Source organism: Poecile atricapillus, chromosome W, assembly GCF_030490865.1.
Source record: "Poecile atricapillus isolate bPoeAtr1 chromosome W, bPoeAtr1.hap1, whole genome shotgun sequence".
Taxonomy (NCBI): Eukaryota; Metazoa; Chordata; class Aves; order Passeriformes; family Paridae; genus Poecile; species Poecile atricapillus.
Genome location: NC_081288.1, coordinates 36,813,931 through 36,886,019, shown reverse-complemented (window position 1 = coordinate 36,886,019; position 72,089 = coordinate 36,813,931). Strand labels below are relative to the sequence as shown.

Genomic DNA, 72,089 nt, shown 5'->3' with positions numbered 1-72,089 from the left:
CTTGCTTTTACAGCTTAAAAATTACTGACACATCAAATAAAGGGCTTTGGTCCACAAGATTTGTCAAGTGTTACAATCAGATCTTTGAACTCCATCATTTCAAGAAATGAAAGACTAGAATGGAAGCAAAAAAGGTTAACAAAAGAAAGAGAGGTTGAAAACGCAAGGTGAAAATCTGATTGCCTTCAAAAGATCAAAATTGTACTTCAAGAGTCAATTAAATAAAATGAACTTAATACAAGTTGCTTTATTTATGACTAGTCATCACACTTAAATACATGCCTCCTTTTTAAATATTAGAGTATCTGGATAATTTTACTAATACTGTGACTACTACATAAACTACGTAGTAGTTTAAACTATGGTTTTATGGCAGAAATTTAACTTTGTTTTAGTGAAACAAACTTGAAAAATATCTGATGTTTTCTCATTAGAATAGCTCTAGTGAGTTTTAAAAAAAATGGAATTATTTGTTATTACTTTATTTTCTGTGAAATATAGTTGCTATGGTATGTTAACATACAATGTGATAAACAAAATGTTAACTCCACAGGGCATTGCTACCCAGTATGACTTTTACTTTTTTGAGATTTACCTGTTATGAGTAATGGCCTCATCCTACATCGAAATTTGCCTTACAGACTCTTCCCTTGATTCATGTAACAGCAAGGAGGAACTCTGGCAGAAGATGCAGCAGTGGAGATTGGATCCAGGGACCTGGGGTGTTTCTGTGTTTTGTTTTTTGATTTGTTTTTGGTTGGTTGGTTTTGGGTTTTTTTAGGGCTCAGGCTGCACACCAGTAAATTGCAAAGCTAAAATTGTTATAGAGATCAGCTTCAAATGTGTCTGCTTCATTAATTTTTTCCACATTGAAAAAAGACAGAGGCCAAGAAAGCAAGCTTTGCTGGCTTGAAGAGTAACCAGAAAGAAAGCTGTTCAGTCTGGAAGAGATGCTTTGTTTTAAGGCTCTCTGGAGGAAATACTGTTGTGAAGCTGTGTGACAAAGGGCTATTAATAAGAAAAGTGGCGGAAAAATGTTCACGTTCATTCTTTTTTATTTTGGAAGACAGCAAAACCCCAAAACAAGAAGCATAATCAAGGTATGGACTTGGAATATATACTCTATTCTCTCCAGAGAGCTACCTGAAATGTCCCGTAAGATTATTATTTTCTGTTCCCTGGGGGCTAGACTTCATTTGACAGTTACTTTTGCTCTCAGACAGGCTAAGTTCCTCATAGATGGTGAGTTTAAGAAAGTAGCATCTTCAGACTTGAACATCAGTTTTCCTGACTTCCAGCAGAAAGGTTGCAGGCTCTGACAAATCCAAATGAAGAAATCTTACTCCAATTTTCAGGTACTGAAATAATACAACCAGTGTAGAGGAAAAGCATCTAGATATTACTAGCGTCAAGTACTATAAGAAAAAATAACAACAGCCTCCAAAATATTTACTTCAGAGGTATGGCTCCAACTGTACCATGGTTTCTTAATACCTGTTTTAAATCTGTATTTTATGCCCTTGTGTAAAGAATGTGATTACTTCCCTGGAACTGATCACTCTTAAAACAAACTGTTTTACAGATCCAGGGTGAAAACCAGACAGTGAAAGTATGCAGCAATGCTGAGTATGTAAAATCTTGACATTTTAATGACGTACACATATATGAGTGTGGGAATGGACACATAAAATCAGTATTTTTATTAGTCTCACACTGCAGGTCAAACCTGAAGAGGTGTTGAAGACTGGAACAGATAACGTTACAGATAATACTAAAATATTCATATCCTTTTTATGAAGGTACAGAATGAAGAATAAAAGAATCATTACTACCTACTACTTATCAATCATTCTACTATTTAAAATGCTTTGATAGACCAATCAGAATGTAAATATATTGTATCAGATCCTGTTGCACCATAGTTGCAAGAAGATGTCCATAATGTGCAGACTAAATTGTGTTTCCATGAAGCACTGTGTAAACAGTGGTGAATAAATGATATAAAACAGCAGAGTCACTTGTCTGCCCCACTAGCTCCTGATGCCCACAAGTGCACTGGTTCTGCTGGATACTGTTCAAAGAGAAAAGGATTCTCTGCACCACATAGGAGAGAGTGGTGCCAAGCCAGCATCATTGCTATTACATTCACACCTTAATATTAGCAGATGTTTAGCAGGGAGCTATTTACAGAAAGGAGCTGAGTTGTCAACTACCTGTCCCCTGTTCTAACTGACATGACCCTCAAAGCTTCACATGACAGACACTGACTGGCTGGGTGTACCCTTCTCACCCTGGTTCGCTCCAGCTCTGCATAAATTGCTGCTTTACTTCCTCAGGTGTGGCTCTAGCCTACAGATTCCAACCACAATTATTACCCGGCATAATTATCCTGAGCAGGTATCAAAAAAATCTCCATCTGCAGAATTCAAATTCAGTGGTCTATCAGGACAGTGTTTCCAAAAGCCATCTGGAACAAAACCTAACATTTAACAAACACTTATCATTACATAAAACATTCCCTGTTGTACATACACTGTTGTTGTTAGAATACTGCTAGAGCTCCAGCAAAGTAATCCCTTCAGTTATGCTTTTCCCCAGGAATTTTTTCACTGTATGTGAATTGTACTGAGGTGTTTGTCAATCATATTATGTAAACAAGCTCTTGGTGATTATTTCACTTAGAAAACATCCATTTACCCATAAAACTCATGAGAAAAATCAAATTTGTAAGTTGCCACAACTTGTATATACTACACATTTAGTCTCAGGAGAATAACTGAGGATAAAAGGATAAAATCTGCATAAATGCACAAGGGTACTTTCTCTTGTAGATTTTTGGATTGGCTTAGTTCATCATAAATCTGCAAGACAGAAGTATCCAAAGTCATAAAGAAGCTGTCTAGATATTTTACCACCTTATATAGTAATAACATTTTATTATTTGCTAGGATGAAGAGATGCCTGCATTGAAGTGTAGGCTAGGGTCAGTAGTTTTTCCAAGTATTATTCCTCTGTATGTAATTTCCACATAACAAGGATAATTGAAATATAATCTAGATATGGTCAGTGGAACTGAGCTACAAAATTTTAGAATTCTGTGAGATAACTCATCATCTGTCAGGGTGAACGATAAGACCAAATATTACTGACCTGAATGAAGTTATTTTCAAAATAATTATATGAGGGTTTTGGAATACTCTTGGTACAGCGGATAACATTGGGTTTAAAATCTTCAGTGGAAAGGCTTCTCTTTTTCCCTTTAGAAGCTATACATACAAGACATAGAGATTTTAGAAAACAGGATAAAATACTTGTGAAAATATTCTTGTACTACAGGATTGTTAAGCATTACAAATGTAACAACTATTGCTATTTTTATGTGGAGAATCACTGCCTCTTTTATGATGCTCATTTTTTGAATAATACTAAATGAGCCGAATTTATGCACATAAATCAGTACTTCTACATTTTCATTTTTATTACACATATACATCACAGAGTTGCACAGATTAATATAAAAAATCTGTTATTAAAATTTTTATTTTCAAGAGAGCAGAAACAAAGGACAGCAAAATGAATATCAATAAATCATAGAAAATCAATAGAGAAAATTAAAGGATAACAAGGGAACTCTATAGCTGACAGCAAGGAAAATAAAACTAATTTAAACTCTATTTAGGACAAAAGGATTCCTATCAATTCTTTTTCAATAAAAAACTGATTAAAAAATCATAAATTGCCTACATTTTCAATCAATATTTCTACTTGCTACCTGGGGGAAAAGGACACTGAGATACACATTGTGTATTTACCGTTTTAAAGAAATACTATTTAACAGGTTACAAGATGGGTAAGAACTTACTGAATAACTGCACTCAGAGGGTCACAGGTTTCTACTTGGAGCCAGTGGCAAGTGGAATAACACAAAGGTCTGTCCTGTCTTGTCTCACATCTTTATTAGTGAGCTGGGCACAAAACCAGGGATAACAATGGCCATGCTCAAAGGCAGAGGCAGGACTTAGATTCAGACCTAGGCAGGCCAGAGGAACAGGAAAATAGGGGCAAGGACAAATAGGAGTCCTGGATCTGTGGTAGAAGAACCTGGCACCACATCATATGATCCCCTCCTGAACTGGATGAAAACACTGCTTCCGTGATCAAGTCGTTTTGTAATTTACAGTGCATTGTGAAAAGCAACAGAATCAGTAATACTGGAATTCATTCAGTTCTCCAGGGAAAGAAACTCCTGCTCACCTTCCTTGGACCACGGCATAGGCTGAAACCTTCCTTCTGTAACCCCACCTGAAGGCTGCCCTCACTCTGCCCAGTGGACTAGTCATCCAAGACTCAGGTCTCATGTGACGCTAGAGTAACCTGGGCTCCGACTGCCTCTAAAGGGCTGTGAGACAGTCTGTAAAGTGACAGAAGAAACAAAAGTCTCAGGGAGGGAGGGGGGGGGTTGTATTATTGATACAGTATCAATAGTAGCTCAAAGATTCAAGAGAGAAAATACCAGCATGCAAATGTGAGAAGGCCTGATGGGAAGACAGCAGAGAGGTTAGTTGGGACGGTCTGTTTGGTTTGGAAGGAGTTGTGAAGCACTGGGTCAAACTGGCAGTGTTGTCAGTGTTGACGCTGCTGGTGACACACTGAAGCAGTGAGGATACGTGGTGGTGCCCAACCCTTCCTCCTCTTAATGATTCCACACTGTCTGCCAAGGTTTTTCACACCAGAGGTGGGGGGGCACACTGTTGTTTAGACTAACAGCTTATTCTAGCTATCTCTTTTATGTTAAATAATAAACTTTTGCTTTTTTTTTTATTTTAAAGGTGCATCTATCCTGACTTCAGGATATCTTTATGCCTGGCTGAAGATGCCCAAGTGAACCAGCCGAACAGGGAGTATAACAACATTGGAGCAGCACAGCAGTTACATGGCTTGACCTTGGGGCACTGACTTGTCTCACAGATGGGTCAATATTTGCCAAGACTCCACTCAGTAATTGCAATTCCTGTGGGAACTCTCTACAAGCATTTCCTAGGAACAAGGAGCACAGAATAGGCATCTATAGACAAAATTACAAAGCCTGACCTTGTGGTACTTGTGCCTCCACTAACTAGAACTGACTATGTGGATATCTGTCAAAACTCTAACTAGGTCTCATTTAACTTTGTTTTTTTTCCTACACAGTTCTGCAGAAAAGACTTCATACAAAGTTGCTTTGAGATACATCAACAGAAGAACAGTCCATGACAGATGTCACCGCCATTACAGAGAGCTGACAGATAGAGGTCCTGGATTGAAACTGTGTCCAAGGCCTGGAAAAATAGATTAGGATGAGATTATCAAATCCCAGCACCTCACAGAGTTCCATTAATAATCCCTATGTAAGTATGTAATGGATGTCAATAATCTGCTTTTGGCCCTTTACTTTCAGTTCTGTCTGCAAGGTCCCTGACCCTCCTGAAGCAACTCCTCCAGCAGAATCACTGCAGGAGGATGCAGGCACATCCCCTGTGGCATTTTGGATTGGTCCCCTAAAGCAAGGGCTCACATGGCTGAAAGTATTTCAGCTGTCTGTGGTACTGGGGCCACCACAATGCTCAGCCACAGCTGTCAGCACCTGCAGGAGAAAGCTGAGCCCAGGGAAGCTGTGGAATTGTGATTGCTTGCTGTTGTAAGTAGGGTTGTTCACTGATACTATTACCAGGCAGCAAGTGAGAAATGAGGAATTGTGGCCAAGACTCTCACTTAGCATTGGATGAGAGTATAATGTGTAGAAAACAAGGTGTTGTGCAATGCACAATTGCTTGTAGAACAGTTAGCTCTGCTCAGCTTTCGTGCCCCTATTAAGAGAAAAGTGTTGATAAACTGGCAATTAGCTTTCAGAAGAGTCAAAAAATTACTGAAGCAGATTCTATACTGCAAGACTTCAGGGTTCCTTCTAAGCAGCTCAGGAAGGATAAATACATATGCAACTGTTACAATATTGTTTATGTAACTGCCAGGGTACAGCCAAAATTTTAAGAGAACTTCATAAAATTAAAAGTAAGGGATACAACTGAGCAATTCAGAAAAGGTTTCCATTGATTCTCTAATGCAGACATAATTCTAAATTATAATCAGGCGGTTTTAAGGAAGATGTGCACAACTTCAAATAGCTAGCAAGCCTTCATTAAACAGGGCTGCTGGGCTTTGTTCCTAATGTCCCTTCCTTTTTTTACATTTATTAATCTACAATTGCTGTCTTCTGATGAAATTTAGCTCCATGCCTCCACCCAGTGGGCTTTTCTTAACCAAGAACAAAAAGAGACCCTAAAAAGTGCATGCACGCACACAGGACCAGCAGAAGCATTGGTGGTGTGAATTTTTTTCTTTCCATCTTTTTTGTAGAGTGGCTCAGCTGAAATGTAGACAGGTATTTGATATTACCTTCTGCAGCTAGACAACCACAAATGTGATATCTTTAAAAATGTTTTAATATTGTTTCCATAATATGTTTGCCATTGCTATGAAAATGGTAATTGGAAAGCATCTAAATCCAGCTGGCACCAGAAAAAAGCTTAAATTTCAGAGTGGGTTTTTTTTAAATCTAAAAATCTGAAATGAGTTTTAATTTTTAAAATAAATGCAAAACAGATTACAACACTGGCTTGTGATTATAAATAACCCTTATTTCATAGTACTTATTTTGCATATTTAAACTAAGGAAAAGTATTTTCTACCATTTTTTCTTTCCAATTGAGATTATTTATTGACTTGCAATGGCACTCCTGCATTAAACTGGAAGAACTATCCTGGATATATATCCTAAAGAGCTTATAACAAAATGAGTTCTGTAGATGTCAACTTCTCTCTTAAATTACATAGGGTATTTCAGATATATGCTCTGCTTTTGTAAAACAGTGGTTCATATATGCTGAATATTGTTTACATTTAGAAACACATGGTTGTTACCACTTCTCCAACTGTCTTTGCTTTCCATTCCTTTCTTTTCTGTCAGGCCTCCATATCCACTAAACTGTGGTGTGTCACTATACATTAAAAAATATAAACTTAAAAGGAAGTGCACATTTAATCTATCAAAGAAGAAAACACAGTTTAGGTAAACACTTTTATGCCAAGCCAGGAAGAAGAACAAGATCCCTTCCTCCATTCCAGTCTGAGAAATAAAAAATACACTTTTCTGATCCTCCGCCACTTTAATGACATCTTCCTTACATCTAATACCAAAACCACTCCAGAAGAAACCTCTATCCCACAAAATAGCTCTCCTACTCTCTGCAAGTATCTGCCTACAATTTATTAATACTACCATAGAACTGAAGCTAAAAGACAATGAAATTAAAGAATAATGAAAAGCTTTTCAGCCTGTAATTAATCTGCAACTATTTATAGATGAGAAAATCTGCAGTCTTCTGTACAAATTAGATTTTGGTGGGGTAGGAATAACAGCCCAAACATATTAGATAATAATTCAAACTGCAAAGAAGTCATACACTCATCTTCTGTTCTTACATTTCTTATACTACAGGTCGAAGAACCATTTCCCTATCAAGTTCATCATTTTCTAGGGGACTGCACTGTTTTGAGAGATACCTAATATAAACTGACAGATAGAGATGCTTCTAGCTATTCCTGTTTTTTGGAGGGGGGTGTGTTGCTTTTTTTTGCTTCATAATGTTGTGTATGTGTTTCAGCTGCTAAAGGTCTGAGATAGCTTAATTTCACATTTGCCAAATGACATTCTAGGGAAATGGAAAGAAACCTACACATTACAGTTTCAGGTTAGGCTCACTTCTGATCTGTTTTTTTCCCTTTTCTTGGTTTTCAGTTAGAGGCTTTTCCTCAAAGAGCAAATCAAACCAAAGAGCAAAATCCAACCAAACTTCACCATACCAGTGTTTTTGGTTTGTGAATCCAAGGAAGGTAATTACCTATTTTAAAAGAGCTTACAATACAACCCAAGAATCCTCAGAAAGTTAAAATATTTTAAAATTGTCTTAGTGTCAAAGTTATGACTATATAGTATTTTTGTAGAATACCTGTAAGGAATTTAGCAAACAATATTCATTTGCATTATATACGGAGTATTAAATGTAGGTCCATCTTCTAATCAAAATCCTTAGTTATTTTTTCAATTGTGAATGCTGAAGGTATGAACAATATTCAGAATTTACTTGGAATTTAAATCTTTTGTGAAAAAATTCTTTTGATGTAGAAATGTTTCCTAATATCCAGTCTAAACCTTACCTGGTGCAACTTGAGACATGATTTCCTCTTGTCCTGTCACTTGTTACCTGGGAGAAGAGGCTGACTCCCATCTGATTTCAGCCTCCTTTCAGGCACTCTTAGAGAGGGATAAGGCCTCCCCTGAAAGAAGCATCACAGGCTTTGCTTTTGAAGGCTTTGCTAAAGTTGAGGTAGTTAGCATCCACACTTTTTCCCTTATCCACTAAGCACATCAACTTAACACAGAGTGAGATTAGGTTGTTCAAGCAGCCCCTGCTTCTCGTACTCCCATGCTGGCTGGGCCTTATCTCCTGGTTGTCCCGCACTTGATGTGTGATGGCGGGAAGGATGATCTGCTCCATGGCCTTCCCTGGCATCAAGGTCAAACTGTGAGACCTGTAGTCCCCCAGATCCTCTTCTGGTTCTTCTTGGAAAAAAAAACCCAACAAAAACCAAACCAAACCAAAACACAGAAAACAAAAAACCACAACTACTCTGCCAGATATTAATAAGACTTAGGGTGTCTTATAAATAAGACATATTAATAAGTCTTATTAGACTTACTAATAAGACATTAATAAAACTTAAGGGAAAAAAGCCAAATGAACAAGGTAAGAGGTCAGAGGAACAAGGTAGCTTTTTATTTTTCCTTTTTTGTTTACTTTTCTCTTACTTTATATGATCAACATCAAGAATGTGCTTAAGCCCTTCTGATTGAAGGTGCAGCCCATTCCTAGGAGTGCTTTTTCTGAACAGATACAGGAAGTGAGGACATGGGCTGGAAGAGCTGCCTTGTCCCCACTCACGGAGCTGAAAATTGGATAACTTGCTCTAATACAAAGTATAATGGAGAAGTGGAAAGTGTTCCTGTGTATGTTGTAACTGCGTTTTGTACCCTTTCTGCACTCCCAAAGAAAATATTTGTTAAATACAAAACGTCTGCGAGTTTTGGCATGATTTATTGCTCCTAGTGCCAAGGCAATTTATCATCATACCTCCACTGCCTTCGGAGCAGAGTACTGTAAAGATCGAGGAGCAGCAGCTCCTACACTTGAATGTTCAGTGGCTGAAATTACCACAAAATTATATATATAGATATATACATGTATATGTAAGATTGGTTTTAAAATAACATTGACAACAGTAATCACTACCACCTGGACAAGACATTGTTTTAAAATAAAAAGTGATTATCTTAAGATATTGCCTGAAAATCAGACCAGCATTTACAGGTAAGTATGTGAAGGTATGGATGTGTAAATTATATCCCCTTTGCTTTAATCTTGAGCACAGTGCATATGAACTAGTTCTGTGTTTTCAGACCCACAGTGCAATTCAACATATTGACGGCTAGACAATAATTGCAAAAAATATACCTCAAATACATTGATATTTTAATGTCTTTTGGTTTATCGACCACTAAAAGCATTTTAATGCATACCAGATTACTTTCAAAGGAATACTGTCTACCTCATTAAACTCAAACAGCATTTTCCACTAGATAACAGCTTCATTTAGATTATCTAGAAGGAACAAAATATAAAACCCCATCCAAATTAAATAAGTAGGAGCAAAAAACCATGAATATCAGTAAAAATGTTGACACAGAAGGAATTAATGCTTTTTATATCTGTAATTTCTAAAGAATGGACCAATTTGAAAAATCAAAAAGCATTAAAAAAGCTTTACCAGCAATGTCTTTGGAGAATTAAACGCATGCGATGCCATTTTTTTTCCTGAACACCTTCACACGGCACAGTGGTGGGCTGGGGCGGCGACACACAACACTCGGAGATGGGCGCCACCATCTTGTTCTGGAAGTACATGCCAGCGCCATATTGCTCCCATATCACGTGACTGCATGGGCGCCGCCATGTGTTCCCTGACCACATGACTACCGAGCGCCGCCATTTTTACAGTTAGGGTTAGTAGCGTTAGGGTTAGGGTTGGGGGAAGGGTTAGCATGAGGAAACACTGCCTTCAGCAGATACACCTTGATTTTAAGTGCAGAGTGCTGGGGGATTTTTAATTATTATCAGGAAATATGATGAAATCTGAAAAAGGGCACCAAAGCAAAGGGAACTACATTCATAAAAAATAAGGTTGGCTTTGATTTATTAACAAATAGGGTTATTAAATATTTGGTGTTAGGGGATTTTTTGTGTCCAAGAACATTGCCTGATGAAGTTTGATGTCCAAATGTTTTCATGTAACTGTTGAATATGCATTAGTGTGGGTGCAGGCTGGAATGTTGTGTTGCAAACACTCAGGGATGCTGAGAAAGCTAATTCTGTGCCATGTATATAAACATTTTGTAAAATTTCTAGGAGCTTCAAATGCTCAGTATCTGTGCAGATCAGCTGCAAAGCTTCCTGCCATAAAGCTGATAACTCTTGGCTGGATCAGATATACTGTGTGCACACCGAAAGAAGAGTTCATATGTGCACAGCAAATCCTACATGCTGAGACCAGATGAATTTCCTGCCAATGAGATGGCCATCTGTGGAGGGCAGCTTCTTCCATTTCTCCCTGGAAAATTCTCAACTGAAATACATCAGTCCTGTCACCAGTGAGCAACCCAAAACTGGTGTAGGTAGGAAGCATGAAATAGATCTGCCTGAAGAGTGATTAATATAAACACTCATTTAGCACATCTAAGTCTTGGGGAAACAAGCGCTTACCAGCAGCAGCCTGACTATGCTGGTAGATACTTTTATAAACGATCTACAAGTGGTCCTTGAAACCGAGAACAAATTTAAAAATTGTTGAGTATGTAATTTAGGATTCTATTTTAAAAATAAGTGTATTTATTCCTACATTGTATCTGATCTAATTTAACTGGACAATATAAATTGAATGTAAATATTAACAACTGAATGATAAAGAAGTTTTCCATAATCTAGCATTATCTTTCTCCCATAAGTTTCACCACCCGAGTCTTCTTAAAGCAATCTAAGCAATGCGTAACTGATTTGTGTTCAGCACTGACTGAAAACATACAGTGTATTACAATAGTTTTAATTTTTTAAAGCACTGGATAGAATTATTTCTAGTTTTATGCCAGCATTTGACTTTTAGATTCAAGTGACACGTAAGCAACTGTAAATCATGTACTTTCTGTCTGCCATTGGCAGTTCAAGTCCTTGTACTTCATTCTATAACAGAAGGAAAAAAAAAATAAAGAGATAAAAGGAAAAAGCAAGAGAGAAAAAGAGCAAAAGAAGGAAAAAATGGGAAAAAAAATCTACCTTGTAGTAAATCATCACTGTTCAGTTAAAAAAAAAAAAAAATCTGGTGAGAAATCGCTGCCATACTCACTGCTTTGTGGTCTCAGAATAGCTTTACCTACATGGCAATACCCCTTTGGTCAGCTTGGGTCACCTGTCCTGGCTGTCTCCTCCCAGCCTCCCTGGCACACCCAATCTCTGTGCCAGTGTGGCAGCATGGAATAAACCTTGGCTCTGTGTAAGCCCTACTCAGCAATAATGAAAACTTCCACTATCAACCCTGTGTTCAGCACAAATCAAAACACAGCTCTGTACCAGCCACTGTGAAGACAAGTAACTCTACCCCAGCCAAAACCAGCACACAGTTTCTAGCAAGCAAATATGGATTGAAGAAATTTCTAAAACATTGTTAGTTGATAATTTCTTTTTTCCTTTAATCCACAAAGTGGGATCCTCAACTATAACTTCTCAACTGATAAATGTTGTGTTTCCTCAACTGGGTTGTTAGTAAGATATTAAAAAAACCCACAAATGTGAGGATAACCTCTCTCTTTAGGAAAATACATAAACTTTAAAATATTGGTCCAAATTGCTATTAAGTAAAAGCTACATAGAAGAAAACAAATTTCATGAAAAAGCTATGACACAAAAGGTAGAGCAATTCAGACATTACAAGTTACAAAGCAGCTTTATGAATGGGCCAACAATTATTTTACCAAGATCTTTACATCCAAACACTTCTGGGCCTTTGGCAAGTTTTCTTCTTTGTGGAAAACAACAAATAATAGCCATCCAAGTATAGTATATGAACTTTGTTTTCATGTGCCAAACCTATCCAAGAGCACACAAAACACGCTCCTAGAACTGGCAGTTCTTGAGATATCAATTTGCATCATTTTAGTCCTCCCAAGTGTGTGCAATTTTAGTAATCACAATTGCAGGAAGTATTAGATTCATGGTCAGATGGTGCTACAGCCTATTACTTTTAATTCAAGTATGACATACAGCTTATAGAATTTAAGTTTAGAAATACAGACCATTTATTTTCAAGGTACCACATCCCTTTCACTCTCAGCATAGAGATATTTTTAGGATGAATATATCATTCGACTGATGAGATAAATCAAGGCAATAACAAAAGTAATGCAGAAACAAAAAGACAGTATTTATTAGAAGAAATTTAATAAAATGTCCACAGCTAACTTAAATATATGCAGAGGTTATGTATTTTGCTGTATTTTCTGAAGAAGAAATTCTACTTGTAAATTTAGATTTGGCTGTCCTTTCTTTGTCTTCTTACTCAGTATTTTATAAGCTTCCATTTTCTTTTTCTTGTACAAACGTTGAGCTTCTTCTCTTTGTTGTTTTCTTTTTTCTGCTTCCTGAAATTAAGTAAATATATAAGATTATGAAACAATTACAAACCTTTTGTGACTGCAAAGCTATCCATAAGCAATGAAGTTCATTTTTATATAGGTACTGGCAATTAGGTATTGTACTGCCAATAGAAACATCATTTCTCTGAAGCTGAATCATGATGTTCTTTCAGCACATACTGCAATCAAAACAAATTATACAACCCCAAGCTTCAAGAGAAGAGCCAAGTTTTCTTCAGCAGAACATCCTACAATAAGGTTTGCTGCTGCAATGCATACTATTTCCTTTCTGTGAAATGTGCTCCTTCACTACTCTCCTTAAATGACAAACTGGCGAAATTTTCCCCACTTTCTCCTCTTTAGTGCAAGAAAGAAAAAGGTGATGCAGCAGCTCCCCTGTGAATGAATATCTTGCCAATCCAGATGTGCTAGGATATTGGACACCTTTGCATGGGATAGGCTGACAGGATATCAGACATATCTGGACCATGAATTGGGCAATAACATTGTTCTGTTATTAGGACAGCATTATCTCGGGAAAATTAATCCAGACCAAACTACTAGTGATCTGTCCTCTTTGAGCAACACAGGCTGCAGTCTGTTCCTTTAAGAGACATGGAACAAAACCATAAACCCTAATCAAATTTTCACCTGTAAAACCTTCCATGAAGCAGACATGCAACCAAACTACTAATGGAGTGTTAACTATATACGGATGGACGATCAACACTATATAGATATCACCAAAGTGTTATGTTCAGATTTTATTCAACATCTCACACCCCCTTTTCCAGTGTTGTAATTTTTGTTTTCCACAGCCTAGATGGCTTCAGTGAGGTACCAAAATTAGCAAGAATTGCCCTCTGATATAAAATTTATAGGACATAAGGAAAGATTTCTAAATAGATATCTAAGAGGAAAACATCCCAAACAATCCAATAAACATGCATACGCAAAATATGCACAGATAACAACCTCTTTCCTCTCAGAACCCTTGACTTATTTTACCATTATGACTAATACAATTTATTCCCCCCTTTTAAAAAAAACAGAGCAGCATCAGCTCTAACTTACCAGTAATTCACATCCTATCTAATAATTTTTCTGCTGTTCAGCATATTCTTGTATACAACACCCAGTTAAGCTACCAACCAAATGGCTACTTCCAAGCAAGAACATTCATCTTACTTACACAGTTGCTAGTTGCATTAATTTTTTCTGACCTTTACTAAACCTTAGCTTTCTTCAGGCCAAAAAAGGCCTTTGAGGAGGCTGAAATTGCATCTTTAGGCTTGTTTCTCTTCTCAAAATAAATAACAGTAAATCCAGTGTTTGCTAATATACACACGATGGTGAAGAACATGGTTTACTTTTTCATCACGCACCACTTAAGAACTCCACATAAATGATTACTGTTATTGGGCACTTAGCTCCTGTTTTGCCTAATTATCTTTAGCAAAACTAAAAATGCCAACACCTGCACTCAGGCAACTCCTATGTGCTGCCCAGAGAATACTCCCTGCTGTCTTGCTGGGGTTTGGCTTGTTCTCACCTTCTCTAAATAAGCTGGTCATAACATTAATTTCTTTTGATACAAACTGTAGCTAATATGCAAAAAAGCAGCCATCAGCTAAATAACCACATAACTCACCCAGAATCACAGATCAGCTTGCATAAAACTAAACGTAGCTGAACTGAAGAAACAGTATGTTTTACACAGCTATACATTTAATACTTAATATATATATTTAATTTATATTTAATATAGATATTTAATATTTATTCAGTAGCTACTGAAATTTAGTATGTGACCAGGAAGTTACACAACTTCTACAATGTTATACTGTGTGCCCTTTTACAGTGCAACAAACAATGTCCTGGGAAAGAACAGTAGTTAAATAAAGACCTCTCAAATTAATAATTCAAGTGCGCTATTTCACAATGACGATATTACAGTATGTCCCATAAAAATAATTCCAAATAAATATGAATGAAGAGAATTACTAAAATTTTTGACTGCAGATACTATTACATTTAATTGTTTCACTGTTGGTCAAAGTACATAAAAAGGTAAAATGAAGACCGCATGATGATAATGCCATGAAAGACAGGATGGGTATTTCATTTTCCATCACAAGATGATGGTATTGTTATTACTTCCCCTTCTACAAAATTTAAGAGGTCTAATATAATCCACTGGGGTATGCAGATCAAGCTCTAAGCTTTTCTTGATGTACCAACTGACATGATAAAATTCTGCTATTGGCAACTGCAGGACAAAAATAGTAAGAACAAAGAGAAGGATCCTTTGAACGCCTGTGTGCTTTGAATACCACTGTCAAGTTGAAAAAGACTGAAGGAGTTCCAATACCTCCTACAGTCTTCTCTGGGTTCAGATGGAAGACTGAGAGGCAGAAATGGCATTAATCTAGACTTTGTTTAAAATCAAGAAAGAATTCTGTTTAAATGTACCTCTTTCTTTCTAGCATGCTCAGCCTTTATTTTCTCATACTCTTCTTTTGCCTTCTGATTTGATGTCTTATTTTTAAACTTCTCTTGAGTCACAACTGACCTGGAAGAAAAAGTACATGTTCTTGAGACACTGATTATCACCAAGCAGACATAACCATAGACACTACAGCCACTGCACAATCACAGCACAGTCTTCCAATGCTTTTTACAAATTCAGGGAAGTTAACTACAAATACAGGTTTCAGAAGAGTCATCCTCCTACACTGAATGGATTGTTTGCACCATTCTTACGTGATACCCGACACCATTCCAGGCCATGCATAAGCAGCCAGCAAGAAAGCACAACAAACTAAACTTCTTCAATGCCAAATGCACCAAAGACCAGAGCGCACACAACTTTTAGTCATACACCTTATCTGCTGTATCTCCACATGGATGATGTTTCCTGAAGCTTAAAGACTGCCTAACAGAGTTTCCCCCATAATTTAAGCTCCTCAGAGCTAAAAACCTGGACATACTAGCTTAGAGCTGCATTCTTTCTTTCTAGTTCAAACATATGGAAGCAACTGCAGAGAGATGAGAACACTCATTTAGAAATACTGCTCTCTTATGGAAAAAACAAAAAAAAAATTTTGCTTCATTCTCATCTCCATCTGGTGGTAATACTGTGCAATGACGCCTCATCGTCTCAAGCACACGAAACTAGTTACGCTGTCATTTATTTTTCTAACCACCAGGAAAAAATATTTAAGACACAATGGCATTTTTAGTAAAGCAAATTACCACACTGAAGTCCACGTGAACTGTTAAGATCTAAAATATTTATTTAGCGATGGAAAAAATTACTTTTTTAAAATACTTTGGAAACTTACTCTGCTGCTTTATTAAGCTTTTCTTCTGATGACACCGAATCATCTGGAGTCTTGCGCCGCAGCTTCTTAAGCTTTTCTTCCTCTGCAAGGTAAAGATGTTTCAAGTGCTCTGGATAAGTATCAGTAAACTGATCACCCTGTTGTGCAGGCACTTGTCTTCTCTTTTTCAACAATCTCCTGTACTGTCGTTCAATCTTCTGTTTCCTCCGAAATGCAAATCCTCGTCCTGAAAGCATAAGAAAAGGGGAGTTAAATACACCTGCACTAAAATAGTACCAAACCATTCAATTGTTGTCTGGACTCCTTCAATCTGTTTTCTTTCCAAATTGAAAAAGCCCCTATGTGTAGCAATTTTAGTAAGGCCCAGTCACAAGTTCAAGGGAAAAAACATTATTATTAGGTTGTTCCCCACTGCAGCATCGCAGCTTGCACTGATTTACTCAAAATTACTCCCTAAATCCCCGGGAGAGCACTGCAAACATCACTACTTATTGCCCACTCACCACCATGCACCTTTGCCAATGCTTTGTGAAGCCAGGGAAAAGATGTATTAACGTTTCACTTCAGTCCTGCTTTTGACAGCTTCTAAAGCAATATCAAAATAGATTCCAAAATAAGCTCCTAAAGGCAGTCTCAAGAAAAGAAAGGTAATCACGCTGCAGCAGCAGAAATGTGCTGTGACACAGGGAAAAATGTCACTAAAGCCTCGTATCACTCTACATTAATAACCCACTACATCTTTTCACTTAAATAGTATTTTATTGCCACTACCTTCTTTCTGCACATGTCCAGGAAGAGCTTTTCTACAGCTACATCATAGAATCATTCCTGCTTAAAGGAAAGCTCAGACATTGGCTGTTTCAGTCTCGACCATTAAAGAAAAATGAAACTTTAACTTGCTTTTTTCCTAATACCTTATTTTTATTACATTACTCTTAAAAAACTACTGACTTTTGTAGTATTTACTAACGAAACAGTTTCTAAAGGGAAGCCAAATCAGTTCCAACTTTTCCTTTTATTCTTTTTCCAAAGTTGCCACTTCAGCACAGTGCTGCTGAAGCCCATGCTCTTCTTCCTACTCATTTTTACATCTGCATAACTACCTATCTGAACCTTTTCTCAAACACGCTTTCTTTTTAAACGTGCACCTTTCTACGGAGAAAATTCAAAGCGAGTCCAAAAGCCGAAACCCATCGCCACGCGGCCCAGGGGCTGCAGTCCCGGACCCGGGGAGCTCCAGCTCACACAGGCCGCGCCCAGCCAGCCCTGAACCCCCAGCCCCGAGCCCACGGCCACCAACACCCGGGGGCGAGAGGGGCTGCGGGCTCCGCCAGCCCAAACCCTCCGCTAGGCCTGGCAGGGCCGGCCCCAGCCGGGACTCCCGGGTCGAGCCGGCTCGCAGCTGAGCCAAGGAGTCGGGTCTCCCACGGCGCCTCCTCAGGCTCACCGGCGGCCCCGACTCACCCTCCTGGACGCTGCCGACAACGCTGCGCAGCAGGGCGGGCCTCCACCGCCTCTTTCGGCCGGGCCCCCGGGCCGCCGCGCCCGCCTTGGCCGCCGCCGGCCCGGGCCCGTCGCGCCGCGCCGCCGCCATCGCGCTCCGTGCGCCGCGCACCGAGACGACGTCACCGAGCCGCGCCGCGGCGCCGACGGGCCGCGCGCGGGGCCATGTCGCGGCCGCCGAGCGCGCTCCCGGCCCAGCCGCCCCCGGCGGCGGCGGCGCGGGCGCTGCGGCGCGCGGCGCGGTTCGTGCGGCGCGCGCTGCCGCTGTGCCGCGCGCACACCGTGGAGTTCTTCACGCGCGGGCTCTGGGAGCGGCTCGTGGCGCCGAGCCCCGACGCCGTGCTCGAGGCGCTGCGCGCGGCCGGGCCGCTGGCGCGCCCCCTGGCGGCGGGCGCCGCGGCGGCTCCGTGCGGTGAGTGGCGCGGGGGGCGCGGGCGGGGCGCGGGGCGGCGGCGCTCGGCCGTGCCGCGGGAACCGGAGCCGCTCGGAGCCGTCCCGCTGCAGACGGAGCGCAGCCGGCCTGGGAATTGCACTGTCGGGCCCCGCGGAAGTGGCCGCGTTCATTTGGAAACGAAATGAAACTCCAAGCTGTCAGATTCCTTCACTCTGACTGACTCCTGAAGAACACAATTAAAATGAAAAAAACCCCAAACCAAATGAAACAAAACACACCAAAAAAAATAAAAACCCACCAAAAAACCCCCCCAAAAACCACCCAAAACCTCCACGAGTGGAAAGATGTAACAGTTGAAATCCTCCGGTGTTGAAACTGGAGATGCGGGGGACAGCTGGAAAAGGCGTAACACCGCTTTCCTGTGTATCTGTAATAGTGCGTCTGGCACAGGAAAGCAGCTGCTTTATTTCTGACGAGATCTATTTAAGTAGCATTTCATATTTTTAGTAATTTTCACATAACTGAAGAGGAAGCCAGCTAGGCTGCTGTGTTGCTGAATGCAATGCGCTCCAAGTAGGAGAGAAACGTACCAGTAATGAATGCTCCTTGAAATGAAGATAAAGCGTCTGAAAGCTGTGGTATTTGGGGGGACTGATCCCAAGCAAAGAGATCATTTTCAAATCCAAGGTGAAATCTCTGACAAAGCACTTAGCTGAGAAAAGCCAAAGCATATGGAGTGTAGATCGCTGCCACATTGCGTTAGCTCTGAAATCTCACGTTAAATGGCATGCGAGGCAGGAAAGCGTGTGGAGTGGAAGAGAAGGCTCCGCAGGATGTAGCATGTGCTTTTTGGCATAGAAGACAAGCTAAAATAATGATTTGGACTCAGAAAGAGATTGAAGAACTGTGAATTGCTATATCACTAGCAACATTTGCTCTGTTGGGTCTAATGACCTCTCAAAATATTAACTGTAAGACTCATTTTTAAAGGGTTATTTGGGAAAAATCCCACAGAGGTTATTTGTGCATAGAAAAGACACTGGATTATGAATTACCTTCAAGATCCAGATGGAAACAAGACAGTGGTCTGGTCAGCAAGCAAAAGTGTTGGGAAGCAGCAAGGACAGGCTTAATGTTCTTGACAGGTAATGTCAGAGTCAGGACTGGTTCAGAGCAACAGGACATAAAAATTTAATGTAAATAGAGGCTGAAACAAAACTAATTATTAAATGAAATCATCATAAAGAAAACAGTAGAGGAAAATTACTCTGCTCTAACCTGTTTCTATGGGAAAGTGCATGGAATGATTCAGACACCAAAGTGGTGGCCTGTAGAGTAGAATGAGAATGAGGAATATTGTTTTGTAGATTTCAAAACTGGGAAATAATTTAATAATTTGAATTCCAAATGCGTGCTACAGATTCTGATGCAGAAGTTACTGGAACAAAAAGAAAATTTATGTCTAAGCACGCCTTTTGAAGGGTATGAAATTTTCATGCTGTATTTAAAACATGGCATTTTTTCTTTTGATTCTGCAGGGATTGTTTCTGCTAATTAAAAGAAAAAATGGAAGACTTTCCCCTTTTTTCCTGACTTTATAATATGCTATTTAACGCAATTCACTGTAGTGGAGTGGGTATATGCATGCTGATATGCTTGGAGGTTCATGCCTTCCTCATTTGACTGCATAGTATCTGTCCATCCAGTCGTATGATGAAAATACTTCATAGTAGAATATAAGTTTTTCAGTGAAGACACCTGCAAACATCTACTTACATTTGCAAATAAGTGCACTGCTAGCCTGTATTAAAATTAGGAGAGAGAGAGGAATGTAGTATTATATCTTATCATAGTATCATAGCTTATCTGAGTGCATTAGTGCAACTCAATAACATTAGGGAATCAGAAACTGACCATCAGAAATCTTGAAACCCAACATAAACAGAAATTACTCTTCCCTGTTCAAAGTAATTTCATTATAATGACCATGTGAAGGATGGAACGCTTGTTTTCACTTGTATGCTGCAGAAAAATGTAACATCCCTTTTTAGTTTCAGAAACTGGTTTGAATACATCAAAAAGCTGACATTTGCCATATTGTATTTTGTTTATCACATCATTGCAGTAAATTGGACACAGGCACAGACAAATCTGTGTTTAAGTATTTTCATATCTTACTGTAAATTACTGTTTGTACTGTGATTCCAACTTTGGGGCATATGTTTCTTTCCTCTGAAGATTTGTTTGCAAATGTAGAGACTGACTGGTTAAAAGACATGCTAGATTTCCTCTTGTGAGCATCCAGAGTAGAAACATGTCAAAAAACCTAACATTTTTAATATTCATAAATAATACAAAGTTCACCCCAACTGCCATTCTGTAGCTTGAAGTTAGGCTTCAGAAGCCTTAATGTAGTTGGTTCCTTTTTTTCAGTTGTCAAGGTGGGCCAACAATTTTAAGTTTGGTGGGACTGTTATCATGAGAGATGCATTAGCAATCTTGTATGAGATCCTGCTAGTTCTGTCATGTTCTTCCACTAAGTAACCAGGCTAAGGAGCGTTCTAGAACTCGGGTATTGCTGCATTGTATTTCACTTAAGTGAGATTTGTGAGAACAGTAATTATATTTTATGTCAGCTGCTGAAAAAGTGAAAGCACATCTATTTCCTTATCTTTCTGTAATAAATTTTACAGAAGAGACATTGGAAAGCAAAGTTGCTTTCCCTTTTTCCCCTTTTCCATAAAAGCTGCAGTCTTTATTTCTCATCTCTAGTATCCTGTTACAGTCTTACCCTTCATGAAGGCTACACTAACTAAAATTTGTTCAGACAAGGGAGTTGTTTATGGAGAAAAGTGGCTTTCTTTTAAGATTTTGTAGCAGAAGTAGAGTAAGAAGTGCTGTGCAGGCAACAAAACCATGTTAATTCTGGTCATAACTTAGACAATATTTTGCTTTCTTCAATACAAAATTTGTTTGCTGCGCTTGTCACTTTGTAGTGTCATATCATGAAAATTAACGTGTTTTGGGACTGTTTTCAGAGGATTGTAATGTATGCATGACCCTTAATTGTGGTCATGCAGAAAATTGAGAGCATTAGAGCTGAGGTCAATCAAAACAGCTGTATCCATTGTCATGCCAGATTCAGGAAAGCTACTGCGCTAGGTATGTACTTCCTCAAAATCTACCTATGACACAAAAGACAAACTAGAAGACTTTTTCCAAATCTTTGTAATGGTTGGATTGCTGGACTGGTTGCCTTTTAAATATTGAAAAGAATTACAAATGTATAAAAATAATTAGCAAAACTATGTAGAATTCACAAATAGGTAAAATAGAGAGGAATTAGACAATACAAAACAATCTTAGAAATAATAAATAATTCATACTGATATGTTTCACTTAAAAATAAATGTACATTTTTGAAACTCAGTACCAGGTAATACCAAAACGAAGTATTGCATCATGAATCTAATGAAATACATATTGGAATTTAACTTTGGCCCACACCTGGTTGGAAATAAAAATTAATTTAATTCTCCCAGTATTCATCAGTGACAAAGCAGCTTGGAAAGTACATAAATTGAGTGATTGTGAATCTAAACATTTCATATACTGAACAGCTGCATTCCTTAAAAAAAAAAATCCAGCAGCATATATTGGCAGATAGGGCTGACTAGGATGTGCATAATGAGCAAGTTTGTAAACAGAAGAGAAGTGATAATGTTGGCTGGATTAACTTGTCAATTATACTAAAGTAGGTTTGCTGAAACAACAGATTTTGCCACATTTACACTTGCTCAGCTAAGAGCTGAATTTGACCTCAGTTCTGAAGGGGGAATACAGCTGAAGAAAAATAATGAGTTTTCCCACTTAGAGAAGCAAGATAAATGGCCAGTTGTGTTTGATACTAAGTATTTATTGCCAGTAGTTCTCTGTCAGCAGTACTAGAGAGCTGTTAAGCACTGTTTACAAAATTTTTTTCCTTTTCTTTTATGTGCAGACGATGACATCTTTTCCGGTGCATTTTGTGAAAACTCTGGGAAGCTTATCAATGTACATTTGTTTGCCCTGGCTGCTAAGTATTATTCTTTGCCCAACCTTGGAGTGTGTACCCCACTAGAAGATATGCTTGAAGCACTGAAAGGAGACAGTGAAGGAGCAACAGGTATATTTACATCTGTATTTTAACATTTGCTTATTCACTATAGGACTGTAAGAGAGTTTTGGTTTTGGAGGGTAGTTTCTTGTTTGAGGGTTTTTTTCCTACGTGAGCCTCACTTCTATTTTTATTTGTTCTTGGATATTTTTTTTATTGTCTTTGTTTACAAAATGGATTCTCTTGCTAAAATTTGAGCATTTGGTATCTATAGACCCATCATGGGATTCAATTCCAAAGGGGATGGGACAAAGAAAAATGCACATCACTACTTGAGATACCTTGTTAATTCTCTTTGTTTTGTCCCTGATTGACAAGAATCATAGTTGCTACTCGTGCTTTTCTTAGAAGTATCACCCTAAAATATGGCAAATGTTTGATGTCTTAGAAAAAAAAGCTTAATTAATTCTGTATTTTTGGGACTAATACCATTTATATGTGATAAAACAAGTAGTTTCATTTTCTGTAGTTAAAGAAATTGAATTGGCAGCAAGTTGGACCCTGGGAATCTTACCCTGATTATAATTTTTAGATCAGATGATCCTTATTTGGACTGCTGTCATTTTCACTGCAAATGAAATGGCTATTCATGGAGTCCTCAGCCTCTCTAGGTTTGCCACTGTCTTTGAGATTTCTCATTAGTTTTTAAGAGATAGACTGAGCAGCTCTCTGCCTTAGCCTTCTAGTGCCTTTTATCTCTGGGATGCATTAAAACTCCTGATGTTTCTTATCCTAAGTGGTAGCACCATTATACAAATGTTGTGCATCTCTCCCATTTTCTACAGCAATCTCTTTCCAATTTTGCCATTTTTCATGGTTGGCTCCCCAGGTTTTTTTAGAGGTACTAGAATGCCATTGCTGAGATACTCCTAATGATTTGTAGTGCATTCCTCCTACTTTCTGGCTTCTTTCCTTATGCTCTTAGTTCATCACAAACCCTTTTTTCTTCCTTGACAGCTGTATGCTGTTTTTCTTTCCCACTAGCTTTTTAGCTATTTTCAATTTTACTTTATCTCATTCTCCATGTTCCTCTTAATTTTCTGTAATTTTCTAGTTCTACTTTCTTCTATTTGAGTTAACTTTCTTAGCCAAAACTTTGAGGAGTCTTTCACCTTCTTGTCATGCAGAATGGAGCATCAGGAATAATGCAATTGCTGAGTATTTTGTTCTGTGTAGCAGGAGTGATACTTGGTTGGGTAGCTGGGGCCTGGGTTTGGTTTTTTTTGCAGTACTTCTTGGGGAAAAATAAAATGCATTCCAAATGTGTACAACAGAACTATAATTCAAAACCTTTGTGCTGGATTGGCAGTAAATATCAGTTAAATTAACTTAATTGAAGTTCCTGGTAGTCATTTGGCATATGCAAAATACCAGCTTATGGATTCATAATGTGCAAGTTGCCAAATGAAAGTTGTGATCTTTTAACTTTGAGCTATTTTAGATATTTTGGACTTATTTCTGTATTTCAGAAGATATCTTTGTTCCCTGACATGCTAAAGCATGCTTGCAAGTCCAGAGAAATGTAAGTCTGAGAAAACCGGCAGCTTTTTGATGGTGTTGCCTATATTCTGAAAAATATGCATCAGGGTAATTCCATATCCATATATGTTTCAGATATTTTTAATACTTTTTCTTCTTCTAAGACAAACAGAGCCTTTTCCCACAGTTTGCATACTTATATAGTTCTCTAGCTTCTTTGCAATCTTAATGTAGATATATTCCCATCCTTCCTGGGAATAATTGGGAAGCACAAACATTTTAAGGATGTTGTGGACATAGCTACTCAGAATGGAGTTCTGAATCTGAAGGGTGTTCTGCTCTGCTTCGTAACCACCCAGAAGTGATGGCTGGATTGAGAGTACTCCACCTTTGCTGTGTGTTTATGGCCAAGGTAATAATCATGCCATGCAGTGGCTACTAATGAATCCATCTTTCAATTCCATGTGCTGGAATATCACTCTGCCTCAGAAGGGGTTTTTTTGAGTATATGGTTAGTCCAGCTCCTGACTCTGGATTATGGAGTTAAATCACCGTAGCAAACTTCTGTATAGATGGTTGTATGGTGTGGACTACGGATTTATACTTTTTTTTTCTGGTATATAAGTGAGTTTCCACAGGTAGCTGGGGTATAAAACCCTTGCACCCTGCCATAGGAGATCTTAAAAATGTCTGTGTTAGCCCTGGATAAAAAGTCTCTCCTCAATTTGCTTAGCTTCACAACTAAAGATGTAGCTGTAAATGGCACTTCAGTGTTAAAGCAGTTCTTCAAATGGAATACAGGTACTCATGCTAGGGATTCCCAATGGAAATGAGCAGCATTTCATTACCAGCTGAAATTGGTAACATAAAGCTTTCTGTTACTCTGTCATATCCAAGCTACTTCTCTATTTGAAACCACACTTTATCTTTTTTTCATCACAATGGAAGATGGTTCTCTATGTTTCTGATGTTTTTTTGAAATTAGTATTTGTTCTGTCTGCATCAGTTGTACACATAGTAAGGAAACGTACATGTATTATTATCTGTTTCAAGAAAGTAATTTTGTGGTAGCAGAAAGAATTTACACAGTTTCAGTCAAACTAGTATATTTTTTTAATTCAAATTTTCAGCTGTCTAGGCAATATAAAACAGTCTCCAGATACATTTATTTGCATTAGTTTGTAATATCAGGGTTTTTTCCAGAATAATGTAAAAATCTATCAGAATTTTGCATAAAAAGCAGGAAAAATAAAATTTATTTTAAAACCCATAATTTTCTTCAAAAAGTATCCTTTGCCCTGAGCTGAAATATGAGCAGTGTATTATCCTGCAGAAAGAAGGGAAAGCAGTCAAAAAATGCTTAAGAAAGTTTTGTAAGCTAAGGTGATAAATAAACTATAGATGTAAATATAAACAAATTATGCTTTTTCTATATGGAGCCTCAGCTTTTGTAAGTTAGGTAATTGTTCTGGATCTCTACCATGTTTGAAATACTTAATTTGGATTAAGTACTCTCTGACATAGTACTTCACCTAGCATTACTCCATTCGGTGTTTTGAGTTCATAATAAAGAGTAAAGGTGCAGTATGTGGTCATTGTCCAAAGGGACAATGCTGCTTTGGAAAAAAAAATAACTTTTATTTCTGTCAAGAAGTTAAATGTCTGTTTCTTCTTGTTCCATTTCTGCTTCTTTTTCTGATGAGCCAATCCAGACACAAAAATGTTCTAACATAAACAAAAACGAGAGACCTTATTTCTTTTAAATTTTTTTCCTGTCTGTTTTTCTTTAACCTGATGTGCTTACAAATTATGAGCTTTTTAGGATGCTGTATAGATCTTTACAATTCTAAAGTTAAGGAGATTCTTCAATGAGATGACAAACAATTTGTTTCTGCTATTTGTATTGTTTAAGTCTTTCAGTCTATTTTTCCTTTTGTCAGTTCATAGAGTCTATATTAGATTTTAAGTATTGTCATAACAGTTTATTATAAGAACCCCAGATGTTCAAGAAATAGACAGAACCCTTGGGGTTTGGGAAAAATAGAGAAAACTCTGGGTTTCTTATGAGCTCAGTTCAATTCCCCACTCTCTTTTAAATAAGTAACACACTTGGCTCTGCTCCCAGCATGGTTTGATCAAGAAATGAACATTGTTTTTACCTAATGATCAGTTTCTGGACAGATGAAAACATACAATGCATAAAGCAGAAAATGGGAAAATATATTAATCTGCCTAGTCATGTAGAAAAGTCCTCTTTTCTAGGAGCATGCTCATTAGTAATGATCCATTTTCTTCTACCATCACTCAGTCTTACCATCAGTTTAACTAGATCCAAGTGTACTGCAGCACTGGACCCCTAAGAGAAATAAGTAGGTTGCTCCCAAGGGAATGAGAGACTTCTGAGCTCCTGCTTTGGCTGGGTGGCGCAGAGGTTTGCAAGTGAGTGCGCTTGGTGTTCTGCACAAGCAGGTAACCCACGGTGCAGGTTGACTCCATCTCATTAACACATTCTCCAGCAACACTGAAATGAGGGATTTTCTGCCATTAAGGTGTAACAGTCCTATAACTAATCCACAGGGTAAATAAAGAAAAGTTCATCTTCCTCTGAATTTTCCCAGTACTGCTCATAACTTTTTAGTAGAAATAGTGTATCTCCCTCTTGATATTGACAGCAAATCCGCAGCATTAACAAGCTGTACAATGCGATTGCTTATTGTCCCAGCCTTTTAATTTCATTTATGAAAAGGTAGATGTGATAAATGAGACTAAATAAATATTTTCCAATGTAAAGGAAGAAATAGTACAGTTTTATAGTTGTAGCTATTGTCTGATATATGGTCAGGTATTAAATATGCTACATCTTAAAAAACTGAGTTTTGTAGAGTGTTGAATGTTGCTAATTCATCCATAATCCAGAAGTTTACTCCTTTACTAGTGATTTAGTGAGTTTTTAATTAAAAATTATTATCCTGGAAATATATGAACAGTATTAGCTTTTTTTTTCCTGATTAATCACAAATCCTTATTATTACATGTTGTGTTAATGTGTATTTATTTTCCTAATCTAATACAGGTATCAAACCAGATGAGTTTATGAATAATAAGAAATCACATGAAGTGAAGGTCATGTCAGAGCTGGTAGACAGCATAGCAAATTATTGTGGGATAAAGCAGGTAAGAAAGCATTTCTTGCTGTGTGTTACCAGGTACTTCCTGAGTTATTCTCCTTGATGCATCACTTTGATATTCTGTCACTGCTGTTCTTATTTTTCCTGTCCATAACTGGAGCTAAAGAAGAGCTCTTGGGGCCAAACTGAAGGACAATTTTGTTTACTAATGTATTGTTCCAAAGGAGCTGCCTTTCAGTGACTCATAATCACTCATGAGTAATTTTAAAAAGTTATGATCATCCTCTATGTGTTGAGCAGCTAAAAACTGTTCTGCTTTTTGGACTGGTACTGCCTTGTTTGTCAGTATTCTGTTGCTGGCAGTTTTGCACATGTCAGTAGGAGGGAGAGCTGCCTTGTGTCATGCACACAGGGGTGTCACGTAGAGACCAAGGCAGAATATCATGAGAAGGTTTGAAAGCTCCTCTTATTCTGACATAAGATTTAAATTATTTCCTGTTGTTTAATACTGTTCACCTTTATTAAACATGGATTGAGATCTGTAAATTAGAAATTTAGTTATGATGTTTTTAGTTTGAAGAGAGAGCAAATTAGGCAGAAATTTATGTAAGAGTGTGTATGAAATACACTTGGTAGAACATGTATGAGGCCTGGACACCCAACACCATTATCACCTAGCAATTACTGCATGAGTTGGGTGTTTCATACATCAGATAACAGGTCTGTCTTTGGGTAGTGAAGAATTGCAGGATTCCTTTCTCAAATTTGATAGCAACTTAAAACTTTTTTTTATACACATATAATTGTGATTGTACAGTGTGCTACATCACCGTTTCAGTAAAACCTTGTAGAGGTTTATTTATGGATCTGTTGACAAAACACAAGCAATACTTGACTTTTTTGAATAGTGTGTTTCACATTCTGTTAGACAAAATACACCAATACCATGCCATAGCAATACCATTTCCTCAGTTTACATACATACGCTTTTTTTGTAAGGTTTTTCAGTGATAAACCTTATGTTAGATTCCATACCATAGGCCTGTGTTGTGGTAAGGCTAAATTTCTCAGTATCTGGGTGAGCTGAGTTCGTTAATTCATTTTAATCTCTCTAATGCTGGTAACTGGCCAATGTAACTTCATCCTTGGTTTGAACTAGAGGTGACATGGGGCTCTCGATGCACATTTGATTCCCTTCTACATCTGAGCTGCACTTGCTTTCCATGCAAGGGGCTGTAACTGTGAATGGAGACTTCCTCCAGGCTAATATTTATTCCCACAAAGATTTTGTGGAGAACAAACTATATTTGTTTAAAAACAAAAGTTAATAAGGTACCTGTCCAGATTTTATGGTGAGGGTATTTTCTCTGAGTATTCTTTTTTATAAGTAAATATGTATGAGTATAGTTTAAAAGTAATGTACCTGCAGCATCCCAAGTTGCTGTTGTTGCTCCCACCACAGGGAAAGCCCTAAAACTTGGATTCAGCTCCGAACTGCTGAAGCTGAACTTTGGTTGGGAGGTTATTTGGCTCAGACTGAGTTTAATTTAGATACGTAAATGATGCCATACTCTTGCTAGATTTGGGTCAGGCCGTTGGCACCTTGGACACAGAGATCAAAATCCTCAGTCCTGACCATCTGTTTTGTGAGGAACAGCTGATGAAGACAAAGTTTTAGGTAGTGTACTTACAACTGGGATTGTCAAGTAAATAGAGAGCTTCCATTAAGGCCAAACATCCCAGGGTGAGACACATTCAGTTTGTGAGCATTTGTGATCGCTTACAGCGGTGGGAGGCAGTGTCTCCAGCAGCCCTGTAAGAGCCAGCCACAGTGACAGAGACCTCCACAGCCCTAAAGTGGGTGTGCTCTGCAGAGAACAGAAATACACTAGCAGCACATTTGTGAAAGTCTGCTATTCTGTCATGAGCATGTTTTTTTTGCCTTGTTTAGCTTTTGTTTCAGGCAAATATTAGTTAAGTATTGAAGACTTACATGTACTGAAAAAGCTGTAGGAGAGTATAGTTTGCTTACATTGCAATAGTAAGTGGTCTCTGTATTTGCTGGAAAGTGGTGTTTCATATAGCATTTTTGTTTAGATTTAAATAGTTCCTGTGGGATTCAGGAATGAAAGGAAAGCAAAAACCCTGTTCAGAAACTGAAAAAGTAATGCCATCTTGATAACTTAACTGAAGTTTCAATGTAGCTGGTTACTAATAAAATCTCAAACCAATCTTTATTAAGTGTCTGTCAATATGCTGCATATATACAATATATATATTCATCTCATTACAATTTCATCTAGTAATTGCACACTTTTATCAGGTAACTTGGATTATGTTTATACATGGGATTATTATCTGTTTACTTTTAAAAAAATTCTAACATTTAATGAAAAATATTAATGCGGTATATTATTATATATTTCAGTATATGAAATACTGAATGCACTATATTAACTTTTTTCCATTTTAGTCATACACTATAGCAATATTTATTTGTGCAAAGTTACAAATCCCTAATATATGAAAAGAGCTTTCCTTTTACTTTGGAAAATAAAAAAAAGGAAAGCCTCCTTCTTAGTCTTTAAAAAGCAACTCCTTTTATTTTTGTTTTCTTTCAACTGAAAAAAAAAGTAGCAATTATAAATTTTAGGAGTTTTTCCCTAATTGATTTTTTTCCATTCTTCTTGCAAAACAAAATATATGTAGCATTTAATTAAAAAATCTAGAGTTATGAAAATGAAACACATGTTTTACAACAACACATGTCCTCAGGGTGTTTGTTTCAGATATTACAGATCACTGGCAGCTTGAAAAATGCCCTCCGTTTCACCTCCATACCCACGCTGTATATAATGGGTGGTAGAAGATATTGTTCTCTTTTGGTATTTTTTAATGTGCAATAGTAAATAGTAAAATAAGAATAAAAAGCAAAAATTTTATTACCACTATAATCACTTCTGGGTTAATGATTTGAATTTAAGTAGTAATTCAAAATAAATAGAGGGCTTTTTTCTTTCAGTAGTTTGCTGACCCTTTTAAGCACCATTCCTATCATACAAGTGGAACTTGTATTTTAAAGAAGTTCTTGATTAAACTCTGAAAATAAGCCAGTGTTGATTCCTCTTTGCTTAAGTGCACATTTGTTTTATTTAATGTATTGGTCAAAGTATTCCTTGCAAATTGCAGCATGTGCAGCAAAACTTGGAGTGTGTAATGTAAAGATGATATAATTCTGCATACAGCATCCATTACATTTGTGAATTGATGCTGGGAAATGTTGGAATGCTTGATTGTGCCAGAAACTGTGTTTAAACATAGGACCCAACTCTCTCTGGACAAGACCTTTGGAGTTTATTATATCATGGAAATTTCATTTTAAAAGTTCATGCTTGACAGATAGGCTATGGATTGCTTATTACCTTTCCCTATGTAATCAATGGAAGGTAAAGCAGGGAATAATTGAATGCAGCTTATTTGTTTCGTGCAAGAACATTGCTTGCTATTTTTAGTCAATTTTCCTTTTGCTTTTAAACTGTTCTCCCCCTGCTAATTTAACAATGTATTACTGTTTTCTATTTACTTGAGAAACTTTTCACAAACTGCAGCTGGTCTCCATAACCACCAGGGGTCATAGGAAGAATTCACTACCCCTCTCTTGTGTCCAAGTGCTGCTTTTTACTGAAAAAAATCAGAACTTGAACAAGAGGAGGAGTGCACATTCTACATAATTGTAATGTCTGCTAAATAAAAGAGTGGGTAAAATTATTCCTAATGACAGAATCACAGAAAGGATCAGGTTGGAAGTGATCACAGTGGGTCCAACCTCCCTGCTCAGCAGATTCATCCCAAAGCACAAGGCACAGGATTGCATCCAGATTATTCCTTAATATCTCCATAACCTCTCTGGGCACCCTGTTCCAGTGCACAGTCACGTGCTCAATAAAGAAGTTCTTCCTCATATTTAGATGGAACTGCCTGTGCATCAGTTTCCAGCTGTTGCCTCTTGTCCTGCTGCTTGGCAGCACCAAGAGCCTGGAGAAATCCTCTTAACACCCTCCCTTCAGCTGCTTTTACTCTCAGTTGTCTCCTATCAAGGCTGAACAGGCCCAGCTCCCTCAGCCTTTCCTAATAAGAGAGGTGCTCCAGTCTCTTCATGGTCTTTGTTGCCCTGTGCTTGACGTGCTCTAGGAGCTCCGTGTCGCTCCTGTGCTGAGCTGCCCAGAACTGGACATAGCATTCCACTTGTGGCCTCACTAGGGCTGAGTAGAGCAGGATATTAGTGATTAATGTGGCAAATAAATGGCATTTTAAAAAGTATGCTTAGGTTATATAAATTTCATTTCCCTAAATTCATTGCTGTACAGATTTATTTCAAAAGAATTTATGGTGGTAGATTGTCTAGATTGCAAATATTCATCAATATCACATGATGACTACAATGAGAAAGCCATGTTTGAGTAAACAGTTTTTACCTAATATTATGTATTCTCCTGTGTTTTTCATAGTCTTTGGTGACATTGGCTCAAATTTTTATTTCTAATTCCATGGCTGTCCAAATCTTTTTATTAAGATAATGAATAAATCTTTCTCATTGAGTAAGAATATTGCTGCATTGAATATTTTTACCTGGTAAAATACTGTGCAGTTGAGTTGGAGATGCATCAATGTAGTGTATGCCGCAATTTGGGTTTAGCAGTATCAGTGTAAGCTTTCTTATGAACATGTGACAGACCAAGAATAAAACATAGATGTTCTTAAATCAAACACTTCCAGGAGCTTCTGCAAAGAAGTCATTATATCTAATCAATATAATATTTGGTCAGTACCTGGACAGAAGTGAACATTGTAACTTTCTTTCCTTAGAGAAGTGTCACTCTGCCAATTCTCACAACTATTATGTTATGTATTTATTATATATGTATTTATTACATGTTAAAACATGTGTTATATAAAGCTGTGATTATGTACTGAAAGATCTCAGGTTACTCTTGTTTCTGCTAATACTTTGTATGGGGTTTTCTTTCCTGGGGTACATCAGTCACTGAACTAGCACATGGTATCAGCTGTGAGACAAACTGTCACCTATCACTCCTTCCTCCAGAACGGGCAGTGCAAAGTACATGTGGCTTATGAGCCCCTTTATTTTATTAGAAAAGCATCCTCATGTTAAATAAAGATGTATGGATTGTTTCACAGAAGGGGAAAGCAGAATAAGCAAGCATTCTGACATAAAAGAGTATCAATATCACCCTTTTTTAGGTCAAATCTAAAGGGATTAAATTAGGCACTCAAACTAAGGATGCTTTCTGCTCTGCACTCATTGGCAGTAGGCTCCTAAGTATGGGAATTGCGTGCCTAAAGCTGAATACTGTGTGTGGTTTGTTTGCTAACTCTGACCCAGTTTAGTAAGGGCAGGTGGAATTGCTGTTGGTTTATGGTTATTTTTTTTAGCAGAAGAAAGGTCTGTGTCAAAAAAATATACTGGAAGTCTTTACAAGAAGCAGGGCATGTGTATTGCATAAACATTGTAGTCTCTGTTTTCTGGAGTACATCAGTTAAGACTTAATTCTGTGTTTTAAAGTCAGAAGATGGACCAACAAAGCAAAAGAGCTAAGTGCGTTGAGAAGTATGGTACTAATAAGGTAGCTGTTCAATCCATGCTTAAATTTTTAGGGAATGATTTTGCATTTGAAGTGTGCCTTGTTTCTTATTAATGCAGCAAACTTTCTTTTCCTTTATTTTTTCTCCATTATCTAGGTGATTGATATAGGTTCTGGAAAAGGCTACCTGAGTTCATTTTTGTCCATGCAATATAACTTAAAAGTTTATGGAATTGACTCCTCAAGCTCCAACACAAATGGTGCTCATGAAAGAAATAAAAAATTGAAGAAACACTGGAGAGCATATCAGAGTCGAGGAAGGGAAAACCTCAAAAGCCAGAGTTTGGAAAAGTCAAACAACAGGCCAATGGAAAGTGAAATTAACTGTAAAACAATCAATGAAGAGCTCTTAAATAATGCCAACAGTCTTCAAAATCAGGACCAAGTGATTAACCAAGATTTAGTTCCTTCTTTTGGTTTCACAGAAATGGCTACACCTGAAACCAACACAGAAACTGAAGCTGATTTAGTGACTGGGGCACAATCTCATGAGACCAAACTTTCTGAAGAGGTTCTTGCTGTTCTAAATGTTCTTCCTGCTGATGCTGTAGAAGATTTTTCTTCATCTTGTTATAACTGTGGGGAGCTCTGTGAAGAGGAAAAAGTACAAAGGAAAATGACATCTCTCAAGAGTAAAGCAAGAAAATCAAGTGAATCGAACCTGTATTTTCCATTGACCTCTTGCATCACTGCAGAAACAGAACTCAGTGACATCATAACAGACCTGGAGGTTATTTTACTCTAAATATTTACTCGTTTTAGATTGTCCATTGTCTTTAGATTGCCATTTTCGTGTGTACGTTTGCTGAGTGTACACAGAGTGCTATCTCTGGTGTAAATGAATATTCTGGCCCAATAATGGTTTTTAACCAGGTAGCAGAAGTATGCTATTTCAGTTGATGAAAGAGATGAATTTATTGTTGATTTTTTTTTTTCTTTTCCTTCTCAGGACTGTATGGTGGTGGGTCTACATACATGCGGAGATCTTGCTGCAAATACACTACGAATTTTTACTGCCAAGCCTGAAATCAAAGCCGTTTGCAGTGTGGGCTGCTGCTACCATCTGTTGTCAGAACAGTTTGAAAACCAAGAAGGTAATTCTTCTGAGCTTAGCTCGTGGCTGCCAGTTTGCATGTTGAGAGTATTATACCTTTTAATTAATAATTTCCTTGTGTTTGTTCCTTTCCAGTGGCTTATTTAGTACTGGTTTTAATTACTTTATGAGGATCATTCACTCCCAGATGCACTGTTGCCTTTCTGTTATGCCAATAATCCTAATATTTTTACTGAGATTAGGGACATTAGTGCGTAATGTTTTATGTGGTTTACAGCTGGTTTTGTTCCATTAATTCACTCATAAATGTATAGGCTCTTTTATTCCAGTATGTTTCCATCCTTTTGAAATATTTTGTACCAGATTTTGTCCTCATCTGTCTGCGTGCAACATCCTTTTTTGTTAAGTTGTACGTATACAATGATGAGCAGAATTAAGTTTTTGTAATGTCAGGTAATACTCAAAAAACCACTCATTTGGGTGCTGTGCTGGTCTTTGCCTGTTTGGCCCATCATGAAACAATACATATGTAAGAGTTTTTCTTGGAGAGATAACCTGAAAATTATTTGTGGATTCAGAATATAGTCAAATTTTGCTATAAATGGAGGGGCGGTTTCATTTACCAGGTATTGCTCTTTATGAGTTAGCTGCTTAGGCAGTTACGGCACAGCTCCACACTGGCCATGACACATGCTAGCTCTTGCTTTTCATGTTGTTTTTAATTTGCTCTGCAGCTATTTTAAGAGTTTTTTCAGTGTATTAGTCTTAGTAATTTCAAAATACTTCAGCTCACTCCAAAAGCAAAATACAATTGAAATTTCTGTGCTTCAGAAATGCAGTTAGAGAAAAGACATACAATTACTTTTACATCTGAGTTTTGAGAAATTAAGAACTTTTCAGGTACTTGTCATTAAGTCTGTGTGTCTGAAATATTTGGTTCTTTCTTACTATTACAAAGAGGACACAGCTTGCTGCTCTAGCTATATAGGATTACTTTTTGCAGACCAGTGCATAAACTCAGACACCACCGAAGGATCAGGCATGATAACCTTTTCAAAGCTTAAACAAACAGATATATGTGCATGGTTAGAAGAGACACTGCAGTTTCATAGCAGTATGGAAATGAAGTCAGACTACATGTTGGAATTTCTAGCTGTTTGATTTTACTCTGCTTGAAGGACAAAATTATTCTCAAAGGAGAGAATAATGTTTGGACAGAACAAAAGGAAATTGCAGTATTCTTTTTTTGGGAAAGAATACATATATTGTCCTAGTAATGCTCAAAATTATTTTTTTTTTACTATTACTATGAGAGTGCATATTCTAAAATGTATAATGCTGTTGTATTCCCCTACTAAGTCATCTACCAAATGGCTTGTTCTTAAAGGTGCAGAGGAAGGCTAAGAGAACAAGGACTGACAGTATCTCAGAGCTTAGATCTCTTCAAATGGGAAAGAATTCAGACTGTATCTTGTGTCTGCATTTCCTATACATGGACTTCAAACTGACAGAGCATTCTAGAGGATTCTAGGAGACTCTGTAACTAATCAGATGGTATTGATCCAACAATTTACTTCTGCAAGCAGTAAACAAACTCCTCTTGCAGCTGTTGGAAGGAAGTGGATTTTAATATTGCTTCCAGAATGGGCCAAATTATAGCATTTAAGTAGCAAGTAACTTCTGGAGGCCATCTGGACCAGATCATGGCACAAGGCGGGGCCAACTTAGATAATTTCATTCAGGGCCTTGTCCATTCATGTTTTGAATTTCTCCAAGGGCAGTGATTCAGTAGCCCACTTCAATGTTTGCTGTCACCATGAAGTTCTTTCCCTCATATCTATTCAGAATTTGCAGCTATTGTGCATTATCTATTGTCTTTTTCATTTTGCACTGCCAAGAATAGTCTAGCTTAATCTTTTTTTGTTCTCTTTCCTTTGTTGAAAACAGCAGTTAGATCCTTTCTTGACCTTCTCTGCAGCCCTTTAGTGCTCTTGCCACCACTAAGTTAATTTCAGTCATTATGGTGGGCTAAAGAGCCCAAAGAAGCACTCCAGATACTCTCATAAGTGCTAAAAAGGGAGAATAATCACATCCCTTAATCTGCAGGGTTCACTGTCTAACTTCAGATTGCTATCAATTTTCTGCCTATTTTAGAGTCCACCCATCTGAGTCATATCTTTCCATTTTGTCTATAAAGATGCTAAGGAAAGCTTGCTGAATGACTTCATATAATCAAGATAAACTATGACTCTTCTGTTCCCTAGTTCATGGAGCCAGACACTATATCACAGAGGGTAATAGTTTGTCAGTGCCTGATGAATTCCTGCCCGCTAGTGTCAACTTTCTTCTCGTTCTTCATGGGCCTGGGCATGGTTTCCAGGAAAATGTGCTCCATAAACTTGTTGAGAGTGAGCTTATTCAGGTGAAGATGAGTGTGATTTTCACCTGTTTCCTATAATCAGGATGGACATGACCTGTCGAAGATGATAGAGTATGGTCTTCATGGGACACCAGTGAGTTATGTGATCCTGAAATGCGTCCCATCTGGCCACGTGCAGTTGTGTATTTCCAGTTGGCTTGTGTGGTACTTCAGCCAATATAATCTCTACTGCAGATAGTCCTTCATTTGCCCAGGCTCTGAACTCAGGAAAGCTACTGGCTACTCTAGGCACCAATCAGAGATTGCAGAGACATGTACATGCTTTAGACGGAGAGACCAATTTGAATATTAGGAAGCAAGTTTAGAGCTACATCTCTGCAGTGATGGATAGATCTTCCTAAGAAGCAAAGAGAATTGGGCAGAATTTGCTCCAACACAGGAAATGACTTACTCATTTGAAATCAGTCTAGTAAGTAAGGACTTGGCTGCAAGGACACGGTGGGAAGTTCTGTTCTAAAGCATTCTACAGTCATTTTATCTTGACTAAATAGCCTCGAAGTTTTTCGAAGTCTGTTTTAAAAATGTTATTTGTCCTCTATAAAAGCTTTTTTATTTTCCTGAGGTATGCACCCTTAAAGTCAAGGTTGTGGCAAGTCCACCTCAAAGCTCTTGTCCCCAAAGTAGCACATTTTCCATCTTTGGTGTTTCTTTAATGTAAACTCAGAGTGTTGTTCTCACAAGCACAGTTGAAGCAGAGGAGCCACCTCAAGCAGGAGCTGCGATGGACTTCTGGTTTCAGAGCTTGGTATGGCTGGAGAGCATGTTCTTTGGCACTTAAGATTTAATACCAAGTCAAGTGAAAATTACTCTTTCACTTAATATTAACTGGAATCAACTGATATTCATAGGAATAAAATTTACCAGTATCAACAAAATGTTACTATTTGGTTTTTTTTGGGCTACTGAATTACTTTGGCTATCACAAGTTTGGGTTTGGTTTTTGTTTCTGAGATTACTTCAGGGAATAATGCATTACATTTCTCACGTACTCTAAAAATAGTACATATATTACAAGATTGGCTGATTGAGTTTGCTGTTGGACCTGCTGTGAATTCTTTGGAAGCATTTCTGATGAAAGTAGGTGTCAACAGTCAGAATCTTGAATAATAATGCAATCAGTATACAGTATCCTTCTATGTGTCTATAAATAAACAATTCATCTTGGAATTTTGGTAATGGGACCACATTTCCAATTATGCTGGGAATAATTTTGAACTGTTAAGATCATGAAAGCCTTTGCTTTGATTTATTAGTAACTAAAACAACCAAGAGGTGCTGTGTAATGTTAAATTTCAACTCAATTTTAAAAAGTTGAAGCCAATGTCTTTTAACACCTGTCTTTAAATTTCACTGCTTATAAGCAGTATGAAATTCTAAGTATCAGTTAATAAGGAATAATATGACAGCTCTTGAAAAATTCTAAGTAGTTTTGCTTTGGGTCTCCCTAAGGAGAATTGCCTGTTTATGTAGAGATTCTTGTATGGATAAAATATATGTAGCCATTAATATAATTGATTCCTTTGGGGGTTTTCTTTTCTGTTACTGCATTGGGTAGTCAATTACATCAGAGTAGAAAGGATTTTACTATTTATTAGAGACATTTTACATAAACCTATTTACATAGTGAACCATTATGTCAGTTTTTCTGGGGAAAAAATCAGTTTGCTGATGATTTTTAGGTTAAAACAGACTCTGTGCCTCTGTTCAGGAGATATTCTTAGGATTCTTGGGAGCTGTTTTATCTTGCATTCAGCTAACACATTTTTGGGGCAGTGTACCAGCTGGTCTATGGTTATCTATTAACAGAGAAGAACTGAAAACTTAACATATTTTTAAAAAATATTTTACTTTCCTTGAAAAGGAATTTGAGTTTCTGTGTTCTAATTCTCTGCTTTCCATCTTCCTTACCACCAAATATATCAGTACCAGTCTAGAAACCAATGAAATTCTTCAGTATTATATCCTCTGTTTTGAGGGAAAAATACACGAATGTTTCTTTTGCTCTGGAGCTGCTGTTAAGATTCACCAGAGACAGGGTTACTGAGGTTCTTTTTAATATATCCCTTGGGGCAGATTAGAGTGAAAAGAATGATAGGTGCATGTGTATATATATATATATATATATATATATATATATATATATATTAATATGTGTTTGTGTGTGGTGGTATATATATTTTAGAGCAATTCGGTTGCAATGGAAATGTAGCCATTTTGGTTATTATCTATAACAATATGACATTATAAAAGCATGAAAATATCACTGAAGAAAATCGATAAGGAAGAGAAAGAAATTAGAAGAGTAGCTAATGGAGAGGAAAAGTATCACTACACATTATTTTTGCACTTCAGGAGCACTTTGCATTTCAGATGTCCATTAGTTAAAGTGATGGTCGCAGTCTTGATCCATCAGGGCTGGGGGAAGCCGTGAAACAAACTCTTCAAGGGTTAATATATGCTCAGGATCAGGTGGGAAAGCCCAGGTACCTCCCCTGCCGGGGCGGGGGGAAGTTCTAACCCTTTGGATCATGTGCAGTCCTCAGCACATGTGGTCACAGCACTAAGCCTGACAGAGTTCAAGAAGTGTTTGGGCAATGCTCTCAGGAACATGGTGTGATCCTTGAGGATGGTGCTCTGCAGGGCTACAAGGTGATCTTGGTGATCCATTGGATCCCTTCCAATTCAACATAATCTTTGATTCTGTAATTTCAAATAAGAGATAGGTGTAGTTGTATAGATACTTTCAGTGATAGCTATCTGATAGAAGCTCTTTTTGAGGTTGGCTTTAGTAATACAAAACATAAACTCCAGGTTGTGTAAGCATTGCCAAAGTCAGGTCACTGCTGGGTAGAGGAGTTCTAGAGCTCTACAGGAAGCTGTGGAAAGTAGCTTCTCAATAAGGCACTCTGGAAGAAGTCAGCAAAGCTTTTGTAAAATAAACTTTGACTATTAAAAGCTACTGAACATAATAAAGGGAATCAGAAGAGTTGCAAAGGGTAGTCAAAATTCACAGACAGAATTTTATCAGACTTGTGAAACTTGGCAAAGCCTTGAGTAAGGTGGATTTGGAGGACAAATACTCTGAAACTGAATTTTCTAAAGGATTACTTACACAAGCATAATGGCTTTGTATCACTCCATCCCAGTCAAATATGAAAGATTACTCACTGTTTCAGGGTATTAGAGTACAGATGATTTATGTGTAGCCTAGTTATATTTTCAAAAATATTCCACAGCCAATATCTTAAAATAGCTACCACTGATACCATGGCAACACAGGAAAACACTTCCAAGCAACAGATCAAAAAACTTAATTTCCTTCCCAAGGCATCTTTAGATATTGCTGCATAGGGAACCTTTCTATGTATTTGTGACACAGCTAACTAGTCACTAAATCCCAGATGTTTTTTATAAAAATTGATTCCGAAGAAAATATGAAACTTGAAAAAATACTAAAAAGGTAAGCTTTACAGATGTTAAATGAAAGTATTACCTATTGAAGTTATTATGGTACTTTTCATTAATAAATGTAGCAAGAATATATTAAAACCTGAAACCATCTTACATTTGTATTTTTCTCATGTGTACAAAGTATAAGGTTAGAATTGAGAATGCCAAAGTTTTAATGCACATACTTAAAACATACTCTAGGTTTGGGTTTTGGAAATTATTTTGGTGGCAGCTGATTCTGTTTCCTGCAATTAGAGAACATTTTTCTTCCCCACTGCCCCTTGCTTTCCCCAGCAAAATCCTGCTTAGTCAGGGGACTTTTTTTGAAAAATACAAATTCAAGGAACAGTGAATTACATGGCCAAGGAAGATTTAGTCTACCCCATGAAGGAAAAAGGCAGTTTAGTGGTTATCTATTTCATTTTGAATAACAGAAGTAGACTAAAAATCTACAGTGTTGTGGAAGATAGAGGGTATGGAGGACCTGAAAAAAGATGTTTGTGTTTTAGTACTACTTTGATGAAATTCACAATATATACAAAGAGACAAAGTAGGGTGTATGTGAAAAAAAATGAGGAGGGTAATAGATTAATTCCCACTGAAAAATCTCATAAAGAAAAATGCCATTTCAATCCATTGAATTACATAATCAGCCAAAAGCAGCCATTAGGTTTAGGGTTGGGGTTCAGAGATTCCCACAAAGCCTGCAGCTCCAGGGACACCAGGGCTGGAAAAGGCATGCCAAGAGGAATACGATGCGGCACCAGCTTTGCTGCCTCCACACCTTTCTGATCTGGCTCATCCCATGGAACTCAAGTCAGTTAATATAATAACTTAAGTCAGTTATTTTCCCAGTAATGTTAAAGCTTGTTGGTCTCGTTGTTTTATAATGACAATATTTTACTGTAAAGCTTTGTGAAGTAAAATTTGAATATTAGCATACTAAAAATTGTAATATTCTTAGGGATGGGAATCTATGGACAGCCTAATATTAAAGGTATTGGGGAAGTTCATCCCATTCTCTTGAACTTCTTTGTCATCATTTGTGCACAGAGTTAGCAAATGTGAAAAGGATTTTACCTTTATCTTACTTTTATTACCTTATATTATTTTTTTATAAATACCATATCAATTTAAAAAATGCTGATGTTTAGTTGCATTATTTGCAGCATTTTATTAAATGCGTGATTTAGTCTTTCTTAGAAGTTAGCTTAGAGGTAAAGTCCTTGCTATTTAACTAATATCTTCTGATATTAAACACCAGCTTAACTTCAGTTCTGCTCATTGAATGATTACCTAAAATTCCCTATTTTGTTAACTGCTCATAGAAGGAATTCTGTCTGATTGGCTACTCTGTACTTAATTATAACGTGATTGCTTCATGTGCTGTTGAACACTTGAGCTGTTTCCTGTGAAATGTTCCATGGAGTACTTAAAATGTACTTAAAATGTTTCTTGAATATTTTTTGAGATTTATACAGTGTAGAACAGCTGTTGTGTTGTTAGAGGCACAATAAGGTATTTAGTGAGCTATATAATATTAAGTGTATCTGAAGTAGTTGGAGGCATTAAAATAATTTCTAGTTTTTTAAAATGTAGCTTGCAAATATATGAACTTTGTAGCAATACATTAATCCTAAAATTTTTAAAAGTGTACTTGAGAGCACACCGAATGTGAAATAATAAATAGAATTTAAAGCAATATTGTAGATGTGTGGTCAACTTTTGATATATACAAAAAATTCTTTCCAACTTAAAGTATTAATTTCCCTTTTTCTCCTGCTTTACAGTTTCAATAATTTAAATGAAGATGGTGCTTTGAGTGATAATCTTTTTCAAAGATTATCAGAATTATGCATGAGTACTGTGCACTGATATTGAGATTGTAGCTGACAGGCTAGTATCTTCAACTTGAATGAATGATTAGTTTGCCTGGAGGACAGGGCATAAATTAGAAGGGATTTGCTTGAAAAGATCAAGTATTTCATCTTTCTAAATCAGTTTGCAAATGTTTATTTTGAAATATTTTAACATACATATTAGAAAGACATATTAGTGATAATCATACAATAGGAACCATGTCAGTTGTCACTGTTGGACACAAAATGAGTCACACAGACACAGCTCAAGGTGTGATGAAAGGAAAGAGAAACTTTATTTCTTCTCTCAGAATTTATAGGTTTCTGACCACAGCCAGGGATTGGATGGTCAGGATAACACTTTCTCACTGCACTGGCCATGAGAGATGTCCATCAAAAGACGTGTAACAGAAAGAATGTACACATATCTATGTTTACAGTTACTGTCCTGGGAAAGTCTTTAGAAACTATGTCAACAAGCTCAAAAAGCTGAGTTTTCAGGGTGACAGTCAGTCATTGTTTTCTTTGCAAAGTAAATATATTTAATAACTTCTTACTGCCATCCCTGCAGTAGAAATATTCATGTATTCCATGTACTTCATAATTAGACTTGAAGTTAATTAATATTTTAGAGCTTGTCATGAGGCACTTACAAATTCTTGGTACATTCCTAGTGCTGAAACCAATTGCAATCTGTTTGATCAAATTTCATCTTTATTTCTAAAGAATTTTCTTTCTCTTTCTGCTTGCAATCCATAATTAAAATCCTATTCTTAAATCACAGTTCTCAAACCAGTATTCAACCCCTAAGAACCTCTGGTGTTCCTCAGGGCTAAAAGGAGAGCAAAGTGTGAGGTTGCCTGCACAGGATTCTTGTTTGCTTGCTGTAATTCTCTAGTGGTCAGCTGAGACTGGGCATTTCTTCCAAAAAGGCAAAGGCTGTCATAAGTTTTGGGGTTAGTTCTTTATAGTTTTTTTTCTTTTTCTTTGCCTAACTTTTATAGAATGAATTCAGCTTCCATGTATGTATCTCCAATTGTTGGTAAATTTTCTGCTGTCCCCTCTTTTTAACCCCATTACATGATTTATTCTGAAATATGCCCCAGTCACCTTCCTGTGCTAAAAAGCCAGGATCTCAGCCAAATTGTGGGTTCTTTTAAAGAAAGCAGTGATTCTTATTCACCATTCTAAAAAATCAGCTGACAATGTGTTAATGAAGGCTCTAAACATTTAGAGTTTGTGTACATTTAGAACTGAGTATTAAGAACATCTATAAAGTAATCTCTGTGCTTCAGTTTTCCAATATTTGCACTAGTGTTAAACATGAATAATTTTCTTGTTATTCAAAATACAAATGATACTGAAACTGAGCACAGATTGTGATGCAAATGCTTCTTGGTGTTTTGAAGAAAGAGCAAGAGCCTTTGCAGCTGCTCTTTTCTGGAAAACAAACATTCTGCCTCACAGCAGAATGGTCTTTCAAAACTAGAATAAACAAATACACATTGTTCTGTGTGATGTCTGAAAGACATTTGGGATAGAATAAGGAGACAATGAGAAGTGGTAATGAAGCTCTTCTGCATGGAATGACTGCTTGGCCTACATCTTGTGATTCGTGGAGTAGTGTAGGTTACCCTGAGTATTTGCAGACTTTTCTCTTGTCCCTTTGGCTGTTTTTTCAGTGGATTTATGCAAAGGACACTCACTTAAATTTGTTTTGGTAAATGTGAAATTATCAGAAATTCAGCATAAACCAAAAACATCTGTTAAAGGGAAAGCATGTTTTTTGTAGGACTACCACGAGTTTTGGTACTGGGTGAGAACAGTTAAGTGTTTCTGCTACATTACCTACTGTTCATCTTGCTCCATCCATTGAGTACTCTGTAAGTGAAAAAGCTGTGCCTTTTTTTTTTTCCCTCCTTGTTGCAGAATGCCAGGACCAAGTCTGGGGATTTCCCATGTGCCAGTACTTGAAGGACAAAGGCTGGTGCTGTGGTCGCAATGCTAGGATGTCAGCATGCTTGGTATGATTCCCCTCCCTTTTTCCTACAGAGAGCTTTGTCCAGATGTTACAGGATTCATTGTTTTTGGCTTCTGATCCTGAAGCCATGACTTTAATCCAAGAACCTACAGAATAACATCATTAATGTTGTAAGCGTGATGAATTATATCTAAAAAAAACAGTATTGACCTTCCAGCTTTATATATTTTATGCTTACCAAAGGCATGAAAAAATGAGTATTGACAGAAATGTACTTTAAGAGTGGACAGAAAGGCCAAAACTTTGCTGAAACCTAAACAAGGTAGCCCCTCAGGATAATAGTTCTTGGCCTAGGACTTTGGGAGAAACAAGGTAATTGTAGAAGGATTGCAGTCAGTAACTCCCCCAATGCCTTCATGATTCATAATATTGACTGTTCTAGCTGTTTAAAACCTGAACAATCCTGCCTATTCAAAAAACTAGAGGAGCTCTAAAATCCATGTAGCTTAAGAATCTGGAAGCGTCTTTTTAACATTGCACCAAGAGATGAAGTACTTTTAAAGACTTAGCCTCATCAAGATAGGATGATGAGCTGTTTTCTAATTTGAAAAAACAGATAGGTACTGAAAATTCTGACCACTGTTTCAGGTAGAAGACCACTATTCCTTCCCTCTATTAATTTTTAATTTATGGTATCCAAATAAATCACATCAGGTTCTGGCTAGGCTCTACTGCTAGCTCCGCACCTCCATTACAAAGAAGATAGACTAAAGATTGAGTGTGGACTAATGTATTGAGGTTATGTAAACTTGAACTACCATGATAATTAAATGCTATCAAGAGAAAATATAGGAGGACAGTTGTTTAAGATCCATAAGGCTTAAATGTGTTACCCTCGGCAAAGTAAAAGAAAAGAATTGTTCATTTTAGAGATGTAGTTGTAAACTTAGCAGAAGAAAAGTGCTTTCTAAAGGGATTTGCCTTTTCTCTTTTTCTTGTCAGTGTCATACAATACCAGTCCTTCCTCAGCTGACACATTAGCTGTTTCCTATTCCATTTCTTTTGGACAGAAAAAGGTTGGGCTGTTTTTCAGCAATGGTAGGAAGATAAATTTTGTAAGCAAATGACCCCCAAGAGAGTACTGATCATGCTATATATATCTATTTTAGATGTCTCAGAAATCACAGAAATTTGGCAATTAAAAAACCTTTTGTTTGAATATCCACAAAAGGCAGAGTTGTCCTGTGTAACTAGATACTTCTCCTGTTATGTTTATAATCATCTATATGCATTTTTCATGACTAGGATTTTCTTTGCCGTGTAGGATGTACAAGGGAGCCAGCACAGAGCCACTAAGCACCCACATTTCTTGGGCTAATGGCTGGTTAGCAGCAGGTCTGCTGAGCAGTGACACTGAGTTCAAACTGGTTGAACTGACAAGAGCCAGAGGTGTTGGGCAAGAGTTACAGTTCCAGAGCCTTACAATATGTCTTGGAACCCGTACCATCTCCTCAGCAGCCGCAGATAGCTGCTGTTACGAGAGCTTGTGCAGCAAAAGGCAAACCTGATAGCTGGCCAAAGCCGTGAGTGGAGGAACTGCAACTATGTGGACTGTGTTTGAAGAACAGTGTGAAATACAAGATTAGTTCTATAATAAGGAGAAAGAAGAGTGGTTGATTGTGTAACATGCAGTCTTATTTACTATAGTGAAGTTTGGGACTAAGGGTGATAATAATCTGTAAATTGCAAGGGATTTTTGGTTTGCTGCCTAATTTGGTGTAGTATCAGATAATCAGATATTGAGGTTTTGTCTTCATTTCTACTACAATCTTCAAAACTCTGTTGAAATTTTGTAGGCACATTATCGTTTTAACTGTGAAAGAGTATTACATGTTTCTAATTATGTGTCATTCTTTGTCACTATGCATCATAAAAATCAAGTAGTCTCATATCTACATCAGCATTTATAGTATGAAGACTCTAGTGAAAACAATGCACAGTATTTTAAACTGCAATCTCTCTTAAGGTACTTTATTTGCCTGCAGTTTATCTGAGTACTAGCGATTAAAACTAATACTGTCCATTGAACTAGTACTTACTTTTAAATTATTAAATATGCAAAGTGAATTATTTGTATTTCAGTAGAAACAGATTCAAGAAAAATTCATTTGTTTTTACGCTTTCACAGAAAGTAATCCTCTGAAATTCTTGTGCAATAGACAGAAAAACAAGCAAATTTTTCATGGACCTGTTTCCACACAGTTGGATGTCATTGCTTCTCCCATAAAGAAACCAAAATAACAGGAGTAGCTGCTTATGAGTGCCTAAAGGTATTAACACTTTAAAGTGTGCAAGCTCATGTTATTTCACACCATTAATCTTTTAAAATGTCATCTCCTCTGACTTTTATACCATGTGTTTATAAAATGTTATGATAAAGAATAAACATATCAGCAATTTAATTCCTTGACTCTTAAAGGCTTTGGAGCGAGTTGCAGTTGGCCAAATGGTAAGTAATACTGTTTATTTTAGCCATTCTACGATAAAATGTGTTTTTCCCCCCTTGAATGTTCTTAATCCATGGCCTTTTATTGAACTTCTGCGTATCTGGAATCTGAAATACTGGTCTACACTATGTCAAATCCTGATAGATAGCATGTGTCATCATGAAATCACATTTTTATTGCTGTGGTTGTACTTAGTGAATCTGTTTTCCTTGACAATTAAGAGTCTGAGAAAAAAAAAGCACAACTTAAAATTTAAGTCATTAAAGTACCCATCCTAACTTCCTTTGCTGTCTTTCAGCTAATACATAAATTCAGTGCAAATGTCCTTCTGATATCCCTGGTTTGGATCACTCTATCCCAATGTTTTATCAACTAGTGTAAAAATAGACATTGTTATGACAAAAGCTTGAACCTGTTAGAAACATCATCATTCTCCTTTTTAATCCCTGTATATTTTTTCCCTGTGAATGTTTTGAATTATTGTTGTGCAAGTTATCCTTAAGGGATGGTGGGCACCACCTGTGCAAGTATTTAAAGGGCCAGGCTGAGAGACTTTCCATATCCAGTAAGCCCACTGGCCCCAGCAGTCTTTTTCTGTGAATTTTTAATTGGCAGTCATTAACTGGTTTTATGCAAAGAGATTTTCCATAGACAAATATATGAAATTTTTAGTACTTTTTTTTTTAGCATAGTACTTTCAGCGTGATTCAGACTACAGTCTGACCATAGATGATTCAGCTAGGTAATTTCTCCTTTTGTCTTCAAAACAGCTTAGATGATTGTTATTTATTTTGTATATTAGAATTTGGATCATGAACAGTGCTTTTTTTCTCTGTTGTCTTTTTTTCCATCAAGAGAGTCTGGGTTTGTTTTTCTTTTCTTATATTTATGGTTGTGTTAGAATCTGACTTAAAAACATAATTTTAACTGGATGCAAGAACATTAGTAAATTGTCTTCTTAAATCTGGTATGACTGGTTGTAAAGTATACAACTCAATAAATAGTTAAGGAAGCCAGTACTAGTTTTGTTGCTCTGATCTTAATTTCAGTGCCAATTTTAAATCCTTGCTGTTGTAAAATTTTTTGCAGCTGCCTACAGAATCATTGTTTTATCGAGCTGTTCTTCAGGTTATTATAGAAGAAATTTATGGTGTCACCAAAAGGTAGGAAGCTCTGCATTCACATAATAACAACCAGAGATTGATCTGATTCTCTTCCACCTCTGTGTTGTAGAGAAAGTATGTTTTGGAAAGCAGTACCTCTTTGGTACTGGGTAAAGTGTATCTTCACCTGAGAATACTCAGCAAATGCACTGAAAAGTCAGTGGCGGTCCTGGCTGTCCTGGCAGTCTCTGTCATGCAGAGATCCTGGGTGCTTTGATACTGCAGAAGGAAAAAGGCATTTCTGTTTGTCCTGAGAAAAACTGCTGACAGCTCTATGGCCATCATGGCTCCAAAGAGCTTACTCACTGCCTGTGCCTACACTAGCAAGTGCTGCTTTCTTGGAGGAATGGGATTTGGAGAGCTGCTGTTCAGGACCTGACATCTACATTATTCTCTTCTGTGGTTGCAGTTGGATTTGATTTTATCTTAATCTGTGGGATGTATGCCTGTTAGAACTTGGAGCACATCCAGAAGCACACCTACCAGTTTAATTTGGTTTGAAAATAACCCATTTTTTGAGTTCTGATATTATTTCATGGTGTGAGCCAAGGCATGAGAGGTGGGGAAAACCAGAAAATTCACTTCAGAAGTATACTCTGATCTAAAATAAGTACTTAATGCAAATACCCTTAAAATTTACTAGATGTAGAGTCTGACAGATTACCTACCCTTCAGAAGGTCAAATTCCTGAGAGAAGAAACATTTCTTTATTTTAAAGTTGCATAAAATATTACACAAAAAGTCATGGCTGCTAAATTGTAATGAAAAGAAAAACTGTGAGGTACATTTTTCATGTTTTGAAGGAAGTATAATTTGGAGGAAGTAATTAAGATTATATGTCCGTAATGAGCACAATGGCTCCCTTGGCAAGACCTTTGTCACCCCCATTTTTTTTTCTGAGCATGACATTAAATGCCCATATTCCTAGGAATGACATAACAACATAATCATTAACTGATTTTCAGACTGTATCAGCCTAAATGTTTAGGCGCATCTGAATATTAAATATGAAAACAAAAATGATTCTCAATGAGTGAGGGTCCTTGACACCTAAACAGCATTAGAACTGCATTGAAATCCTTTGAATTCTGTTGACCTCAGGTATTCGTTCTGGGTTTTAGATAAGGAGATACATTATGCTAAGAATAAAGAAGGAGAAAAGTTTGAAACTAATATATTTCTATTCAATTTTTCACTGGGAGGGTATGGGGAGAGTGTATTTCTTATTATATAACTCAGTACCTGAATATTTAACTCCTACCCTGCACATCTAGAAGAGAAATAATGTTAGACTCAGTCAAGAAAGTGAATTCAGACTAAAAAGAAGATTTGTGTGTTGTTTCTCCAAGATATTTTAAGCACAGACAAGTGGTCTGCTAGGATTCATTCTTCTTATATGTTTAAGTTTTTGTGCATTATTTTAACATATGTTTTGAAACAACGCACATTTTTGTCTGGCTTAAAATGCAAGCTATTGAGTTTTGAACAGGACAGAATTCTGGCATCATTTAATGAAATAAAAATTGAAAGGATAAGAACACCAGGTAACAAGCAAAAGTGACATTTTCTCAGTCCAGTAGTTGGTGTTAAATAAATTACAGCAGAATTATGTTAGATTATGGAAATAATGTAGAAGTATGGAAAGAAATATCTGTCAGTGGAAATAATAATTTTGTCATTCATAAAAGGAAAAGTTACTTAAGAAATTAAAAAGAAACTTCAACTATCTCTCAAAATTTTAGGTAAAATAATAACCATATTATAACCATAATACAGTTATACAGTTGCTGTGTCTAGAAGCTACTTCAAGTGTTAGCTAGATTCTTTTAAGTGGAAGGGGAAAAAAGAAAGTTGTTGCTAACTTGGCAGTAGTAGCTAACTAAATCAGTAAATCCAACTGATTTATTTATTTTGTTAAAAACACATGAATTTCTGTTGTTGGATGTGTAAAAGCTACACCTGAGTACTGTATTTGCAGTGATCGACATGTTGGAAAAACCTTCTCCAAATCATCCTCCTTCGTAGATTATGTCAGACGATCTCTGAAAAAGCTGGAACTGGATGACTCGAAGGTGAGTCACTAATTAGTGACTATATGAAATTGTTATATCCATGTAAGTTCTTAAGTCAGCACCACAATGCAATGTTTGAGCCATTGTGTTGATTTATGTCATATATTGCTGTATGAATATTATGTTTGAAGACTTCATACCTTTAAATTAGTGAATGTTAAGGAAATATATGAAGATATTAAATCACTTTGTTGGAGAAAAAGAAGTAAATGTAAAGTAGAGATTTAAAATCTTTTGGAGATTTTATTTATGTTCTTGAGTCTTGTCTTAGTCGTAGTCCTACAACTGCTCAATTGGTCAACAGATGGCAATATAGCATTAGGCATGGAATATGACTGTGTGAAGATCACAACCATGTTGTGAGAACAAGTTGAGCAGAGGAGACACTAGAGAGTACTAGACATATTGTTAACAAATTAAGTACAATCAAAGGAAAAGTGTGAGTGTAAGCATGTAAAATATTTAAGCTAAATGTTGTTGCAACCCTTGGTAAAGTAATGTTTAAAGCCTGTAGTCAAAATGTCCAATGACTCAAAATTTGCCAGGCACATCAAAGCATAAGCTGGGAGAAACAGGCAAAATCAAATAAGCAAGTAAATTCAAATGACATTGGAATCATCTTGACAGCATTAGGAAAAGGACTTACGCCTGAAGTCTGCTGTATTTTAGAAGGATTGTATTTCATTCCGTAGTTAGCAAATCACTTCTAGCAAATGTAGTTACCTGTTTGCTTTTCTGTACGAATAGGCACTAACAAGATGCATTCACCTCAGCTAGAAATAAAATTACATCTTTCTTCATGTGTGTACAGTCACCCAAAAGTAATAGTGGGTTGTTTGTGTAATAATCAATTCACAAGATGTTTTCTTTAAAACCAGTAAGAATAGAAAGGTTGTTTCAATAGGTCTGATTTTAGATATGTTGCCTTTTGCTAAGAAGGGTCTGGACAAATGCAAGTTGCCCTGAGACAAAGATGTCTGTCAACACTACTTCAAGCTGCACATTTATGTGGCTGCTGAAGACCTGATTCAAGTAAATGCTCACTTTTGCTCATGTTTCTCCTCATTTTATGTGCAGCTGGCTGCATACTGAAGACTGGATTTTATGCTGATGTAAACAATATTATTTTTTATTTCCCAGCTATATTGAAATCTGCAGCAGCACAAAACCAGTGCTGTTTTCATACTACTGAGAGGAAAGTTGTTACTGCTCCCTTAACAGTGGTTCTGACCCTGCAGTTTTCATGGTGGAGTCAGCACTATATCTACACAATATTGGAGAATGCGTTAAATGCCTCACTTCAGGAAAAAAAAAATACTTATGTAGCTAGAAATGTGATGAAGCCTAAACATTTGCTCTGAAAGATAACAAAAATCAAGGAGAAATTTATGTGGAATTTGTTTTTTTAGCTCTATTTAGAAATGAACAAAAGAGCAGCTGTACTGCATAGACCAAATGTCTGCTTTGTCTCTGGCAGTGGACAAAAACTGATGCCTTGGGATGAATATAAGGTGGGAGTAAGCATATATGAAACATACTTCTAGAATAATCCAAAATGTCCTTGTCATTCACAAAAAAAAAAGGGAGGCAATCATTGTCTTATGCATAAATATATTTAGGTTATATTAAAAAGCAGCTAAAACTTAGTGACACTGTGTAATACAAGCAGAGAACTCTGAGAAAAAATTGTTTCCATATGGGTCTCTGTTTTACATGTGCAAAGATATTTTCTAAAATACAGAAGTCAAGAAATTGTGAGTCTCCAGTCTTTTACTAGGCTTATCAGAATATTAAAAATAATTTCATCTCTGTATGATAATAAAAGTACTGGAAAGGAAAACAGAGGGATAGAGGCGCTGTTTTTAGGAGTCCCTGCCAGGGTTTGGTAGCTTGTTCATGTATGGTAAAATCTTGCATGGTTTTTATCACTGGAGCTGAATCTGTACTGTGGGATGTAAACACTCTTCCAAAATTAATGGTTTATGATAAGCATCACAGCTGCTTCCTTTATACACACCAATACCTCTGTTTCTGATCAAAAGGTAGCCCTGAGGCAATCTGGTCATTTTCCAGTCTGGACAATTGTGGAGGCAGGATAAAGAGTGCAAGTATATAAAACACCTAACCTGCCTTGATACTCATTTTTGTAAGTGTGCCTTTTGCTAACTATTACCCTAATGAAGACTCATCACCTATAATTATCCAAATAGTAAGGTTGTTTTGGCTGTTGATTTTAATTAAAGATAAATTCTTGAATCCTGCCAATAATTCATGTGAAGAAAGCCCTCTGCTTCTTTCCTTTGTGAAATAGATGTGAAGTTTTTGCTTATGTGAAGCAAGAATTGACTCTTTCTGAAAAGAGTCTCAATCAGAAATGAGTTAAACAGCATAGTAAAATAGTTTTTCTACAAAAAATAAAAGGCATTTATCAATAACCTAGCATCACAATTGTAACGAATTGCTGTTCAAGCACTGAAGTTTCCTATTAAGTGAGCCAAAATAATTTCCTCCATTCATGGTGTTTCTTTTTAGTGTGGAAGAGTCTGTCAATTAAACACTTAGATGCAATGAAATAATTTTTTCTGCCTTTTGGTACAAGACCATTCCCTTCACACATCTTTTCATCTCAGTAGTAAAAATGAGGTATAAACCACAACTGAATTTCTGACAAAACATTCTCATTCTGTGAGGGCAGAGAAAGGTCTTTTAGTGTAAGCATGCTGCTTCACAAGTGTGGTTATATTGCTTCTAGCTTCAGAATTAATGGAATTGTTCTGTGGGCTGTGGATCATAAAATGATAGAAGGGGTGTTAATGATCATCTAGTTAAAACCCCCCTGCTGTGGGCAGGGACACCTTTCACCAGGTTGCTGAAAACCTCATCCAGTCTTGCTTTGAACGTTACCAGGGGTGGGGCATCCACAGCTTCTGTGAACAACCTGTGCCAGTGTCTCATACCCCCATAGTGAAGAATTTCTTCCTTATGTAATCTGAAGCTATCCTCAGTCATTTTGTCCTGTCACTACATGCCCTTGTGAAAAGTACTTCTCCAGTTCTCTTGTAGGTGCCCTTTAGGTACTGGAAAGTCCTTTAAGGTCTCCTCAGAGTCTTCATTTCTCCAGGCTGTGCAGCCCCAACACTCTCAGCCTGCTGGCCACAACTCTTTTATTGTGGTCATTCAGTGAATTCCTTATCCACCGAGTGGTCTCCAGTTTAGAGACGAGGATGTCACGTGGGATAATGTGAAATGTTTTGCACAAGTCCAGGTAACAATGTCACTTGCTCTTTCCTTATCTACCAATTCTGTAACCCCTTCGTAGAAGGCCACCTGATTTGAAGGCACAGTTTGCCATTAATGAAGCCATGTTGGCTGCCAACAGCCACCTCTTTATTTTCCGTGTGCCTTAGCGTAGTTTTCAGGAGGATCTGATGCATGATCTTAGGCATCAAGGAACCTGTAGTTCCCCAGGCCTTCAGTTTTTTTCCTTTTTGAAAATGAGTTACAGATTATGTTCCCTTTTTCCATGGGAACTTCACTAGGCTGACATGACTTCTCAAATATGCTGGATAATGGCTTAGCAACTTCATCTGCCAGTTCCTTCAGAACCTACAGATGCATCTCATCAGGTCCTATGGACTTGTTCATCTTCAGGCTCCTAAGATGTTATTGAGCCTGATCTTCTCCTACAAGGAGCAGTTCTTCATTTAGTCAGTCCCTGCCTTTGCCTTCTGCAGTGGTGTGGCTGAAACACTTGCTGGTGAAGACTCAGTCAAAAAAGTTGTTGAGTATCTCAGCATTCTCCGTAAGCTCCGTAATCATTCTCTGGTTCTGGAGAGCGCACATGTACCTATAGAAGCTTTTCTTCTTGCTCTTGATGTCAGTCAAGTTTAATTCTCTGAGAGCTTTGTCTTTCCTAACCTGATTCCTGGCTGCTCGGACAATATCTCTGTATTCCTCCCAGGCTACCTTGCTTCCACTCTTGGTAGGCTTCCTTTTTGTTGTTTAGTTTGGCCAGAAGATCATTGTTCATCCATACTGACCTCATGGTATTTTTTACTTCCTCTTTAAGCTTGGACAAGGTAGCCCTTGAGTATTAACCAGCTTTTACTGGCCTTTTCCCTCCAGGGCTTTATGCCATGGTACTCTGTCAAGCTAATCCCAGAAGTCTGGTCTCCTGAAGTCCCGGATAATGAGTTTGCTGTGTGCTCTCCTTGCTGCCCCAAGGACCTTGAATTCCACCACTTCATGGTCACTGCAGCCCAGGCTTCCCCTTGAGCTTCACATTCCCCACCAGGCACTCTATTGCTGAGAACTGAGAGCATTGGCTCCTCTGTCTCAAGGGAAGAAGTTCTCATTGATGCATTCCAGGAGCCTCCTGGGTTGCTTATGCCCTGCTGTGTTGTCCCTCCAGCAGATACTGGTGTGGTTGAAGTGCCCCATGAGGACAAGGGCTTGTGAAAGTGAAGCTGCTCCTTTGTGCTTGTAGAAGGCCATATCTAGAGATCCCTGCACAGGGCTGCGGTAATTGCTCTGGATGTATACCAAAGCAGTATTTTGTTCCTGACTGTTTTGTTTGTCATAATTCACTCTCTTTCTATAAATTCTGTTTTGTACAGACAGAGCGTTTAGGTTCATATAGATTTTGGAGAAATTCTTTCTATCACAAGATTTCTTTTCCCTTTTATTCACGTTTAACCTAATTGATGTGGACAGGGAACCCTCTTTTGGGAGAATGAAGCATTCATCCCTGCCGTCTCTCCTGGAGTAGCTGGCCCCTCTGATACTTGTTAGCCTTTTTTGCTTTCAAGCAGCGAGAGCAATTCCTTCCTCTTCAGCTCAGAACATGTTCCAGCTGTTTGTAGCTGCTTTGCAAATGCATTTAAAATGAAGCCTCTTTATTAACACATCTGATTGCTGCTTAAGGCAGTAAGTGCTACAAATAGCATTGCCATGGTAAAATCTCCTTATATAAGTATTTATGTATTTCTAGAGTTTTTAAGAAAGAAAACTCAAAACTCTTTAAGTTTTCTGGTGTCCTGTTCTTACTGGGGTAGATTAGCAAAAGACCTTTCATTGGGGCTAGCTTAAGGTGATTAAATGAAGTGCTTACAAAGCTAAGGCCTGGATGTGTGTCTGACAGCCTTTGGGATCTATTGACTTGGTGCTTTTCAAAAATCCAGACTATTTAATTTTAGTGTTAAAGCTGGTAGACAATACTGAAATCAGAATTTGAGCAAAAATACTTTTTTTTTTCACTAATTGCTTATTTTTTAATTAGACAAGTTCAGGGTTTTTTTGCATTTGATAAGGGAGATGGGTTACTCTTAGCTTACTATAGACTGTCCTTGACTTTTAAGTTCTCCTCAGCAGTCACTAGTGGAATATCATAAAATGCAGGTTGCAAATGAAGAGAGACAACATGAAGCTTACTGTGTGTCTTAATTTTCTCTTGCTTTAAAAAGCGTTGAAAAGCCACTCACTTAAGACTGGGAAACTGTCAGTAGTGGAATTGTGTAATACATTAAGACATTAACTAACCTGAATATATGCAGCTGTACTGTGAACTAAAATGAATTTTTGCAGAAATTGGAAAAGAGAGGGACTTTTAGCCTGAGATTTCTCATGATCTTAATGTCTACCCCACAGTCAGCGTCAGGGTGGATATCCTGAAATGACAGTGAATATCTGAAACTGGTTGGTCTTTGCTAAGAATATTTGTAATTTGATATGTTTTATTGTGTTCAGCCACTGGGCAAACATGGAGCCAAAGCCAAAACAATACTACTTTCCCCTGAACCCTGAAACAGCAATTAACTGAGACTAAGCAGTCAAAAAATGAAGGTAGTACATGGATTTACACACATAATACATTTTACAATTGTTGAAGAGTTGACTTCCTTCACTGTTTTCTTGGACAGAATGAATTTAATCTCACAGACTTCCTGTTTCCTTTGTTAGTTAGGGAAGTACTAAATGATGGCTCGGGTAACACTTGCATAGCACTCTATAAAGTATAAGCACATAATGCTGTTTTTAAGCATAACTGTTTTTCACATAGACAAAATACTATCCCAGTTATAGTACTGTAGCATTTTACTCTGATGAAGGGTCCTAAGAGATGTGACTTGTATATCAGTTAAGCATAATTATAAATAATATAAATTGCATTCATTTGAAATGCATTTTAAACAAAGTTCTAAATAAACTTAAGCCAGTCAGTAGTCTCATTATCTGTTTTACATCATTTTACAGTATGTAACATTACATTATTTTTAACTACCTTAGTCATGGAAAAGTTGTAAAATTTCCTCTTAAGTATGTTCTCCCCAATGTTTTGAACTGATCTAAGACTCTGCTCTGCTAGAAGTATTGCCTCACAGTTTTCTTGTAGTCTCGTCAGTGTTCCTGATCACACTGGTACAAGGAGAGAGAGGAAACATGGAAGTGTGCAGTCAGTGCAGGAAGAAGCAGTCCCTTTGAGATAGCAAAGAGGAATTGCATCTAACAGACTGTGGAATAGCATCCTTAGGCTGTCTCTTCTGTTGAGGTCATGTGTAGCATTGGACAGTAAAAGCGACTTGCATTCAGTGAAAATACTCTTAGTCTAGGGAAGGATATGGCTCTGAAAAAATGCCCTCTGAAGAACCATGAAGTGTGGTATCAGTAATTGCCTCACACCTTGTGCCTGAGTGTTTTCTTTTCAGCCTGTGCTGTATCAGTGTGCCTTGGACTGCAGTCCAAGCTGGTTGTGCTCAGGTGTGTGGTATCTCAGAACTCTCAGAGTTCTCACCATGTTCAAATTGGATCAGTCAGTCCTATGGCTCATGTTTAGTGCCATCTCCACCATATGATATTTATGATATATATGGTATATTATATATGGTATTGTAACAACTAAGTCACTGGAGACTTTGCTAGCTCCTCTTGCTTGTTTCAGTTGTTTGAGTGCCCACATCCATCCTCAAAGAAATCTGTTCAAAATAAAGCTTGCACCACCATCACAGTACAAAGAGATAAGGTCCTTTTGTTGGCAACCTGATAAAGACCAGGAGACATTGTAGCTGTATCAGGAAAGAAATACTGGCCCAAATGAAATGAAGGTCACTTGAATGTCAATAACATAAGTTAGATCTTTGAGTGCAGAGTCATTATTAAGACAAATGCATGTATTTGAGTTTTTTCATGTTCATAGTCTCAATGTCAAAATGTAAGCAAAAAGTTCAGTGCATATATATGAAGAATTTTTTTTGCATACACAAGTGAGTGACAACGCAGAGTTCAGTTGCTTGGATAACTTCAGTGGCTGAATGGGGCTTGCTTTGCATGTGGAAGTACAATTCTTCTTCAGAAATGCCAAGAGTAAACTACTCCTACTTCACCCTGGAAGGAGAGCTGAAGGTTGTGTTAGGTACCGAAGGCAGGTGGAAAGCTGTTGCAGTTTCAGACAAAGCCAATGTTATTTGGGTTTTAGATGTCTTCCAGTAAATTGAACACATGGCTAACTACCATTTTTGTGCCCTTCTCTACCAATGCTTTTCAGACGGACACTTTTGCTCTTTTCCAGCTGAGCTGTTTCACTGAATTGGTTCGCTCACCAAACCTTTATCTGAGGCACAGTTTGGAATAGTACCTGATCTATCCATGACAGCAGGATGTGTTCTGTCAAAATGTGTAATAGGCAGGGAAGGAATGGAAAAGCGCATACTTGTATATGGCAGAGACATTTTTGACCTACTTTTTATTTACCAAACATTTCACAGCTTGTTTTCTTTTAATTTGAATGTTTTGTCTTGAAAAAAGGAGAACATAAAGGGAGCAAAAGGAGAGAGGTTTCAAGATCATGTTTTTTCCAAATATAGATCTTTGTATTTTAATTCCAAATAGCCTGTAATTTCAAAAATCCATTATACTAAAACCCTATTAATACTCAGTTGAAATGAAAAGCTTACAGGGCAGAGGTTAAATAAACTCTTTTGTTTATTTCATGACTGATATATTTTAATTGGTTTGACTGTTTAGAGGGGAAGAGAAAAACAAAAAGAACTCTAAAATATTTGCACAGCTTCACAGAAAATAAAATAGCAGTAAGACCAAAAAATTCTTGTTAGTCCACTTTAGTACTGCTGGATAAACTACTCAACCTTGCCTTTGCAGTAGTGAAAATGTACTTTTTAAATTAAAAAAATATGACTGAAATACCACAAAAGGATTTTTTCTGATCTCTTGTTTTAAAGCAGAGCTAGAATTATGCATCATTCCTGAAAATAATATTTGTCAGATCTTCTAAAAGCTTCCTGTGATGCAGACTGACAGCCTTGCCAGTCCTTAATTAACCTCTAATAGAAAATTTTCAAGTCTTGACTTTTTTTTTCTTTTTTTTTTTTTTTCCTTCAATTCAAGCCCATTAATTCTTGCTCTATCACACAGTGAATAAACTGTTCCCTACTTCTTGGTGATAGCCTTGTAAAAACTGTTATTATCCCCACTCTCAATTTTGTCTCATTTAGCCTGATCAGTTCCAGTTCTCTGAGTCTTTCTTCACAGGTCATGTTTTCTAGATCTCTGATCTATTTTCCCTCTCAGGGCTTTTTCAGACAGTTCATTTCTTTCTTTGAAATCTGATGCCCAAAAATGGATGCAGTATTCCAGCTAGAGCTTTTCCACTGCCAGAGTTGAAGGATTACTTCCTGCACTTTGCAGGCTGCTCTCCCATACATGTCACAGAATGGTGATTGCTTTTTTTTTGCAGTAGCACAACTGTGGCTCTCACTCAGCTTATGATCTGCTCTGTCTTCCAGACTGTCATTTGGTGCTCCCCATCCTGAACAGCTGATTATTTCTGCCTGAGCCTAGTCCCTTCTGCTTTTCTGTACAGCATTTCAAACTTCTTCTCTAAGCAATGCTCCAGTTTCTGAAAGTTATTTTAAGTTCTGGCAATACCTTCCTGTTGCACATTTGCAGACTTGGCTAATGTGGTTTCTGTTCTATTGTCTGAATTCTTAATGAAAATACTGCATTCCATGATGGACCTCCAGTCAGCAGGTAGTTCCAGTTGCTCAAAGACTCATTAGGAGCTACTCTCTGGTTATGGTAATTCAAACAGTTCTCACTCACTTTTTAGTACTTTAATCTGAAGCTTGTTTCCTAAATTTGCTTATAAAATTATTATGGGAAATGCTATCAAAAATCTTTTTGAAATCAAAATATGTGTGAATCAGTTGTTTTTCTCTGTCGTGAATCCTTTTATCCTTACAAGTGAAGTAGACTGACTTGTGATTTATTCTTGATGACTTTTTGTTGTTACTCATTTGCTTATCTTTCAGTGGTTTTAAATTCTTTATTTGTTCCACTTTTTCAGTGCATTGAACCTGAACTTTCTGGTCTATAATAAAAGATGTATCTGCTATCTTTATGCTATGTATGTGTCTGACATACTCTCTTTGAGAACTTCTCAGTGACAATGAGTAATAGTTCTGAGGTCACTTCAGTCCTTTCTTGGCTGTCCCAGGATAAAGTTTATAATACTCACTTGATTGGAAAACTTACATATTTTTTAAATGTTTACTGGTTTGTTTCCCTATTTTAGACAAAGATTTTACTTCTTTGCAACTGTATTAGCCACATGCTCTCAGATGATTCTTCTAATAAAATGTGCAAAAATTTATTAAGCGTCTTAGCTTTCCTAGTCTTTTGTCATAGAGTCATAGAGGCATTTAGGCTGAAAAAGACTTCTAAGAGCAGCAATTCCAGCCATTAACTCAGCACTGCAAGTCCACCACTAAACCATGTCCCTCAGCACCACATCAACACATCTGGCAGAACTGTTACTTTTCTGCTGAGTTTGGACCCTTTCATTCCATAGCCATGACAGAACTGCCATACTGCAAAACTCCCAGTACGGCAGAAGTGCATCAGGCTCTTTCAGCTCTGCTCTTCTCAGCAGCAGTAATGCTACAATCCTACTTCCCACTTCTTTGGCATGTTCCTTACGTGGCCAGTTTAAGTGTCTTGTTCAGTGTCCAGGACTGTGGTCAACAGAGCAGACACATCATGACCTTCAAAAGCCAGGAGATGTGGTGGTCTGGCTGCCCTATAGAGAACATGTAAAGAGCAGTCATGGTCACAGCTGCAGCAGCTGCTCTGCTGCACTGTCCAGCAAGGCCTGAAAAGGCTTGGCCAAGTTCCTGAACTGACTGTGTATCAAATTCAGCCCCAAATTTCAGCATTTGTAGTCATGGTGGCAGTGCTGGCAAATTCACATCAGGTGATTGGGAAGAGAGGGAACATGAAGTAGTTCAAAGTCAGTAGAGAAAGTTCTGCTTTAAAGATGGGTAATTTTATGCACAGGGAGACAAAGCATTATTTCCAGAATCTGGCAGTAGGTGGTGAAATACCATCCATGTTAGTCTCACACCGGAGTTTAATTCTCAGCTATTTAAATAAATCTCTTGGGCATGGAAGTGAAGAACGGATAAGGTACATGGAAAGGAAATGAGAATGTTATCTCCACTTTACTGTCTAATTCTCATTTAAGAGTGGCTGGAGCTTTCTGTATAAGGATATTTCTCAGTATTTCCTGTCAGTGGAAAATGCTGTGTGAAGAACAGTTACTGTAAGTAAGAACTGAGAAACGGCTATTGGAAAACCATTATAAATACTAGCAAAGTGCTAATTTCAAAAACAAAATACAGATTTCATTTTGTAGTGTGACAATATTTAATTCTGAAGTTCTCTTGAAAAAGTACCTAAAATAACTTTGATATCTTTTTTTTAATCTCTTGCAGCTCCCAGACAGCTGTATAATGGATTATTATGAAAAGTACAAGCACAGAATGAATGAGCTTGAAGCATTTAATATGGTAAAAGTTATAGGAATAATACTACTACCTTGTGTACATGTGCTAGTCTAGAACAAAGCCTTGTTAAGTTTTATGTGGTGGGGGACTGTCTTACACTGTGGTATGCAATCTCAAGAAACAAAGCAGTTCCCCCTTCCACACTTTGGAGCGTATCCTATTCCAGAACTATATTAGGTGTAAGTAAAGTAATAAAGTGAACAACACATGGAAGATTCTTTCTCAAGAGGGACTGTTGCACTGGAAAATGGAATGTCAGTCTCCTTTTAAATCTAGACTGGTCTCCATGCAGTTATTTCATAAAAAACTCTTTTTATTAAAATTGGTTATTTCCCTCTTTAAAATTGTTCTGCTACATTTAATATTATTTTCTTGTTGGACAATGTCTGAAAACCAACTAAACAACGTAGTTCCGTGATTTATGGCATTCCATGTATTTTTGATTTTAATATAATCTGTTTTGAAGATGTCCATCCCATGGGAAAAATTAGCAAGGTGACATTTGTACAACAGAACCCCTAAAAGGTGATTGACCTTCCTGGAATTGTTCTGAGGAAATGTAGCCATTTGGGAGTGTATTGCTTGTCTTTCCTAAAAGGATTCTAGCATCTAATCTTTCTTTCAGTTGAAGGTTGTTCTGGCTCCTTGCATAGAAGTTTTGATACTTCTGGATCGTCTTTGCTACCTCAAGGAGCAGGTATTTTTGCATTCTCTTTCATGATACCTAAAGGCTACATCACTGAAATGAGGCTATTTCAGTCAATTTATTACTGTGCAGACGAAAAGTCTCTGTTGCAGAATTATTATTCTCATCATATTTGCACAAGTATAAGCATTCATTCCATTTAGTATAAACATATGCCCAGCAGATGTTTTTATTTTCAACAAAGCAGCAACAGTAAAGTTTATGCTCTTTTAATTGTATTGTAATTACTAGTCAATAGATAGTAAAAAATAAATCAATCAAAGATGCAGCAAATCTCATTTTACACAACATAATGAAATATTTAATAATTAAAAAAAATTTTAGGAAATGCTAAACAAATATTGTGCTGTTAATACTTCCAATTAATGTGCTTTGGAACTTATAATTCAAAAATGTTTGAATTCAATCCAAAACGTTTATGACATTCTTTTACTGTTTCTTAATTAAGATCAGTTAATAATGAGAGAGGATGCTCCTTTTCTAACTGTATGGGTCAGCTGAGGTACATTTGACTAATATACAGCCTGGATATATTTTACAAGTATAGATCTGGGATGTAATAAGCAAATGCTGCTACATTTACTCCATGATGACTTCTTCCATTATTGCTTTTTTCTTCTAACACTGATTTTGAGCTTGGCCTGGTTAGCTTGAAAGCAGTGGTAATACTTTTTCTGTGCCAATAAACATTTTTCACACAAGTAATAATTTCCTAGGAGGAAATGGTAGCATCTTCCAGCTTCTGCTCTGGGCCATGGTCAAAATAAAATTTTAAAATAAAGTTTAAACTCATTCATATGAATAGCTATGTTTTTCCACTATAAACCTTTCATTTTAACAGCTCCATTTTATCATAAGTGAAAACTCACTTTATTCTCTGTCATGGTGCACTTGGAACAACTGCTTTGTAGTAAATGTATGCCTTTGTTCTAACTGGTATTTTTACAGAGGCAATTTGAAATAGTTAAATAATGATGTATTTTCCCAAATGCCAACCAGTTAAAAATTGCATAGAAATCTGTATGATTTCCAAGATGGCAGATCAAACTTGCTGCATATAATACTAATTCACCTTTTCTAAATGTAATATATGCATGGATTTAATCTCGTACTGATTGATTCACAAAATGTGTTTAGGAAGAAAAATACAAATTATAAAAGCCAAATGCAGGGTGATGACCAGATCCAGCTGGCCTGATTCATTAGAAAAGTCAGTTAATTAGCTCAGTAGTAGAATGTGCAACATAAAACGAATATGACATGATCCTTAATTTCTTTGTTCTAGTTCAACCAAAAAACAAAGCTTTATTGATGAAGCAGGTGAGAAGCTATCATTTGATAGCACCAGAAATAATTAAATGACTTTAAAATACATCCTGTTATGGATTCCCATTTTTTCACAACAAACTTTCCCCCAATTTTCTTGTTAGATAAGTAGTTCTTCTGCTTTGCATTAGGATAGTTCTATTTATTTTCAATTTTGTATTTCAAAATGTGTACCTGTTACCATATTTTAGCTTGTAAGTCAAACACATTTTTATGCACTTCGATCATATATCATTTTCAGGAAAACATTGCCTGGTCTGGACTTGTGAAGTTATTTGATCCTGTGAAGTCCCCCAGATGCTATGCAGTTATTGCTCTGAAGAACCAGTCATATTCTTAAGTGGAAGCAAATTGCAAAGAGGTTGGAAATTCTGAACTGATAGTGCTTTTTCCTCCATTTTATTCTGTTATTTTTAACTGATTCCTCAAGTACAGTGTTTGTTTTTCGATGCAAAAGAAAAAAGTGCAATGTCTCTTTGAATCTCCAGAAATAAATATCTCCTTTATAAATATGATTGCTTCCTTATGTCTGTTATTAATGTCGAGCATTGATTTTATTATAAAATATGGGTATGACCCATACTCTGTGATTATTATTTAAAATAACAATTATGTTTCTTCTTTTTAAGGTATTATGCTTGTGTATCCTTTCTCTTGATACTTCTAATCCCATAATAAGCTAAATTTTTACCAGTGGCTGGTATCAGCAGTCTCAGACTGGGCTCACTTTTTTCTTTTCTGGATTCAGATGGTGAGGAGTATAAACAGAAAAATAACCTGCACTGTAAACAAGAGGCTCATAGACTAAGTAGAATCTTTGTAATTCCCCTTCTTCGGTCATCAGGACCAGTTTATTTATACAGCAGCGTAGAAAAGCCTAAGCAGCAACTACCTGCAAAGGACAGTTTCGTATCAACCTCTTCTTCCTTCAGGCATTTTCCTGGCATGCACTTGTTTTCCTGTCACTCTGAAAGAAAAATATGTGTGCTCTAATCCAGTGGGAGATTTCCCAGTGCTTAAGAATCAGCTGCCCTGCTGGGGTTCACTCTGTAATCCTTGGGTTGTATTGGAAAGCTATTATCTGGCCCAAATCTGTTTGGTATAAATACTTCAGTACTCAAATGAATTGAAACTTCCTAGGCAGTTTCTTGTTAGCTGTGCTGCATTCATGAGTGGGAAATTTATTTGTTGATGCATTTATCTCAATGGGTTGCCTAATTAAACTTGCAGATTTTCCATTAATTAAAAAAAGAGAAAAGTTTATTTTCTAAGTCCTAGTGCTTTTATTAGAATTTTCCAGCATATGTAAAATATAATTAATTACTAGTGCACAGAAAAAAAGGACAACAAATAAATAATAAAATACAGCAGTAAAGAAGAAAAAGAAGAGAAAGAAGAAAAAGGAGAATACTAATGGAAGATGAGAATAACAAAAATACTTTTTATAGTAATTGTATAATGACAGTAATTAGGCTGAGACTGAGATGTGAGCAGGAATGGATCTTAGTCTGTTGCACTTTGCAAAATATAATGAGAGCTTGTGAACATGGCCACTCAAGAGAAGTAAGGTATTTTTCTAACAAGTCACATCTTTCTTGATGTATTCACTTAGAAGAAATACTTTGGTTTTATGTCTGTCTAAACTCACTGCTGTCTGTTTCAGAACTCCAGTCCTTATTAATTCCATGTTTCCAGTGTTAGTGTCTGATATTTGTTTGGTCCTTAGAGCTGCTGAACATCTTCAGTGCCCAAGGAAATTATCAGAAGTTGCAGGTCTGGAGCAGTAGAGCTAAGAGAAAAATGAGGCCTTCCATAAATGCCACCTTTTGTTATACAGAGAGTACTGAGAAAACTAATAAGCCACTGAACTTTTTTCCCAGGAGAGGAATTAAAAGAAAGAAAATACTTTCGTAACCTCTAAGCATCTGGAAGGAAAAAAAAACCCATAATATCCGATATAAAAAGGCAATCTAAAGTACATGAAGTTAGAAAAAAGGTGAGCAAAATTCCTAGAAAAATAGGTTTTATTATATTATGTTCTATTTTATTATATTATGTTCATGCAAAGACATGATGACTAATTGTCACTGAAGTGTTCAAATGTTGTCATCCCTATTTTATGTGCTGTTGAAAAAATGTACTTGGGGAAGAAATTACCTTTTTTTCTGTTATGAATAGGTTCTTCTACTTTTGCAGACCAAATTCTAAAAACTGGGCATATATGATGTTTAAACAAAGAAAGCACAGTTTCCCACTGAAAACAAGGGCTTAAAAGTACCTTTTTATGGTCCAGAAATACTCATTTGAGCAAGCCCTGTCTGGTTTAATCTGAACACAGTCAAAATTGCAAAGGGTATACAGACTGCTGTTAATTTGATGTGATATGTCTGTAATGCTAGATAAATTCAAAGTTAAATTTTTATTACTATCTTAAGAGAACGTTTGCAACAGCTTAGAAAAACAAGCACATCTCTAGGATTAGCACAAGTGCTTGTCTACTGTTTTAAAAAGGTCTGAATAAATTTGCATACCCTCCCCCAGCAACATCTCAGGCTCTTTCAGTACTTTTCATGCACTTTGTAGTCTATGCAGGCAAAAACAGAGGCAATGTGCTTCTTAGAATAATAACTATCAAGAGGTTTATATGATGAGTTTGGATTCAAGTGAAGTCAGTTGCTGTCTGCTCTCAAAGCTGTTTCAAAGCTTTGGGTGCCTGAATACCTATGCATTATTGCTTACACAATGGAAAAATTCCTGACAGTAATAAAGATGAATAAAACTGCTTTTCCTCATGGTTATTGCCAGAAGTTCTCCCATAAAGTAAACTGTATCCTAAATATGATGAAGTCTTTTGATAGGAACGAATCTCCATTTTCTTTCAGTATGACAGACCATTATCTATTTTCCTGGTCTCCCTAAGGAACAGAGGATATACCTTCTTTCCATCAGGTGTTTGCCTGATTCTATTTGTGGCACAACTATGCATTCTCTAACAGATTCAGAGAGCTTATTTATCTTTCTTAGGGTTGAAACCCATTTTTAGTTGGAGGAATAAGGGTATATGCAGGGTATGTGGGAAAACTTAGTATTAAAGAGATCAATGTAGCCCTAAAATCTCCAAGCCTGCTTTTGTGACAAACTTTAATTCTGCAGGTCGAGTGGGGTTCCTCAGGGGTTGGTATTGGGGCTGGTGCTGTTTAACATCCTTGTTGGAGATATGGGCAGTGGGATCAAGTGCATCTCAGCAAGTTTGCAGGTGACACCAGGCTGTGTGGTGAGGTCAGTGTGCTGGAGGGAAGGGATCTTGCCAGGCTTGAGAGATGAGCCCTCAATGAAGGCTCATCAAAGAACCTCATGAAGTTCAACAAAGCCAAGTGGAAGGTCCTGTATCTGATTTGGGGCAATCCCAAGCACAAACACAGGCTGGGCAGAGAATGGATTGAGATGAGCCCTGGGGAGAAGGACAAGGGGGAATGGTCTCAAGCTGAAGCAGGTAGGTTTAGATTAGGTGTTAGGAAAAAATGGTGAAGCACTGGAACAGGTTGCCAGAAAGGTTATGAACTCCTCATGCCAGGGAGGGTTCAAGCCCAAGTCGGATAGGACTGTAAGACCTGGTCTAGTAGAGGGTGTCCCTGCCCACGGCAGGGGGGTTGGAACTAGATAATCTTCAAGGTCTCTTTCAAACCACACCATTCTACGATTCTGATTCCAGGTCTGATTCCTTAGTTGTAACATCACACACAAAAAAAATTCGTGCTGTTTTAGTTTCAAAGGTTTTTTTCTTATTAAATATTAGGTATATTTTATGGTAAATTATCTTCTCAATTGACATTATTCATTACTGTTAAAGTGCTTAGTATCTTCTCACAGTTAGCATGCTTTTGCTATGTCTTGATGGACTTAAAATCTTGAGAGTCTGTGTTCTGTGATGGCATAAAATCTGCACAGGGGAAGTATGCTAAATGTATTTGGCTTTGTGGCAGCAATATGTCTTTCAAATTACTGGAGTACTTACTGGCTTATATTTACTTTTTTTCCTAGAGACTATCCTAAGTTGTCATTATACTGGCAGATATCACTGGTACTAAGGGCAAGTGGTAAAATAGGACAAGCACCAAGAAAGTCCTCCCTGCTTATGTGTGAATTAGCCAACTTAGTGTGGCACTTCAGACTTCCCTTTCCCAGGGAAGTAACTGGATACCAACCACTGTTAGCATCTTTAAATCTCTTTACCCCATGCATCTTAGCATTCTCACTGGTATCTGTTCTCCTTCTTTCTGATATATAGTCTAGTGCACTGAAAATAGGGAAATTCATGCTAGGCTGTGGTCCATGAAGAATTGTCAGTATTTGTAAGCAAATCAGAATTGAAGTATAGTTGTCCAGACACTTAAATCAGCCACCTAACCCTTAGAACTGTGACTTTAGCTCCCTAAGTTTCTGAAGTCCATTCAAATTTTGAGTTCCAAAATCCTGCCAGATGGGAGCATGACCTAATTCTCTGCAAATCCAGCTGCAGTTCTCTCCCTATCTGAAATAACCAACTCAGATTGGTGGGTTTATATTCTGTATCTCCAGGCAACCGCTGAATAAGTTGGTTTCTTTGAATTTCCTTATCCCTTCTTGTTATCTCTGTCAATGTTGTATTTTGTTGTACTTTGAGATAGAGTAAAATCCTTCTGAGATTTAGGATGCCTCAGAGAAGCTACACCACAGTTACACTTCTTGTTGCTTTCTCCCTTAAATTAATTCCTGATGATCAGAAAGATTAGTAAGCACCAGACATCCTGAGAGGCATGGGCTATTAAAAATTACTGTGCACAATATCTTCACTTCAGAAGTCTTTCTCAATTCAAGAGCTCTAAAGCATTTTCTTCACATGAATTCCAGAGCACATTATCATTAAACTCAGACATCTAAGGAAACCCACCAGCATAATAAAGATTGGCCTCAAATTGTTAAAACATTGCTGTTGTACACCAATCTTCCCAGTATAAACCTAAATTCTCTTCAAGGCCGTCTGCAATGTCTGTATCAAACTGGAAACAAATAGACACTTGTCTTACATTCATGAAATCAGCAAGAGAATGACATTCTACTCTCTGCTTTATGCTAAAATGCAACAGAATCCTTAGAATGGGTATGCCAAACATTCAAAGATTTTTCCTGATACCATTATTGAAATCCTTTGAACAGATTTTTTCAGTCGGTCCAGTCTGTTACTGCAGTCACTACTATCATCAACAGGTCTACAGTGTCCTGTGGTTTATGTTTCACAGGTGAACCTTTCCAACAATACATTTGTCCAAACAGTAAATTACTTCAACTAGTTTCTAGCAGTGCTAGCTACTCCTAAGTTTATGTATGGATTTTATAGTAAATTTGTTTTATCTAAGTGGAATCCTGCTATGTACCATAATTTTCTCAGAAATGTGCATTTGAAGTACACCAGAAAATAGTTTCTAGATTACCAATTAAATGTAAAAGAAACTGAAATTATACTGTGTAAATGTGTTCTTGGTACGAAAGCACAGTATATGTCAGGTTGCATCGTGAGGTGAACTCTTGGCCAGAATTTGACAAATAAAAAACACATAGACAGGATTGCATGCAGAAAATATCTGAGATTTGCAGTTACCATAAAGTGTATCGCTGTTCTTTATAAGCCATAGGAAGAAATGCAATTATGTAATTTAACTGGAATACAGGAAAACTGGAACTCACAGTAAGTAGTCGAGAGAGTGACACTTTAAACTTGCCTTACAATTTAGGAAATGGCTGCAAAAGTGACAATTTTTTGGGGGCAACCATTTGATATACTGTTTCCCCCAGGAAATCAAGCTACACAACATTTATTTTGTACCTGTTCTATAATCCAAGTCCATGCTTGTTTTAATAATTGATTATTAAATTATGTCTTTTCAGTGTTTTGCAATTACAGTCACAGTGGTTATGTGTAATAAGCAAGGACTTTTTATTTCTTCTTGTAGCTAACATGATACAATTGCTACATGATACAACACATGCTAACAGGATACAATTATTTACTATCTTTGTTTAAGATTAAAAAAGACTGTCCAAAAGCAAAATATCACTTCTGAATTTATCTACAGTTTATCTGTGGATTAAAAAACTCTGCATGTGAAACCTGCTTAAGTTTTCATTACAAAATTCGCAGATTTATACAAGTCTCTTTGCATCTTGACCAGTATGAACTTACTGATGTAGATAAAGATGTTGTCAGGGTAGCTGGTATTGGGTTTCACATGGAATTTATCAGGAAAATCAAGATGCACTAAATCTACTGAGCCAACAAATCAGATTGTTAGACTGAAGCTGAGATGGCCTTAACACACTGTCAACTCTTTCATGACTCACTGATGAAAAGAGCAAAGCTGTCCGCTTACTGAATAACTCAGTAGTGTCTGGCACTGAAGGAGAAAATTCCAAAGCAGAAAGGAGCAGTGATCACCTCTCTTGATTATACAAACCTTCAGAAACAATAATTAAAATGTACAGTTGTAAATCTATGCTGTTTATTATACCTCCTATTATTAGAGTAATGAATAAAGACTGACAGCAGAAGCAACCATGCTGTTTCTCAACTATAAATCCTAAGTTCACTTGTTAGTCTTAGAAAGGCTAAAGTCATCAAGAGGACATACAGATGTTAAAAACTGCAAAAAGAGCTCTACATTGCTTGAATAAATGTGCCATTTGCTAAGCTTTTTACACTTTGAGGCATGGGCATCCATTCAAAGAGCACAACTCACAAAATACTCAATGAGCGGCATATAAAACAAGTTCTATGAATTTTAAGCTCTCCAGTGTTTATTGACAGACTGTTATTAGCTAATACAAAAATGCTTTTATTCCACAGAAATTAAAGCATTTAATTTGAGAATATGAATAATGGTAGCCAGTCATGTAGTAAAAATGCATATCATTAAGATTACACCTAGACAATTTTACTTGATTTAAGTAAAAGTAAAAAATAATGTAGTGAAGACCTGTATTGTCTTTTCAGTCACTGGCTAATTTCTCTTGATTTCCATGGGAGCAGGCTTGGATACAAAAGCATCTGCTGAAGACAAACAGTGTGTATGATCAAATACCTTTTGTACAAGGACAGTTCCAAATTTACATTTCTGAAGGTGGAGAGATTGTGTGCGCTTCCTTTATTCATTCATATTGAATGGTATAGAAACGATTGTGAGTGCTGGTTCATCACTGAAATCTTCCTGACATATAGTAAGAGAAGGTTTAAATGGCTTTTTGTTTTGTTTTTTTTTATTTCAGATAATATGTTTGAATGTATCAAAACTCTCAGGATTTTCTCCTCTCACTAGCCCTTAACAATGAGGGCACTGACTACAGTAACAGAGTTAAATGGCACTTTTTGTTCCTGAGAACAACTGAAGTGTCTCAGCCTGTACTTTGAATCTAATGGCTTAATTCTCATGAACACCAATGTAACTGATTCTATGAATAAGGAAAGTAAGATTTAGCCTTAATTCTTAAAAATATCAACACTTGTCACAGTACTTTAACAGAATATTGTCATAGCAAGATTTCACTTTGTATTTACTTTTCATTTTCCCCTGTATTTCCCTTCCTTTCTTCTATGCAGAAATTTTATAAAATATTGTAAAACAAAAAACTGAATTTATCTGAGTTATCTGTTTTTATGAGTTATCTGTTGTGTTTCACCAGTTAGCCACCTCTGCTAGCACTTTGTAGGCAGCGCATCCCTTATTCACGAACCGTGTGTTAAAGGAATGTTAATAACTCTTTCTGCACAGCCCAAGAATTCAATAGAACCTATAAATGTTGATTGTCAGACAAAAATTTTGATTTATTTTTATAATTTCATTTAGGACATATTTTAAGAATGGATTTCTATAGAAAACATTTTTAAATGTGATTTTATAAAAATATTTTACAGCAGCACTTGAAAATTATGTAATTGGAGGTAGAATCTCAGTGGAGAATTAAAATAATATTTCAGGTTGTCTGTGGGGATAATTTAATAAAAATCCTGTTTGTTATGATTTAACAACAACAGAAATTAATTAAGTGTAAAAGGTATCACAATTATTCATTCACTTCTAGTTTATTGAAATATTACAGCCTCATATGTTGCAAATTTACTTGTCTTCGGCGAACTGCACCTAAGATTTTGGAAGAGCAAATCTGGGAACATTAATGTTTTTATGCATTAGTTCTGTTGAATGAAATAGAAGTGTATGATATAGTAAGCAATGTCATGTTTCTCCATAAAAAAGCTGCCAAAATAAATCCGAATACATGCAAAAAAATGTTACAGTTCACAGTAAGCATTTAGTTTCCTTATCAATTTGTCATCAGAATTTCCTTATCAATTTGTCAGCTTAATTAGCTTCTTTTTAATCAGTTAAGGTTTGAGACCAGCCTCACATTTTGATTCTCCATCTCAGGAAAGGAAAGATGGATTCACTTTACACCAGGTAAAACTGTTGTATTATCACCTTATATATACCCCAGTGGCCACATAAGCCTGTTAGTCTGAGATTCCCCCAAATTAATTCTATGACTGCAGCATCACCAGACTGGTGCAGTGCTTCCCTGATACGGTTCTACTCCTGTATAGCCCAGGGGAGGAGCATGTGTATGCTCTGAGCATTATCTGGCTTTTTGAGACAGGATCAACAAGGAAGAATGTAGAAGTTTTATTACTCCTCCCACCTACTGCTTGTGTAACACCTTTAAGCGCTTTGGGCCAAGTTTTCTCTTACTGTCTAAAGGTAGCAGTGAACAGCTCACACAGTTCTTGAGGGTCAAGCATTGCTCCTGCATATCTCTTTTGTGTAATTGGTGCCTGGAACCTGCTACCACCAAAGGCTGGATAATTCCCTTTGTGGAAGTTAGCCTGCAGGATTTACTTTCTCTTCAAGAAGTGATGCTGTGCTTTGCAGTATGGTGGGGTGCCCTGTTCCAGGTTGTTCTGAGCATTTCTTATTGAACTGGAGTTCTTCCCTTGAACAGTAAAATCACAGGCTTGCCATTGAACATTGCAATACATCTTATCATTCCCAGGTTGCCTAGAGGATGTTATTAAAAAGAAACAAAACAAAAATAGTTTTGTGTTCAGACAGGTGAGTATTTTTATGTGTGCTAAATCATAAATATTGCCCTTTGTTGGCAGAAGAGTACATACACTACATTCATTATCACTACATTTGCATTCTGGCAACCCTCTTAACAACAAAATGTACTTCAAAGTGCTTTTCAAAAACTGACCTTCTCTCTTGAAACATCTCCTCAGGGCAACTATCTTTTGTATTATAAATGTAGTTTTTATTTCTAATTTCCATGGACTTTTATCATTCTTTTTGGGTTTTTTTCTTCAAGTGAGGGATAATGGAGTGTTAGAGAGAAAAACCATTTTCCAGATGAAGTAAAAAAAGTTACAACTTTTGGAATAATTTAAATAAGATTTCATACAGATAAGAAATCCGAATTTTATTTTGCAGATGCTGAAAAAGTCTATTCCCATTGTAAAGCTTTAAACTTAGAAAGTTCTAATGTCAACATACACAGTCAATACATGCAGTTTGTATGGCTTTCAAAAACAGTGATATGCTGAGCAACATGAATTCCAGTGCTCTGCTTTCCCAAAAACTTAAGCAAATTATTATAGACAGGCAGTTTTATGTAACAAAAAATCCCTAATATTTGTTATGAAAGCCAGCTACAGACAGATTAATATTTTAAAGTTCTTTTTAGTTCTTTTTTTTTTTTTCTTTTTTCTGTCTAATCAATGTATCTTCTGTTGAAAGTGACCTTAGAAGTGTTTACACTCAATTTCTGAAAAATTGTATATTTGTTTGTTGGATTAAAATGCCAGGTTTTTTTACCTCTGGAATTTGTTGCTAAGTTGCCCTAAAAAGCAGACAGGTAATGAACTACTCCCCATACAAAACAAGGATTCTTCAGTAAACTCTGTCAGAAGAATACTACAAAGCATTCTCATTTTTTTAACTCAATGTCACCTTTCCTTGTAAAAAGCATATTTTTCACTGAGTGTCTATTTCCTACATAGAAGAACAGGAAAACATTTCAACAGACTCATTATTTAATTTTTCACTTGGTTTGTGTGAATTCTGATCCTAGTTATAAAATACATTATGTACT

The 72,089-nt window shown here is 37.0% G+C and overlaps 2 protein-coding genes across 7 annotated transcripts; one reads left to right on the top strand and one right to left on the bottom strand.

Annotated features, from left to right (window-relative positions):
• Positions 1 to 12,603: 12,603 nt before the first annotated feature.
• LOC131592070 (thyroid transcription factor 1-associated protein 26-like) lies at positions 12,604 to 17,810 on the bottom strand. The gene is made up of 4 exons (XM_058863336.1): positions 17,644 to 17,810; positions 16,180 to 16,405; positions 15,308 to 15,407; positions 12,604 to 12,841 (listed from the first exon to the last, which is right to left on the bottom strand). The coding sequence occupies exons 1-4, from the start codon at positions 17,771 to 17,773 to the stop codon at positions 12,680 to 12,682; spliced, it is 618 nt and encodes a 205-aa protein (XP_058719319.1). The 5' UTR covers positions 17,774 to 17,810; the 3' UTR covers positions 12,604 to 12,679.
• A 37-nt stretch (positions 17,811 to 17,847) lies between these two features.
• LOC131592068 (probable methyltransferase-like protein 25) lies at positions 17,848 to 69,287 on the top strand. 6 transcript variants are annotated; one of them, XM_058863330.1, is made up of 13 exons: positions 17,848 to 18,094; positions 22,077 to 22,241; positions 26,785 to 26,885; positions 32,600 to 33,232; positions 33,452 to 33,596; positions 43,235 to 43,329; positions 45,766 to 45,795; positions 46,883 to 46,956; positions 48,935 to 49,028; positions 50,438 to 50,539; positions 59,813 to 59,887; positions 60,510 to 60,581; positions 62,158 to 62,428. In XM_058863330.1, exons 1-13 carry the CDS (start codon positions 17,848 to 17,850, stop codon positions 62,254 to 62,256), a joined length of 1,932 nt encoding a protein of 643 aa, XP_058719313.1. In that variant the 3' UTR covers positions 62,257 to 62,428. The 6 variants fall into 6 exon arrangements, with proteins under 6 accessions (XP_058719313.1, XP_058719314.1, XP_058719315.1 ...); XM_058863333.1 differs by lacking the exon at positions 17,848 to 18,094 and adding an exon at positions 19,078 to 19,221; XM_058863335.1 differs by lacking the exon at positions 17,848 to 18,094 and adding an exon at positions 19,258 to 19,272.
• The last annotated feature ends 2,802 nt before the right edge of the window (positions 69,288 to 72,089 follow it).

What these genes read in the sequence shown, in the direction of transcription:
- LOC131592068 (XM_058863330.1), top strand. Translation starts at nt 17,848, where the DNA reads ATGTCGCGGCCGCCGAGCGCGCTCCCGGCCCAGCCGCCCCCGGCGGCG. An exon ending in ACAGTTTGAAAACCAAGAAG is followed by an intron (nt 33,597 to 43,234) that starts GTAATTCTTCTG and finishes TCCTTGTTGCAG; the next exon opens with AATGCCAGGACCAAGTCTGG. An exon ending in TGCCTTGGGATGAATATAAG is followed by an intron (nt 50,540 to 59,812) that starts GTGGGAGTAAGC and finishes AATCTCTTGCAG; the next exon opens with CTCCCAGACAGCTGTATAAT.
- LOC131592070 (XM_058863336.1), bottom strand. Translation starts at nt 17,773, where the DNA reads ATGGCGGCGGCGCGGCGCGACGGGCCCGGGCCGGCGGCGGCCAAGGCG. An exon ending in AAGCTTAATAAAGCAGCAGA is followed by an intron (nt 15,408 to 16,179) that starts GTAAGTTTCCAA and finishes TTTTTCTTCCAG; the next exon opens with GTCAGTTGTGACTCAAGAGA. An exon ending in AGCATGCTAGAAAGAAAGAG is followed by an intron (nt 12,842 to 15,307) that starts GTACATTTAAAC and finishes ACTTAATTTCAG; the next exon opens with GAAGCAGAAAAAAGAAAACA.